The sequence below is a fragment of the Suricata suricatta genome, chromosome 8 (assembly GCF_006229205.1).
Source record: "Suricata suricatta isolate VVHF042 chromosome 8, meerkat_22Aug2017_6uvM2_HiC, whole genome shotgun sequence".
NCBI classification, from domain to species: domain Eukaryota; kingdom Metazoa; phylum Chordata; class Mammalia; order Carnivora; family Herpestidae; genus Suricata; species Suricata suricatta.
The window spans coordinates 2951634-3023552 of NC_043707.1; the positions used below are offsets into that span (position 1 = coordinate 2951634).

The 71919-nt window shown below is 47.4% G+C and overlaps 1 protein-coding gene, 1 non-coding gene and 1 pseudogene across 2 annotated transcripts in view; 2 read left to right on the forward strand and 1 right to left on the reverse strand.

Moving 5' to 3' along the window:
• The first annotated feature begins 19430 nt into the window (after nt 1-19430).
• LOC115300450 lies at nt 19431-19618 on the forward strand. The gene has a single exon (XR_003912654.1). It is a non-coding gene; the product is annotated as a U2 spliceosomal RNA (small nuclear RNA).
• Nucleotides 19619-21976: 2358 nt separating this feature from the next.
• LOC115300028 lies at nt 21977-30229 on the forward strand (annotated as a pseudogene).
• A 35039-nt stretch (nt 30230-65268) lies between these two features.
• Nucleotides 65269-71919, reverse strand: part of ADCY9 (adenylate cyclase 9) — a 116919-nt gene continuing 110268 nt past the window's right edge. The window contains exon 10 of the mRNA XM_029947248.1: nt 65269-67342. Coding sequence (XP_029803108.1) covers nt 66154-67342 — 1189 coding nt within the window. The 3' untranslated portion in view covers nt 65269-66153. The remainder of the gene's footprint in view (nt 67343-71919) is intronic.

Consider the following 71919-nt stretch of genomic DNA (forward strand, 5'->3'; position numbering starts at 1 on the left):
CTACCCTAGAATTAAAAGTTTAAACTTCATACAAGAATAAAAATAAAAATAAAACAGGACGTCTTTGCTGCAGTGAGAATAGATGGGGGTGGGTCCAAAGTTGGAAACGAGAATTCCAGGAACGAGACTAACATGTCGGGTTACGTGGTAGAGGCTTGGACTAGTCTTCTCGTGGAGATGGTGAAACGTGATCAGAATCCAGACGTATTTGGAGGGCGGGACCAACCAGACGTCCTGATGCAGTGGGGAGGCAGGAGGGGGAAAGAGGGGGTCAGGCATGACTCCAAGTGTCAGTCTGAGCGTCCGGACAACTCGAGCGGCTGCTGACTAGGCTCCAGCAGATACACGTCTCCAGATTAGGGAGGCCACCCATGTCACCTCTGTGTATTGAGCTTTCAAAAGGAATGTTGAATTTCATCAGTTTTTTTGAATTGGAGGTGAATCGCTATATGTTTTCCTTTGATCTGTGAATGCAGCGAAATAAACTTGTGGATTTTTCCATGTTAAACCTTCATTCTATTCTGCAGACAAACCTTATGTGATCATAATGTGATTGAATTTATTTGTTTTCCCAACTGTTACCATTTTAAGTATGCTGCTGGACTTCATTTGTGAGCATTTCTCTAGGACTTTTGCGTCGAGGGTTATAAATCACATTGGCTTGTCATTTTCTCTATTCAAATTGTCCTTGTCTTGCAGAATCAGGTATGTTGCTTTCCCTCTTTCTTCTGTTCTCTTCTTTTCTGGAATAATTTGTATGAGATACAATATAATCATTCTTTGAATGGTCAGTAGAACTCACCTGTGAGACAAAAAGTGTGTGTGTGTGTGTGTGTGTGTGTGTGTGTGTGTGTGGTGGTGTTGTTGTCATTGTATTTGTTGTGTTTCTCTTATGAATAAGATATTACCCACTGAATCCATAATTTTTATGGTTAGGGGTTGCCTGGGTCATTCAGTCAGTTGAGCGTCTGACTCTTGATTTTGGCTTAAGTTATGATCTCGTTGTTTGGGAGGTCGAGCCTCATGACAGGCTCTGTGCTATCAGCCTGGGAGCCTGCTCAGGATTCTCTCTCTCTCTCTCTCTCTCTCTCTCTCTCTCCCCCTCTCTCTCTCTCTCTCCCTCTCTCTCTGCTCCTCCCCCACTCACACAAGCATGAACATGCACTCTCTCTCTCTCTCAAAAAAAAAAAAAAAAAAACCAGGGGCACCTGGGTGGCTCAGTCAGTTGAGCATCCGACTTTGGCTCAGGTGATGATCTCATGGTTTGTGGGTTCAAGCCCCACATTGGGCTCTGTGCTGACCACTAGCTCAGAGCCTGGAGCCTGCTTTGGATTCTGTATCTCTTTCTCTTTCTGCCCCTCCCCTGTTCACTCTCTGCCTCTCAAAAATAAATTAAAATGTTAAGCATTTTTTTAATAACCAAATTTAAAAAATGAATTTTTAGGATAATAGGTTAATACATGTATTAAGTCATTTTTCAAAACTCCCTATTTTATCTTTTTTTATTTAAAGTCAATAAATTTTTATTTAATAATTTAAACATATGATGGATTCCTTCCACTCCCAATCACTGTGGTTCCTGAGTCAGAATCATCATCTTCAAAATAGCCCTTTAAATAAGCTTATTTTTTTTAAATCCAGTTGTCACCATCAGTCCAGAGTTCTTTCCATTGGGCTTCTTTAATCTCCACTTGAATATGGACATACCTCAAGAATTCCAACCTGTAATCTCTGGGACCCGGTTTTTTTTTACGTTAGGGCCATGTATAGGGTCAGAGTAGACGATCTACCTGATTCTCAATTTCAAAATATCCTCTAAACTTGAATGAGTTCAAATCATATTCGCCCCTAAACTAGTACATCCTAGAACTGTACAGAGTCTTGGGATACTCCAATACCTAAGATTTAAAAAATGTGACCATTAGGTCTTCCAGTGTTTTAGCAGATAGATGTCTTGTAGCTCTTTCCTCAGATCTAACACATAGTTCTGTGAATAAAGGAAACCACGGACATACTCTATGAGGCGTTTCCACCGATGTAGGTCTACAGAAATTTTCTTTTTTTTAAAGTGCAGTTAGGGGCGCCTGGGTGGCTCAGTCGGTTGAGCATCCGGCTTCGGCTCAGGTCATGATCTCACAGTTTGAGCCCTATGTCAGGCTCTGTGCTGACATCTAGCTCAGAACCTGGAGCCTGTTTTCAAATTCTGTGTCTCCCTCTTTTTCTGACCCTCCCCTGCTCACTCGGTCTTTCTCTTTCTCTCAAAAATAAATAAAACATTTTTTAAAAGTTTTTTAAAGAAAGTAATTTGTTAAAAAAAAAAAGTGCGGTACAAAGTTGTCCACAAAACTCTGATTTTTAAAGAAACTGCCGAACCTGGAACAATACGGTTTATTTGCACTTCTCTATTTTTTGACTGTCCATCAGTCTCACTAGAGTTTTGTCTATTTTCTTTTTTTTAAGTTCATTTATTTATTTTGAGAGTGGGGAGAGGCAGAGAGGGAAGAGCAAGAATCCCAAGTAGGCTTTGCACTGTCAGGGTAGAGACTGATGCTGAGCTTGAACTCATGAACTGTGAGATCATGACCTGAGCTGAAACCAAGAGTCAGATGCTTAACTGACTGAGCCACCCAGGCGCCCCTTTATTTTTCTTTTTATAAAACAAATTTTTGCTTTTTTTTTAATCCACTATTTTGTTTTTGTTTTCATTTTCATTAATCTCTGCTGCACATTAATATCAATGTAAATGTCCTGAACTCCCCAATTAAAAGGAGGAAATTGTCATATTGGGTGAAAAAGCAAAATACAACTTTACACTATCTATAAGAAAATTAAAGTTGCTAATTTGTAATTACACTTAAGTTATAACAACAAAGATAGCTACAAGCGAAAGGACGGGGAAAGATCATGCTAATCAAAAGGAGGCCAGCGTGCCTATCTTCAGATCTGACAAAGGAGCTCTCCGCACCAGGATTATTACCAGGGAAAAAGCGGAACGTTTTATACTGATGAAGACACCAGTTAATTAAAAGTACATAATAAAACTATAAACATATGCACCTGATCGCATAGCTTCCAACATATGGAGCAAAGACTAGTAGAACTGCAAGAATAAATAGAAAAATCGGGGCGCCTGGGTGGCTTAGTCAGGTAAGCTTTTGACTCTTGATTTTGGCTCAGGTCATGATCTCACGGTTCATAAGAAGGAGCCCTGAACTGAGTGCAGAGCCTGCTTAAGATTTTCTCTCTCTCTCTCTCTCTCTCTGCCCCACCCCCCCTTAAAAAAAAGGAAGGAAGGAAGGAAGGAAGGAAGGAAGGAAGGAAGGAAGGAAGGAAGGAAGGGAGAAAAAATCCACAGGTAGACTTGGAGATCTCAACATTCCTTGATCAGGGCGGTAATTGATAGAGCAAGCAGACAGAGACACAACATGGATACAGACCTTGAATAACACGGTCAGCCAACTTGGCTAAATTAGCACTTAGAGAACACAGCACTAACAATTGTAGAACACACACTGTTTTAAAACACCTATGATGGGAGGCGCCTGGGTGGCTCAGTTGGTTAAGTGTCCTACTTCAGCTCAGGTCATGATGTCACAGTTCATGAGACTGAGCCCTGAGTTGGGCTCTGTGCTGACAGCAGGGAGCCTGCTAGGGATTCTCTCTTTCTCCCTCTGCCTCTGCTTCTCTCCTGCTAGTGCTCTTTCTCTTTCTCTAAAAACTAAATAAATAAACATAAAAAAAGAAAAAAGTCTCAAATCCACGATGTAAATTTACATGCTTAGAAACTAGAAACAAGGGAGCAAGTTAATACCAAAATAAGCAGAAAGAAGGAAATAAAGAGTGGAAATCAATGAAAGAAAAGAAAAAGAGAGAGAGAGAGAGAGAGAGAGAGAGAGAGAAAATCAATGATGCCAAAAGCTGGATCTTTGAAAATATCAATAAAATTGATAGACTTCTAGAAAAAAAGATTATAGTTTTCCAATATTAGAGATTAGAGAGGAGAAACTATATGTATCCCGACAGGAGGGATAATAAAAGAATCGTATGAATGGGTGGCTGGAAGGTTCAGGTGGTTAAGCATCTGACTCTTGACTTTGGCTCAGGTCATGAGCTCATGGTTCGGGAGATGGAGCCCGCACCCAGCTCTGTGCTGGCAGCACCGAGCCTACTGGAGATTCTCTCTATTCCTCTCTCTGCCCCTCCCCTACTTGTACTCTCTCCCTCTCAAGATAAATACAGAAATATTTTCTTTAAAAAATCCTATGAACAACTTTATGCCAACAATTCCAACACCTTGGATGAAATGGACAGGCTCCCTGTCACAGTCTACCAAAGCTCACTCCAGAGGAGATAGATTTCATGTCTATGTCAGTTGAAGACATTATGTTTGTTGTTAACCTTCCAACAAAGACTACTCCAGGCTCAGGCGGCCTTAATCATGAATGTGAGCAGGGACTTAATGGAGAAAAATGAAACTACATCCGCACAGGGTCTTCCAGAAAACAGAAGAGGATGGACAACTCATCATTTCATTTCATGAGGCCTGTATTCCTCTCCACCAATATCAGACAAAGATTACCCCAAAAACCCTGCCGAGTAATATTCCTAGTGAACGTGGACACAGAAGGCAAATTTAATACATCATGACCAAGTGGGGTTTATTCCAGAAATGTCAGATTTGTGTAACACCAGAAAACCAGTGATTACAACGGACCTCCGGAGCTGGGCGTGGTAGGCCTCCACACAGCTCCCCAGGATATCATGTCCAATCCCTGGGACCTGTAAAGTGACCTGATTTGGAAAAGGGGTCTTTAAAGATGTGACTAAACTAAGGAACTTGAGGTGAGGAGATGGTCCTGGGTCACCCTGCATCCAGTGATGACAAGTGTCCCTCTACAAGAAAGGCACAGGGATATTTGAGACAGATACAAGGGAACACAGCAGCATAGCCTGTGGAGACAGAAGCAGAGATGTGATTGATGCGCTACAAACCAAGGAGCGCCGGGAGTCTCTAGGAGCTGGAAGAAGCAAGGAATGGATCTTCCCCGGGAGACTTGAGGGGGAGGACAGCCCCGCCCGCACCTTGATTTAGGATTCCATCCTCCAGAACTATAGGAGGTTAACTTTCTGTTGTTTGAAAATGACTAACTTTGGGGGCATTTGTTACGGCAGCCTCAGGAAACTAACACAACTGACTCACAGAGGAAAATCTTACGGTCATCTCTTTTGAATAAAAATAATGGACAGGGGCGCCCGGGTGGCTCAGTTGGTTAAGTGTCTGTCTTAGGCTCAGGTTATGTTCTCATGGTTCGTGAGTTCCAGTCCTGTGTTGGGCTCTGTGCTGACAGCTTGGAGCCTGGAGCCTGCTCTGGATTCTGTGTCCCCCTCTCTCTCCGCCCCACCCCTGTGTGAGCTCTGTCTCCCTTTGTCTTTCAAAAATGAATAAACATTAAAAATTTTTTTAATTAAAAAAAGTTGACAAAATTTGATTAAAAAAAATCATGATTATAAAAAGAAAACAGAGAATGATCAAGCTCTGCAGGAAAACTCTGGTGGCTATTGGTCAAAGCTCACTTAGGTAAAGAAGGAACATAAAACAACTACCACAGGAGTAAAAGCTGTGCATTTATGGCAGTTGTAGAGCAGGGTGGTGGCGGGGCGGGGGGCAGTGAGCACACCCAGTAGGCTTGGTCGGTGGGAAATAGCATTGATTCTGACCACTCTTGGTCAGCTTCTTTCTCTCTTCTTTCTTCCCTCCTTTTCCTTCTCCTTTCCATTTTCCTGTCCCTTTCCCTCTCTCTTTCTTTCTACAAAATTTCGGGATACCTGGGTGGCTCAGTTGGTGAAGTGTCTGACTTCGGCTCAGGTCATGATCTTGGAGTTTGCAGGTTCGAGCCCCACGTCAGGCTCTGTGCTGACAGCTCAGAGCCTGGAGCCTGCTTTCGATTCTGTGTCTCCCTCTCTCTCTGCCCCTCCCCCACCCATGCTCTGTCTGTCTCTCTCTCTCTCTCTCAAAAATGAGTAAATATTAAAAAAAACTTTTGTTTTAAAAATTAGGAACCAATTTGACAATAAACTATTTAAAAAAGTTAGGGACACCTTGGGTGGCTCAGTCGGTCATGCCTCTGACTCCTGATCTCAAAGTTGTATGTTCAAACCCCACATAGGGCTCCACATTGGGTGTGAAAGTTACTTAAAAAAAATTAAATTAAAAAATTAAATTTAACAGTTTTGCATTACAAGCTTGTGATTCATGCTTCCTGTAAGGTGGAGGTTAAGGCTGTTTTAGAACTTCAAGCTCAGTAATTTTGAACACTGAAATATTCATCTGGGATGTAAGTATTGACCATCGCTGTTAAAACAACTTTTAGTTTTCCTAGTAGGACTGTGCCTAAGCAGCACGTGTGTGGAAGTTAGGACACTTGCACTTAAGTTAGATGCTGCTCTTACAGCACAATGTTCTGACAGCTTGAATACATGTTGAGAAATACGCTTTTCTGTAAAACTCAAACGTAGGAGGTATGTCTGTGATTGAGATGGAAAACACTTGACATGTTTGTTCATTCTAGCTGTTTGGTTTAATATTCTATAAGGCATGTAAGTGTACACTTGCCTTTTTTTTTTTTAAGATCTGGGACAAGTGTGAGCTGTAATACCAATGTGTTAGGAGTTTGGTCATGTTGTTCATATGAGATTCTGAGGCTTTGATTTAAATCTTTCCTTGTATTGTGATTTCCATTAGATGTATTGCACCAAATGAAATTTATTAAATAAACCTTTTTAAATCTGGGAAAAAAATACAAAAGGCAAGAACTCTCAGCAAACCAGAACAGAGGTAGAGGAACTAATTCAACCTGCTAAGAGGTGTGTACAGAAAACCTACAACTAACATCCCATTTAGTAGAGCAAGATTGTTATTTCCCCCTATGATGAACACGAGGCATCTTACCTAATATCATAAAGGCCAAATTACCCAGTGCCGCAAAGCACAGACAGGAACTAAAAGGCATATAGAAATAGCAAAGGAAGAAGTAAAACTCTTTTTTCACAGATGACATCATTGCCTCGGTATAAAAATCCTAAGGAATCTAGAAAAAAGTAGAAATTAAATATATGTGAGTTTATCAAGGTTACAGGATATCAGGTCAGTGTATAAAAGTATATCAAAGCCAGGGGCATTTGAGGCCACTGGGCAGCTCAGTCAGTTAAACTTCAGCCTTGATTTTGGCTCAGGTCATGATCTCGTGGTTCGTGGCCTCGAGCCCCATGTCAGGTTCTGCTAACAGCACAGAGCTTGCTTGGGATTCTCACTCACTCTCTCTGCCCCTCCCCTGATTGCCTGCACACTCTCAAAACAACAAACAAACCAATGAATAAACTTTATAGCATTTCTATAACTACAGTACCATTTCTAGTAACAAAATGCTACAGTAGCATTTCTTTTTTTTTTAATTTTTTAATGCTTTATTTATTTTTGATACAGAGAGAGACAGAGCATGAGAGGGGGAGGGACAGAGAGAGAAGGAGACACAGAACTGGAAGCAGGCTCCAGGCTCTGAGCTAGCTGTCAGCACAGAGACTGATGCGGGGCTTGAACCCACGAACGTGAGATCTGACCTGAGCCGAAGCTGGATGCTTAACTGACTGAGCCACCCAGGCGCCCCTACAGTAGCATTTCTAATAAGAGAAGATTAGAAATTGATACTAATTAACAACAATGTTTAAAACCAGAATTAAAGTGTGAAATGATTAGGAATAGATCTAGCAAAAGGTGTGCAAGACCCATATCCTATAAACCACAAAACACTTCTGAAAAACTAAAGGCCCAAATAAATAAACCAGGAGAGATTCTGCTGTGGTCTGAACCCTCCCCAAATCCGCCCCGTGAGAGCCCAGGGCTCAGCGCTATGTGATACTCGAGGTGGGGCCTCTGGAGGTGATTAGGACCTGAGGGTGTGGTCCTCATAAATGGGATTAGTGCCCTGATAAAGAGACCCCCAGAGAGCTGCTTGGGCCTTTCTTTTGAGAACACAATGAGAAGTCTGTGGCTTGGAAGTGGGCCTTGCTCTACCGTGTTGGCATCCTGATCTCAGACTTCAGCCTCCAGAGCTGTGAGAAACAAATTTCTGCTCCTTATTAGCCACCCAGTCTGTGGTATTTTGTGATAGCAGCCCAAGCGGACTGAGGCATATTATGTTCAAGAACTAGAAGTCTCAGGGCGCCTGGGTGGCTCAGTCAGTTAAGCATCTGACTTCGGCTCAAGTTCTCGCGGTTTGTGATTTCGAGCCCCGTGTCAGGATCTGTGCTGACAGCTCAGAATCCCTGCGTGGGATTCTGTCTCCCTGTCTCTACCCCTACCCCACTTGTGCTCTCCTGCTCTCTGTCTCTCAAAAAATAAATAAACATTAAAAAAAATTTTTAAGGGACTAAAAGGCTCAATATTGCTGGCATATCCATTTTCCCCCAAATTAATTTATGGATTTCATGTCACCCCAATCAACATCCCAGAAGGACTTTGTTTTTTAAAGTTTTAAAAAACATTTTTATTTATTTTGAGAGAGAGAGAGAGAGAGAGTGAGCAAGCAAGCAGGGGAGGGACAGGAGAAGAGAGAGAGAAAATTCCAACCAGGCTCCACACTGTCAGCACAACACCCAACATGGGGCTTGAACTCACAAACTGAGATCATGACCTAAGCTGAAGTCAGACGCTTAACCGACGAAGCCAACCAAGTGACCCCCTCTTCCCCAGTAGGGCTTTTTTTTTTTTAGAACCCCACAAGCTGCATGGAGAATGTATATGATGAGTAAGGGACCTAGAAGCACCAGGAGGAACACAGAAAGGATTGGAGGGACAAACCCAGAAGTAGGAAGGCCAATTCGGAGACTATTGTTTGATGATCCAGGCTAGAGAGGGGGGTAATAGAGGCAGTGAGGATGGGAAAAAATAGGCTCTTTGAGAGAGATTAAGTAAATAAAGACAGAGACATTTTGGAGTTTAACCACTGAGGTCTGGGATCAGGAATGGCTCTCAAATGGCTTCTGATTTGAGAAACTGGATGTATGGTGGGGGTATTCACTGTGATAGGGGACACAATAAAACTGGTTTGGGAGTTCCGGCTGCAGTCTTGCTGCTGTCGTGGTGGTTTAGACTGAGGCAGAGGAAGTGGAGGTAGAAACAGTCAGACTGATGCCAATGATACGTAGGACGTCTGCTCCGGAATTGGCCAGGAGCTCTTATGAGATCAACACTCCTGCAGACTGCAATTACACAATTTGGACCTAACTCCCCCAAAACAAGCAAACAAAAAAACAACCTTAAAGACCCCAGAGAGAAACCAAAAGGAATCCTGGAGGGGGATCAACACTTGGAAGAATGGAACTTCATTAGCTCTTTTGCATTTTCAGGGGCCTCTCACCCAAGGGAAGGCTGCAGTAAGTGCCACTCCAGATGGCTGAAACGCCAAAGCAGAACTCATAGCTTTGTTGGTTTGAAGTTTCAGAGGACTATCTGACAAGCAGAGCTGGTGGGAAGGAAGGAGGAAAAACTTAGAAAGAACAGAAACAGAGGCAGAGTGACCCAAGTTCTGTGCATAAACTGCACAAATCTCTGGCTGACTCATGAGCAATGTATACATATGGTACCAAGCCGGGGATAAAAGAACTGAGCTGAGGTTTCAGCTGCTGCCCACTATGAGGAAGACAGTGCAGCCAAATTGAATGCCTCCTAAAAAAAAAAACAAAAACAAAAACAAAACACCCAACACTCTTTGGAGGAAGATAACAGAATTCAGAGTCTCTGCAATATATGATTCACCACTCAATCTTACTAGACATGCAAGGACACAGGGAAATGTGACCTGCTCTCAAGTGAAGAGACAGCCAGTGGAGACTGACCTCAAGATAAACAAGACATTGGAGTTAGCAGACAGGGATGTTAGAGCAATGATTACAACTCATATTTGTCGTATTTTTAGGGATATCTACACTGGATGGTTTCAACCACTGACACATTTCACACACTTCTGGAGGCTGGAAGTCCAAGATCCAGGGGACAGCAGCCCTGGGTTGTCCTGAAATCTGTCTTTGATGGTGGCCATCTTCATACTGGGTTCTCACATGGCCTTTCTTCTGTGCACACACATACCTGGTGTCTCTCTTTTTATAAGGACACCAGTCATATGGGATTAAGACTCTAGCCTTATGATGTCATTTAACCTTATTTGCTTCTTTAAAGGTGTCCTCTCTCAACACAGTCACATGGGAGTTAGGGCTTTGAGATGAATGGGGGGCATAGCTGAGTCCATAACATAATTATTTTCAAGGACATTACATACATAAACATGTAGACATCAATACCGATGTAGATAGATCAATATCTATGGATAGAAATATGATATAGATCTCGATACAGACACATGATACACAGATATAGAAAGATATAGCTATAGATAGATACACAAAAACACATGAGCACACATATATGTGTTTAGGATACAAGAGGTCTCAGGACAGAGGACAGAAACAAAAACCAATTAAAAGAACTTATAGAAATTAAAAGAAATCCTAGGGGCACCTGGGTGGCTCAGTCAGTTAAGCATCAGACTTTAGCTCAGGTCATGATCTCAGAGTCCATGGGTTCGAGTCCCAGGTCAGGCTCTGTGCTGACAGCTCAGAGGCTGGAGCCTGATTCTGATTCTGTGTCTCCCTCTCTCTCTCTGCCCCTCCCCTGCTTGTGCTCTGTCTCTGTCTCTCAGAATAAAATAAAGACATAAAAAAAAGAAATTAAAAGAAATTATATAAAAATAAAACACCTTTAATAAAAAATTGATTGAAGGGGCTTAATAGCAGATTGGACACTGCAGAAGAAAAGATCAGCTAACTAGAAGAAAGGACAATAAAACTATCCAAACTTAAGCCTAGAGAGAAGAAACGCATGAAGGAGAGAGAGAAAAAAATGAACTAACTCTGCTGGTTGCCTTTTCACCTGAGAACAGGTCACATTTCCCTGTGTCCTTGTGCCTCTGGTAATACTGGGTGGTGAATGACATGTTACAATGACTCTGAATTCTGTTATCTCCCCTCAAAGAGTGTTGGGTGTTATTATTATTATTTATTTTTTACTTTTTTTTTTTTTAGCAGGCATTCCACTTGGCTGGACTTTCTTCCAAATTCTGTCTTCTCAGTAGTGGGCAGTGGCTGAAATCTCAAGTCCGTTCTTTTAGCATTAGCTCAGCCCCAAATGCTTATACCTTGTTCATGAGTCAGCCAGAGATTTGGGCAGCTTATATGCAGAACTGGGAGCCCTCCATCTCTGCTTCTGTTCTTTCTAGACTTTCCCTCAGTGACATGTGGGACAAGATTATGTGATCTAGGGTGTAAGGAATTAGAGTCCCAGAAGGAGAGGAGAAAGAGAACAGACAGAAAAAAACATATTTGAAGAAATAATGGATAGAATTCCCCCATATTTGGTGACATAGACTTAATAGAGTCAAGAAACTTAGAAAAGCCCAAGCCAGATAAACACAAAGAAAACTAGGCATTTCATAGTCAAACTGCTGAAAACCAAAGATAATCTTGAAAGCAAAGGAAGTGACACCATAGATACGGACAACAAGGACCTGGATGACACAGACTTGCGGGAAACAATGGCGGGCTGGAGAACAATGGGACGACATCTCCAAAGTTCTGAGAAAAAAAAAAATCTGCCAACCCCCAATTTTGTATCCAGTGAAAGTCTCCTTCGATAATTAAGGTGAAAAAGGCATTTTCAAATAAAAATAAGAGAATCTATTGCCAGTAAACCTTTGCCATAGAAATGCTAAATTTAACTTTTTCTTAACATTTATTTATTATTGACAGACAGAGAGAGACAGAGCACAAGCACGGGAAGGGCAGAGAGGGAAGGAGCCACAGAATCCAAAGCAGGCTCCAGGCTCTAAACTGTCAGCACAGAGCCCGACGCAGGGCTGAACCCGTGAAGTGCGAGATCATGACCTGAGCTGAAGTTGGTCACTCAACCGACTGAGCCACCCAGGCACCCCTGCCATAGAAATGCTAAATGAAGTCCTGGAGACTGAAGAAAAATTAAACTACCTGAAAATGGAATTTTCAGAAAGAAATGAACCATATTGAATACGATAAATATGCAGTAAATATAAAGAATATTTTTCCTGTTAATTTTGTTGAAATACATATATTTAAAGCAAAAGCCAAAGGATTGGATGGTAAGGCTTACCAAGGACATGGTTATAATATACATGACATCTACAGCAGAAAGGATGGAGGGGAGGGCATGGACTTGTATGAATTTTCTACATTTCAAGCACAGCCGTGTGACATTATCTCTAAGTAGATTGGGAAAAAATTAAGGATGTACATTGCTATCCTAAGAGCAATTACTAAAGAAATGTTACACAGCGGTATTGCTAAAAATATTCAATTAATGCAAAAGGAGGCAGGAAAGGGGAAACACTAGAACAAAGTAGATCAACAAATTAAATGGTAAAATGGTAAACCTCAATTCAATCATGGAAATAATTATTTTCTATATTAGTGAACTAAACACTCCAATTAAAAGGCAAAATGATCAACATGGATTTTTTTAAAAAAAACAAAATCCAATGACATGCTGTGTATGAAAGACTGATTTTATATAAAAAGATGTAGGTTGAAAATGGATGGAAAGATCTATCATACAAGCAGTACACCTAAGGCTATGTTAATATAGATAAAATTAATTTTTGAGACATAAATTATTACCAGAAAAGGAGGGACATTCCATGATTAAAGAGTCAACGCATCAGAAAACGTAACAATCATAAGTATGTGTGTATTCATTCAAGACTTCCATATGAAGATGCATTTAACTCCACTTCCTCAAAACACACTACTAAAACAATACTAAAGACCTATACTTACAAAGTGCCCGGGTGGCTCAGTCAGGTAAGCATCCAACTCTTGATTTTGGATCAGGTCATGATCTCAGGGTCATGAGTTCAGACCCTGTGTCAGACTCTACCCTGGGCATGAAGCCTACCTAAAACCAAAACCAAAAAATAAACATTAAAAAAAATTTTTTTTAAACAGGGACCTGGGTATCTCAGTCAGTTAGGCATCTGCCTTCAGCTTAGGTCCGACTTCAAGATCTCATGGTTCTTGGGTTCAAGCCCCACATCAGGCTCTGTGCTGACAGCTCAGAGGTTAGAGCCTACTTTGGATTCTGTGTCTCCCTCTCTCTCTGTCCCTCCCCCACATACTCTCTGTCTCTGTCTCTGTTTCTGTCTCTCTCTCTCTCTCTCTCTCTCTCTCTCTCTTTCAAAACTAAACATTAAAAAAATTAAAGCAGTACCTGAGTGCCTCAGTCGGTTAAGCGTCTGACTTCAGCTCAGGTCATGACCTGCTGGATCATGGGTTTGAGCCCCGTGTCAGGCTCTGTGCAGACAAGCTCAGAGCCTGGAGCCTGCTTCCGATTCTGTGTCTCCCTCTTTCTCTGCCCTCCTCTGTTTGTGCTCTGTCTCTCTCGCTCTTGAAAATAAAATTAAAATTAAAAACAAATTAAAAACAAAAAACAAACAAAAACAACAACTAGGAAAAAGATAAAAAGAAAGAAAATGGAAGGGTAGATCCACACTGGGAGGAAGTATTTCCAAAATACACGCCTGTTCACGGACTTATATCCAAAATATACAAAGAATTCTTACAACTAAACAGGAAGAGAAACAATCTAATTAAAAAAATGGGAAAAAGATTTGATTAGACATCTCACTAAAGAAAATATGCAAGTAGCAAATGAGCACATGAAAAGATACTAAAAATCATGAATCATGGAAATGCAAATTAAAGCCACAAAAAGATAATAACTCATACACACTAGAATGGCTACAGTAAAAAACAAAGAACAACAACAAAAGCCAGATAATAACAATTGTTGGCAAGAAATGTGGAGAAACAGGATGCACGCTTTGCGGATGGGAATATACAATGAGGCAGCCACTTTGGAAAAGCAGTTTGGCCATTTCATACAAAGTTAAACATACTCTCAGACATGACATCAGAAGCACAATCAACAGGGGGCACCTGGCTGGCTCAGTCGTAGAACAGGGGACTCTTGTTCTCAAGGTCATGAGTTCGAGCCCCACACTGGGCATGGAGCCTACTTACAATAAATAAATAATTAATTGATTAAAAAAAAAGAACTGCAATCAACTAAAAGAAAATATAGATAACTGAAAAACGTTATGCATATTATCGTATGAAAGGCAGGTATATGTAGGTGAAAGGCAACCTACAGATTGAGAGAAAATATTTGAAAATCATTTATCTAGTAAGCGATTAACATCCAGAACATAGAATGAAATCCTGACACTCAACAAGAAAACAACCCAGTTAAGAAATGGGCAAAGGACCTGAATAGTCATTTCTCCAAAGAAGATGCAAAACGAGACAATAAACACATGAAAATATGCTCCGTATCACTAGGAATTATCAAATACAAATCAAAACCACAATGAGACACCATTTCACACCCCATAGGATGGCACGCGTGCGCCCACACACACACACACACACACAAATGTTGGTGAGAATGTGAAGAAATCAGAAATTTTGCTCAATCTTGCTGCTAAGAATGTAAAATTGAGCAGCCACTGTGAAAAACAGTATGGTGTTTCTTCCAAAAATGCTTCATACAACTACCATATGATTGAGCATTCCGCTTCTGTGTATATACACAAAAAGAAGCCAAAGCAAGACTCGAACAGATATCTGCACACCCATTTCAGACCAGCATTAGTTCCAATAGCTAAAATGTGGAAGCAACCCAACGGCCACTGACGGATGGACAAGCAAACAGTGGCACACACACAATGGGATATTATTAAGTCTTTAAAAAGAATTAAGTTCTGAGCCACATACAGCATGGATGGACCTTGAATATTATGCTAAGTGACATAAGGCAGACACAAAGGACAGAGATGGTACTCTACTTACATGAGGTATCTAAGAGATCAAATTCGTAGATACAGAAAGTAGAATAGCGGTTACCAGGCTATGGGGAGGGGGGGTAGGGATTATTGTTTAATGGATACAGAATTTCAGTTTGGGATGATGAAAAAGTTCTGCATATGAATAGTAGTGAAGTGAAAACATGTATCTACACAGACTTGCATGCAAACACTGAGCAACATTATCCATAAGAAGCTTCTTAAAGGACCATCATTTGGACAAAATGGGTTGTAGCCATACAATGGAATACTATTTGACAATAAAAGAGAACGAACCTATTGATACACACTATGACATGAATAAAACTCAAAGATCATCGTAAGTCAAAGAAGCCAGATGCTGGATAGGGTCAAAAAGAGGGTCTCTGGATGAGAGAACGCCAAACCCAGGAAGGTCAAAGCTCCGATACTGAAAACAGAGGGACTAAGTGAAAGGTGACAAACCCAGCCTTCTCCCCCAACTCAAATCCCATGATGGTGGCAGTGGGCGTGGGCGCTCCAGGCAGAAGATGGAGAGGTGTTCTCAGGGGATCTGACCAGCCCAAGATTACAGACCTCAAGATGTTCACAGCTGGGTTCTGCCTGCAATAGTTCCAGCCAGGTCACTAACAATGAACGTGACAAAGCCCTCCCACATGCACAGAGCTTCCAGTCTGCCTTCTAGCAGCTCATGCCCAAATCACAGTGGGTGATCAGGGTAATCAGACATTGGAGAAAATCATCTTTTAATCACACCACTGCCCCAAGAAAAGCAAGCAAGCAAAGCGACAAAGAGAATCACTTGGAGGGAATACGGGGGGCCATGCAGAGAGAAGGAAAACTATAGCATGCAAACTGAAAAGAGGAGGTTGCATTTTAAAAAGGAACATTCAAAGAACACAAATGAATAATTTTAAATGGAAAGGTTGAATAAGGAAAAAACGGAAGGGAGGAAGGAAGTAAGGAAGGGAAAAAGGAAGGGATGGAAAAAGAGAGAAAGATGAGGGAGAGAGAGGAAGGAAGGGGGAGAGAAAGAAAGAAAAAGAAAGGAAGGAAGAAAAGAGGAAAGAAGGAAAAAAGGAAGGAAAGAAAGAAGGAAAGAAGGAAGAAAGAAAGGAAAAGAAGAGAGAAAATCTAAGAAAATTAGAGAACTTGCAGAGGAGGTCCAATATATATCTAATCAGAGCTCCAGAAGGAAAGAACATAGAAACTGGCAGAGAGAAAATCATCCAAGAAAAAACTCAGGGAAGTTTCCCAGAATGGACAGACATGAATTATCAGATGAGGACACCCCACTGCCCAGGGCCAAGCCCACTCCTGACACCTGCGGGGTCCGGGGCAGGGGTATATACAGAGGCCAATATATGTCTACATTTTTAAAGTTGTAAATGGAGCTAACAAACCAATAAGTAAAATATGTTCTATTCTCCTACCTTGACGAATATACCTACAGAACTACCGGGAGGTTCAGATCTGATGGAGAATGCTCAGGTCCCTTGGCGTTCTGCTCCAGAAGGTGGAAGTGTGGAGAGAGCTGGTCCCTGCTGACATCCCTCGCCCACTGCCTTTCTCTTCTAACTCTGTGGGACCTGTCCCACAGCAGGGGGAGCCTCACGTGCGTGTGCAGGGACATTCCAAGCTCCATCCCTGTCTCCCACAAAGCGCTGGCCCTTGGCTTCTCCGTAAGAGTAGGGATACGAACAACAGCAGCGTGGTCTGTCCTCAGGGCCCATGTAGGAAAGACGCCTGCATGGGTCCTGGAAGTGGGCTTTAGGCTCTTTGGGTGAGGAATCCCAGATATGTACCTCGGCCATTCTCGGGACATGGGTACTTAGTTGCCTGATGGGTGAAAAGACACCCACACTGAGGTGCATCATTGTGAAAATTTCGGACCACTGGGAGAATGAGAAGATGCTAAAAACTTGGGAGAGAGAGAGAAGGAATAGGTTTCATACAAAGAGCCAGCATTACAAGAATGACCATGGACATCTCAACAGTAATACTAGAAACTCGAAGACAAGAAAACGATACTTTCACACTTCTGGGGGAAGTGTCTTCTCACCTATAAATCTATAGCCAGCCAAGTTTTCAGTTAGGTGTTGAGTATTGAATAAAGGCAATTCCAGGCACATAAAACTTGCTCCCCTTGCACCTCTCTTTGGAAGCTTCTGGTGCACGTGCCACACCTAAACGAGAGAGTAAACCAGGAGGGAGACAGAGGATCCGGTGAAATGAGAGGCCCATTTCAGAGTGAAGTGAAGGTCCCCCAGACGGGTGTCCTCACTCTCTGTTACTGTGTAACACTTATTACAAACGGAAACAATGCCCACAGATCCGAAGCTGGTGGGGGGCGTGGCTGGGTTCTCTGGCGGGGGTCTTCCGAGGTTGAAACCAAGGTGTTGACTGAGGCGCAGTCTCACCTGGAGTGGCTGGGGAAGGAGGCGCTTCCAAGATCACTGAGGTCATCTGTGGAATCTGGCTCCTTGGAGTCATACAGCTGAAGTCTCACCGTCTTGCTGGCTGTTGTCAGCTCCTAGAGATCACTTTTCGGTCCTGGCCCTGTGACCCTCTCCATCTCGGCAACAGATAACTCCCCCAAAGGGAGACTCTACTTGTGATACTTCGGACACCAAGGGTGTTTTCCAAACCAAGCAATTCTCCAGTTCTCTGTGGACACCAACTGGGTGTCCTCCAATTTAACTCAAGTCTGACCCTGCCCACCGGGCAAACGCTCAGTCCTACAAGGTTGCCCCCACTTCTGATACTGGGCCAATCACAGATACTGGGTCCCCAAGTTACACATACTTCCATTCGACTGAGGCTACAAATTGGGGTTCCCACAACCCTCCTCCTTGGGGCTCATAAGGGCTCACTGAACTCAGGGAAACACTGCTTATCATAAAAGATACAAATAGCCAGATGAAGAGGTACACAGAGTGAGGTCTGTCCCCATGGAGTTCGGGGTGCACCACCCTCCCAGCACAAGGATGCATTCACCAGCTTGGAAGTTTGTTGGGGTTCTTATGGAGGCCATTGGGGATTAACTCCATCCCCAGCCCCGAGCCCACCCCCTCCCTGGAGGTCAGGGGATGGGGGCCCGAGGTTCCAACTCTCAAACCACATGGATGATTTCCCTGGGCGACCCCACCCTGAAATTACCTTGGTGCCCACCTAGAGTCAGTGCGGTAGCATAAACTCGGGTGTAGCTGAAAGGCCTTGTGAAGAGTAACAACGGATTCTCCTCGCACCTGTCGCCCAGGGTTCTGGAGCTCCGGGCCAGGACCCATGGAGGAAGACCACATACATATTTCTTAGTATATTATGAGCTCACAGTCCAGTACACTGAGCCCTTTCGCTCGGAGTCAGTCCGATTTCCTCTCCACCACCAGCCAAAGAAAAACACTCTGCATGGACGAGGTCAGTGTGATTAGGTGCGGCCCATCTGCAAAATCTCCCTATTTTAAGGTCAACTCCCTATTTTAAGCCTTCGTCACATCTGCCAATGTCCCCTTGATGTGTGACATAACATAGTCACTGGAGCGACATCTCGTCACAGCCACGGCTTCTGCCCCCTCGGGAGGGGACTGCACAAGGGCCAGGCTCACCGTGGTCACCCTCAGCATCCTGCCGCCAGGAGGAGAGCGGCAGCAGATCCCTCAGGGGCAGCCCGGCCGCCGGCACAGACGGAGGACAGGGAGATGGCTTCAGGACGAAATTGACTTTAAGCACTTGTTGAGGGCGCCTTGGTGGCTCGGTCGGTGAGGCATTCGACTCTCGGTTTCTGATCGGGTTATGATCTCATGGTTTGTGGGATCAAGACCCATGTCAGGCCCTGCTGGCGGCACGGAGCCTGTTTGGGATTCTGGCTTCTCCTCACTCTCTGCCCCTCCCCCACTAATGCGTGTTCGCATGGGCTTTCTCTCTCTCAAAATAAATAAATAAACTTAAAAAAAAATGTTTGAACATATTGAGAGATGTCTTTCCTACCTGGGAGAGTTTGCACTGTATCATGGATGCCATCAAAGAAAACTGAGCCAAAACACTAGACAACTGACATCTTCCCAGAAGACAAAATGTCACTGGGGAAGGAAAAGGGAACCGAGGTGGACGTGTGGCTCAGAGGTCGGAACAGTGCAACCTGGTCATGATCACGTGAAACTGGAGCATCGATCCAATCAAAACCCATCTGTTCTTGGAGGTTAAGGCAGAGCAAGCCTGTTGGAGGGCGAGCAGGACGCTCGTCTTCTCTGAAAGCCGAGAGTGAGGAGTGTGCACACATTCCCTACTGGCCGGGCCACACGTAGCGGGGAACACTCGGCTAACACGGTGAGAAGGGACACGTTTGGGCAGGGGAGGATTGTTGTTTTTTTTTGTAATGCGTCTTGTTAAATTCCTTGACTCTATGTATATCTTTGATGAAGATAAAAGTTTAAAGGGGGAGCTTTTTAAACTGCTTTTCAGCCTTTGGCTAAGGTCAAGTGTAGTGTCTGCTCTTACCAGTTTCATACCTGATACACCCTCTGTCCCAGGACAAGAGGGTAAGTGGGTTTCTGGAGCAGAGAGATGGAATAGGAGCTCTGTCCGTCCGTCTGCTCCACGCATCGACCTGGGATTGCAGTAGTAATGGTGCATCCCCGCTTTATATAAAATAAAAATACAAATGAGTAATAAATAAATAAACAAATACATAGGGAGCACTTTAGACAATGAACACACCCAGGCCTCTGAACATGCTCGCCTCTCCTTTATCCTCGGACACTCTCTCCTCCTGTGGCTTCATGTTGGCTTCTGCCTGCACAGCCACTCACTCGCGCCTCTGCCCCACAGCACCTCAGCGGCCCCCGCCCAGCCTGGCCACGCTCCCGGCCCCCAGCCTGCCTCTGTATTGTTCAGCTCAGGGCGTCCACGCAAGTGTTCAAGCCAGGGGCGGGGCAGCGGCCTTAGTTTCTCCCTTCAGGCCCCACATTGGGCTCTATGCTGACAGCTCAGAGCCTGAAGCCTGTTTGAGATTCTGTCTCCCTTTCTCTCTGCCCCTCCCCGCACAGGCTCTGTCTCTCTGACTCTCTCTCTCTCTCTCTCTTTTTAATGCCTTTTTTTTAATGCTCACAGCATGAGCAGGGGAGGGGCAGAGAGAGAAAGAGACACAGAATTGGAAGCAGGCTACGGGCTCTGAGCTAGCTGTCAGCACAGAGCCCGACACGGGGCTCAAACCCACAAACCGCGAGATCATGACCTGAGCCGGAGTCACACGCTCAACCGACTGAGCCACCCAGGAGCCCCTCTCTCTCTCTTCAAAATAAGTAAACATTAAAAAAATTCAAAGACGTTATTAAGAATGGCAAGACAGTGAAAGCAGACCATTACCCCAAGCCCGGGGCGCTCCTGAGAGCAGGTCACAGGCATTGGAAGCCGGGTTTTCCAGCCTCTATGAATCCATGCCTTCCCTTTGGTTAAGACAGCTTGGATGAGCTTTCTTTCGTTTGCAACTAAAAGAATCCTAATGGAAAAGGTTTTCCCAAACCCAGCATCTCCTTATTTCATTTCTCCAGCCAGCATTTTCAGCCAGGCTACACAATGAGGCGCTTTCTCTGATGCTGAGACAGGGGAGCGTGGGTGAGGGGGCTTCAGAGCACCCGCACTGACCAGGCTCACCCCCAGCCCACGCGGTGGAGCCCTCAGCTCCAATGCACACACTCACAGCGGTCTCTGCACTTGTCTGCCGCCTCATCTGATCCATTCCAGCCCACCCCATGCACCACTTCCAGAAAGATCCTATAAACCACAAATAACTAAAGAGAAATTGGGGTTTACAAAGCTTTCTGGCAAAAAAAAAAAATCCCCCCGGGTCTTCTAATTGCTTCCAGGACAAGATCTAAAACCTTAAGCACAGAACACAAGGCCCTGTCCACTTGTCTCCTGACATTCTCGAGCATCATCCCCTGGGTGTCAGCTTGGCATCAGTCCTGACCCAACTGCCTGCAGCCCCCCATCCACCGTGTCCCCCAAACTGTGCATTCCCTCCTCCACCTTCCTCAGCTGCAGTACCCGCCCTCCTCCCCACGTGCCCAACAAATGCTTGCTCTTCCCTGAAGGTTCAGGGTAGTGTCTGCACCTCTGTGAGGCAAACCCCATGGGGAGCACCAGGGGGCCAGGCCCCTATGCCCTGCCTCCAGGCCGCAGCCCCTCCAGTGCTCTGCAGGCCCCTTTCTCTTTTGGGAAAATCTTTTGCCTTAGAATTCTTTTAGTTACAAAGAAAAAGAAAGCTCATCCAAGCTGCCTTAACCAAAGGGAAGGTATGAGCTCATACAGGCTAGAAAATCTGACTTGTGGCGCCTGTGACCTGCTCTCAAACGGCTCTGGGTTTAGAGTAATGGTCCGCTTTCACTGTCTTGTCATTCTTTTTTTAAATTTTTTTTTATTATTTTTGATACAGAGAGAGACAGAGCATGAGAAGGGGAGGGGCAGAGAGAGAAGGAGACACAGAACTGGAAGCAGGCTCCAGGCTCTGAGCTGGCTGTCAGCACAGAGCCTGACGTGGGGCTCGAACCCACGAATGTGAGATCTGACCTGAGCCGAAGCCGGAGGCTTAACCGACTGAGCCACCCAGGCGCCCCTGTCTTGTCATTCTTAATAACATCTTTAAATTTTTTTAAACATTTACTTGTTTTTGAGAGAGAGACAGAGTCAGAGAGACAGAAACAGAGGCTGTGCGGGAGAGGGGCAGAGAGAGAGGGAGACACAGGATCTGAAAGCAGACTCCAGGCTCTGTGTTGTCAGCATATAGCCCAACAAAGGGCTCGAACTTATGAACCACGAGATCATGACCTGAGCCGAAGTCGGATGCTTAACCAACAGAGCCACAAAGTCTCCCCAATGTCTTTGAACTTGTGTTTTGTAAATGAAGTCTGGTGGGCAACAAAGCATGCATGAGGGCAGAGGAGGCACATATAAATGCGCCTACTGATCCTCGACCCTCGTGCACGTGAAGAGTGGGGATGGCCCGTGAGCACAGAATTCTGCAGGCCCACGATGTCCAGGAGTTCAGCAAGACTCCAAGTCAGCAGAAGGTAAGCATTTCACACATATGACTAAGCACTGCTGGGGTCTGACACCCCCGAGAGAACCTGAACTTGCTCAGCTGCAGAGGAAGGCAGTGGTGCTCAAAGAAACCAAAGAGCCAAGGAACCCGTCCCTCCCTTTCTCACCTGCGTGCACATCGCTGCCACCGTGAGCCAGTGACACGGACAAAACTGATGTGGAAGGAAACAGACCGTGCCACAGGGTGCTCTTGCTTCCACTCCTTTCTCACGCGGCAGTAAGTTCAAGGTCAAGTGTCAGTAGCATGTGCTCTGATCAAGAAGGGAAATCGAGACAGTGGAATTAACTCCGTGCACATTTCTGCTGTTCTGGTAAAAACAAAACATACACGCACATGCCACGCTATCCAACAGAAATTGTGGAACTTGACAATTCCGTGTATATAAGTTAAATGCCCCCGTATTTGAATTTAAAACTGTCCCTGCACATGAAAAAGTGGGCAGTGAAATTCAGACAAATAATTTACAACTTTAATTTCTCTTGACTTAGAATGTCATTAAATAGCAAATTTAAAAATGCCATGAGAAGTGGACAGAGGCCACAGAAGAGAGGGGGAAAAAAGCTTTCTATTTTAGTACCTTTAACAGCACTTTGCTCCTGCGTTTGGAACTAGGAGCCCCACAGGTGATGCAGCCAGGTCTGAGTCCACGAGTAGCTTCAGCTTCAGACATCTCAGGCTTCAAGATTTCAAATCCCACAGTCAAAACTTGGCTTCTCTAAAAAGATGCATTTGCCTATATACATAAAATGTGTTCACTCTCTCCCCAAGGGGAAACAACTCGAAGGTGTACCCGGTAAGGGGCAGTCATCTCTAGGAGATGTGCTGTCCCTCGGTTAGATGTGGGGTGCGGGTCCTCATGCTGACTGGTGAACTTGACTGGCTCCAGCGCACAAAAGAATAGGGTATTCTAGCAAGAGATCTGTAAATAACTCTATAAATAACCCCAGATGATTCTCACCTGGAGAGGGAAGATTGGGGAAGAGTGGCCGCCAGTCTAGGACATGTACATGCTGACATGCAGAAGAGCAAGAAGCCCTTGCCTGGCAGCAGCGCAAGGCGCCGGCCGCTCTGTGGGGCCCCACGACCCCCACTCTGCTCCATGTGAGGGGCCACCACGGCCTCTCTTCTCTCAGACTCCCCGTTGGGAGGCCTGTCGTGGTAACATCTGAGTTGAGTATTGGGGAGACTATCCCTTCTGGAGGCTGCATGCCTTCAACAGCCCACTTTTTTTTTTTAATTTTTTATGTTTATTGATTACTGAGACAGAAACAGAGCATGAGGGGAGGAGAGGCAGAGAGAGAGGGAGACACAGAATCTGAAGCAGGCTCCAGGCTCTGAGCTGTCAGCACAAAGCCTGTTATGGGGCTTGAACCCACGAACTCCAAGATCATGACCTGAGCTGAAGTCGGATGCTTAACCAACTGAGCCACCCAGGTGCCCCTCAACAGCCCACTTCTTACTGGCATAAGAGAGAGCATATAATATGCGTAATCACCTACTTTCCTTTGCCAAATCTGGGTTTTTCTGGCAACAGAGACCCTGAAGGCTCGGCTAGGCATTCTGTCTCCTTGCTCCTGCCTTTTCCACAGGCTAGATCCATAGAAGCCACAGAATCGATCACGTCAGAGTCTCTGGATAGGGCAGGTGGCCTGGGAATTTCTGCTTCCTGGCACCAGGCCCCCAGGTTTGGCCTCTGCCCCAGGAGCTCACGGTCACGGCGGCACGCTGGGCCAGTGTTGCCATCTTGGCTGCTGCCCACATGTGGGTTTCTGCTGTGGGGAAGGTGGAAACCATATCTTCCGAGGTGGACAGCACTGCTCTCTGCCCACAGGCTGCATGCCAGCCACGTCTTTACACAATTAAAGAGAGACCTTGCAGAGACCAATGCTGAGAAGAAACCCTGAGCCAAGGAGCGTGAGTCACTTAATCTTCTGTGCCTGGGTCAAAAAATGGAGCGGGGGAAAGATTAGCAACAAACATATTCATGTTGCATAATTTTAGAAAATGAAGGTCTTTAAAAATCATAAGAAAAACTCAATGACCAAAGAAACCATTGTCGTCAAGGATTACAACATACTGAAGAATGTCAGCCACATTAAGGAGGGGCCACGGGAGTCTCCAGACGCCTACTGAGACTCAGTGTTGGGGAGGCCTGCGGTGGGCTGATTAAAGATGCCAGGATGGGGCTGAGCTCTGTTCAGCCACCCTGGAACTCCAGAGGGCCCATGGAGCCATCGGCAGAAGTCCAGGGAACAGCGCTTTGCCTCACCTGACATTGAGAGCCGATGATGGTACCACACACGAGAGAGACAGCCACAGGGAAGTAGAGCTCTGTCTTCTGCAACAAGATTCTCCTGATGCCTCCTTCGTGCCACGCATAATCCTTGCTGTGATACGCTGCAAACGTGTGCAGTCAGCAATACTGTTGCCATGTCGACCAAGCATTACCATGGTCAACCATGGGGAGCGACTGGCTGTAGAGACCAGGAATTTGTGTGGGGGTGGTCCTCGTAAGTCCCTGTGACTATAACCAAGCGAGACCCAGGGAGGTGACCCCCTGAGCCTCATGCTGTCAGGCCCATCCTCACACACTGAGACAGGGTCAAGGTGAATGAATGCTGGGGTCTAGGTCATACTTGGATAAGGGCGAGGCAACCCTCTTCCCCTGCCCATTGTTGGCCTAAGGTGATCAGGGCTGCAAGAATGCTTCCATGAGTCTCCCCACTCTCATCTCCTTCAAGACTGAAGGACATGGTCCCAGCTGCCGGGAATGCTCTGGGGATTGCCCCTCGCTGAGAAGACTAGCCTCATCCAAGGTCATGGCCTCTTCCTGGAGGCCTGGCTCCAAGATGATAGCTTCAGGGGTAGGAGGCTCAGCCACCCACCCAACCCCACTCTGAGAGGCCACCCTGACACTGTAGCCTGAGTCCTCCCTGTCCTGTCCCCACAAGGACCCCCCCCCAGCCAGCCTCCCACATGCACACCTCCATCTCAGAGGCTGCTTTCCGGCAGCACAGGCTTCGACATAGCACTTGTGTGAATTTCCTGGAGCTGCCCCGCCGAATGACCACAGACCAGGCAGCTTAAAACAACAAATAAACTCTCACAGTCTGGAGGCCAGAGCCTGAAATAGGGGATGTGGGGCCCTGCAGCCTCCAGAGACTCGAGGGGAGGATCCCTCCCCACCTCCTCCATCTCCTGGTGGATCCAGACGTGCCTTGGCCTGCGTCCAGGTCACCCTAATCCTGGCCTCAGTCATGTCTTCACCTGGCCTCTCCCTGGGTGCCTCAGCTGTCCTTCTCCTCTCTTACAAGGACACTCGTCATTGGACTTAGGACACACTCAGATAATCCAAAAGGACCTCATCTTGAGACCCTTATTTTAATGCCGTCTACAGAAAGCCTCACTAGAGGTATGGTCACATTCTTAGATTCCAAGTGGACGTATATTTTGGGGGCCACAACCGAATGTACTGCATCAGCACAGGCTTCCATTTCTATGGCAACAGTAAGGGCAATGTGTGAGCTCCTGGGAGGACAGGGGTCTCCGCTGCATTTGTTTCGGCCTCCAGGGGCCCCTCAGAGGGGGAGACATCATGAACACAGCATCGGCCCTTGCCCCATAGAAGGGGTTCTGTGAACAACAGAGTGCGGGGGAGACGCAGCCCATCCCCCTGCCAGCACCCCCAGAGCTGCAGCTGGTGGGAAAACATTTGCCACCTGTCATACCACTCTAGCACAGGTGAGCAGGGGATGCCACCAGTGGTCAGAGGAGAGGGAGCAGGTGTGACAGCATGAACATCTTCTGAAACTTCCACTGAGAATGAGGGAAGAATAACCATTTTTCCATGGGAGCTGTTAGGATCAAAGCTGAGAAGGCTGTGGCGGGATCCAGGCCGGCCTCAGGGAATGCCCCCCCCCCAACCCCCCTGGTAACACGGCCCGGAGCGTTCCAGCTGGGAGACACACATTCTACTCTCCACAGAGCGGGGCATGTGCTACTTAAAGAAATTACCAGATACATCCAGTGATGCTCTTTTTTGTCCATCTCTACCTTGATTTTCCAACTGGGACCTACTTTGGGCAAGTCCTCATTTGGATTCTGGCCCTTCTGCTCTGGTCCAGGGAGCCCTGAGATGCTCAGAGGGCAACAAGAAGCAGAGATAGGAGATGATACCAGAGGCCTCTTGACCCGGTTCCTTCCAGGAAGCCAAAGGATGTGGCCCAGGGTCAACAGCCACAGGAGGTGAAATATGGGATCTCAAGAGGCAGCATCTGAGGGGGACAAGCCCCTTCAGAGAGAACACAAGATGACCTCAGAGAATAAGGTGCGATCTGGCGTGCGGACCAGGGGGCTCCCCAGAAAAGCCTTGTTTCTGGAGGTGTGAAGGTGTGAGGAGCTCCTGGAGAAATCGTGGGTTTCAGGGGTCTGGAGGGACCGTGGTGGGGAGTCTGAATTCAGCTCGGGACGCACAGCTCCTGGTCTGTTGGCTGAAGCCATTCCCACCATCCCTCCTTGGGTGGTCATGGTGTCATGGGGACCAGAGGAGGGGACAGAGTTGGGGCTTGGGGGCGCAGCAGCAGGAAGCTGAGCTCGGGCTCAGGCAGGGCTGGGCAGCCCCTCCGAAGCCAGGTGGTGCTGGGCGTGGGGAGTCTCAGAGGAGTGTCACGGAATGGGGGTCTTAGGAGCAATTTGCTTGGCGCCCGGCCACGGTGATGGCTCCACCTGTGAACTCCTCCCTCACGGAGGGACGCTGGCCACTCAGGGGCACATGGGATGGGTGGCCCTAGGATGCAGCGTGACCAGGTGCGGCCAGGAACCCACGAGGGAGGCGGTGACCATCGCCTCACTGTGTGTTTATGGTTTAGCTCACTCTGAGTTACACACAGAAGTGTCATGACACACCTCAGGCTCGCCCCAGCTCGAGCCGCGGAGTCCTGTCTACCGCAGGGCTCTAAATAAGGGGTGCCGTCACGCTTGGTACACATGACTCAGGACACACAGAAGCCTTTAAAATGCGGCACACGCGGTTTTGTGCGTTCGTACGTCCATTCACGGAGGCCTGGCCCGCCTGACTGCCCCACCTTTGCGTAAGGAGCAGCCAGTGCCGAGGGGCCGGGGTGTGGGGCTTGCTGGTGCTGCAGGGATCGGGAGCAGAGCTGAGCGGCTCCTTCTGGCGCAGGGAAGTAGAGGCTCTAGGGGCTTGGTTCTCTGCAGGGGGCGGGGGCAGGACGAGGACCCAGGGGCTCTGCGCCCTCAGGCACACGCTCTTCTACCTGGCAACCTCTTTTCCCCTTGCATCCTTCTGGTCCTCCGGCCACTTCTCTCTCCCCCCGCCACCTGTTCCAGCACATGTGTGCCCACCAGCCTGGGATGCATTTGTCCTGCCCCTCCTACTCTTAGCACTTGACACCAGCCCCCGGTAAACCATGACCTGCACTCACTTCCACGGGCAACAGGGGACTTGACCTGCTGCGACAGTGGGATGCCCCTTGGCACGCACGCGCTGTCCCAGGGCAGACACCGGTGGCCAGCCACCGAGACGTAGGTGGGCCAGGCCTCATCTGCTCTCTCAGGGCACAGGTGGGCCCCACTGTCTCATGACCCACGGAGGCTCCTGTCCTGCCCCCCTCCTCCTGCCCCATGCTCCCCTCCTCCCCCCACCCCTTGCTCAGGGGTGTGACTCACAGCATGCAAACTGGGAGCCAGTACTGATGAGGTCACGGTGTCCTTTGATTGGCCGCAGCACAGAGGGAGAGAAGGCCAGCATGTAAAAACCTACCTACGGCCGACATGGCGACACCAAGTGCTCGAGATGGGGCCGCCCTCTCAATGGTCACAATGAGCGCAGCTGAGGCCCACGAGCACTGACCTCGCACCGGGCACCCACTATGAGGCAGGCGCCTTCCGCACACTGGACTTCTTGTCCAGTCCTCTCAACACTCGCAGGAAGTGAATGCTATTATTATTACCTCCATTCTACAAACAGATCGCCTGGAGTCCAGAAGCTTATTCGAGGCCAAGCCAGGCCCGGCTGACCTGGAAATCGGAGTGTTTGGTCCTGTACTTCAGGGAGAGCGTGAATCTGCCCTTAATTGCATAGCTGGAGTGATCAAACAAGTTCTATCACATACCGTCACCGCAGTCCCCTCCGGCTCTTGGAAGACTCCATAAACACCTCTCGGTGATGGACGCAGGGCAGGGAGAGGAGAGGCGAGGAGGCCAGGGGGCACTGGGCCCGGCTTTGCTCTGCTGAGCACTCCGAGACACGTCCGTTGGGCCGAGCCCTCCAGGTCTGCAGCGGCCCTGAGCCAGCCACGCACGACCAGGGGGCGTCTGCCCGGCAAAGCCCGGCACACAGTCCCCCTGGCCCTGCCTCGGTTCCCCGGCAGGGAAACCCTAGATTCAGGCTTAGGCTGGGCCTATGGCTAGACTCACATATTTCTGGAAATGTAAGTTTGAGCTCAGGGGTCCTGCCTCTCCAGAAGCTAGCTGCAGAGGCCAAGGAGCTTCTGGGAGATAACTCACCTGAGGAAGGGACGAGCCAGGCCCAGCGTGTGGACCACAGCGATGACAGGCAGCTGTGTGGACGGCCTGGCAGCTGGAGAATCACATGCGGTTTGCAGAGAGCTGGGGGAGACGGAGGGACGTGTGGGTTGTAAATGCAAACAAATGGAGTTGGTCGACGCTATAAAACAGGACATGGGCATGACCCTGACAGTCAGGGCAGGCGCCATGCCCAGAGACAGCAACGAGGCCTGGAGACACCACTGTGGCCCATCTGTCTGAGCGTCCTCACTGACACTGAGGTCTCCTCAGGAACTATGATTAGGCCTGTGGTCTCCACTAGCGTGGCCGGTGGCTGGGCTCTGAGTACCTCCCTCAGCAGCCTGGCACCTCAGGCTCCAGAGACCCTGGTTCTAGTCTCCCTCCTGCCACTTCCTTGTAGTATGCCTCAGGGTGATTAATTAAAGACTCTCAACCTGGGATGGATGATTCCAAAATGTCCACAAATTCTCTTACACTCACTCCTCCCTTCAGGAGGTGGAGCCCAGTCCCCTACCTTTGAACCCAGGCCAGATTAGTGACTTGCTTCCGAGTAACAGAATTAAACAGAAGTGACAGTGTGCAGTCTCAGAGACCTGGTCCTAAGGGGCACTGTGGCTCCCTGCCTGTCCCCTCTCTTGCCCTTGGACCACTTGCTCTAAAGAAGCCAGCTGCCATGTCATGAAGGGACATGTCTGTGAAGAACCGAGGCCTCCCGACAACAGCGTGCTAGGGTGCCACCTGGGAACGGGGCCTCCAGCCTCACACAACCCCCACCTCCTGAGAAACTCTGGAGGGTAACCTCCGGCTTATGCTGCTCCTGAGTTCCTGACCCAAGGAGACTGTGAGGATAAGAAACGTTTGCTGTTTTAGGCCAGCGTATTTGGGGGGATCGTGTGTTACACGGCACTAGGTAACAGATACATACTCCCATCCGGAGGTCCTTGTCAGGATCTACTGACACGGGAGGGCTGGACGCCCCACCCCCTCTCTGGGGTTTCTGTGCTCCCACCCCAGGGGCTAAGGCTTGGATAGTGGCTTCTGCCCACTCAGAAGGCAGTCCTCCCCATTTCCCCCAGTCAGGCTCCTGGCTTCCTTCCCACATCCCCCAGTGTGCCTCCTGGCCTTGCCCAGAGACACTGTCACACAGGGGTGAGGGTGGGGCACCCTACTCTCTTCTTTCATACAAAGGATCAAAGAAATTCATTGGCAACCAGTTTATTCCAAATCCTGAGGCAACCCTGTGTATCAAGCTCTCTTTCCCGGCTCACCTTCTACACAGCACAGTCGAGATGTCCAAACTGTAAATCAGTTCACATCACTTCTTGCTTAAAAACCCTCCAGGGGGCACCTTTGAGTGTGCAGCACAGACACCGTGAGGAAACCTCACCCTCTGGAAGTGAAAAAAATGGTGGATAAGAAATTATCATTGAAATTAAATGGTGAAGACATGTCCAAGGACTGTTGTGAGGGTTCAATCCCTTCATGAGTCTTGTGATAGATAAGTGTGTGGAGACGGCCCCTAGTGGGCAACAGGAAGGACAGTATTAGAGTGGTGGTAATCTGAGGCGATAGTAGCCCCATGTTAGAAGCCTTGGAATGAGTATCAGCAATGGGTGTGTTCACCGGAAGAAACCAACTGCTCCCATATGTCCCCTCTCCAAGGCACCTGTTTTACTACAATATAAAAATCAGGTTGTGCATTTTCATCCTGAACTTTTTTTTAAATAAACTTTTATAATAGTAGAAACAACAACAACAACAACAACAAAACCACACACACAAAAATCTCAACTCATACCGTGGCCATAAGACCCATGACATGCTCCACCCTACTCTATGCTCTTTATTACACTGTCAGCTCCCTCTTCCTTATGACCCTCAACTATGCAAAGCCTCTGCACTGCGCGTCTTCCCTGTGGAGCATTCTCCCCCAAGACCTTCCCAAGGCTGCCTCCTCCTTGTCCATGTCACTTCCTTGGAGCCCCAGCCCTACCCAGCTCTTCACCACCACATTATCTTAGTTAACTCTTTTTATCACCAGCTAAAATGACCCATTGGCTTATTATTTGCCTGAAGCTCACTCTGGAGCACAGAGCTTTGCTGTGTTCTCCTCAGGGGCTAGAATGGTACTCAGCACCCAAGAGACACTTGAATGTCTGTGGGTCAGGTGGCTTTTTGAACACCAAATTCCCTTTTGAAAGCTTTGGAGCCAGCTTTTTTGATGGAGAACACTCTGGAAAATCCTTCCATAAAAGGAACAAAGTATTGTCAGACTTTCTTATAGCAGGTCGTACCTGTGTCATGACCATTTTAGTCCAGGAAGGGTCTTGTTGGGGATTTTGAAGCAAACACTACTGTTCTGAGGGTCGACAAATCATGGGGTCTATCGGTGCAGCTGTCCCTCCTTGGAGAGCAGGCTTCTGAAGTCCACATGGCCCTATGGTGCAAACCTATTCCCACCCACCAGGAAGGCTGGATGAGCAAGGGGAACATCAAGAAGTCAAAACTTTCTGAGGTCTTGGAGGTTAGAAGAGGGAAGGGAGAAAGGAGGAAGCAGGACATGGGAGGGGGCTCAGTGGGGGGCGCCAGGACTCAGCCAGAAGGAATGACTTCTTTGGCTATTGTTCAGCACCCAGGGCCAGTGGGGGAGGTGGCCGTGGCTTCCAGGGCCAACCACCCAGGACTCTGCTTTGCTCCTTCCTGCTGCCAGGACCTGGGGAGCTGTGCAGGCTCATGGAACACCTCAATGCTAACTGGCCTCCTTGCTTCTCATGGCACTTGAACACCAACGGAGTCATCTTCTATAGGTAAGGTAACATCAGTGCTCTGCTTGAGGTACTTTCCCTATTCTCAAGATAGACCCATCTCCACACAGAACCTGCACTCAGATCTGCCCACTCACCTCCCCCAAAACCCCTGTTCACCACACTCACTCTGTTCCCAACCTTGTTCTTCTATGTTCCCTGAGCTGAAAGACTGTTCCAACATGCCATCTGCTGAGACAGACAACCGGACCAGTCCAGTCCCATCCCGTTCATTGTCCCAAGGGGCAGAGCACTGCCACGCTTTCAGCTCTGATGAGTGTGCTTGCTTAATGCCCGTCTTCCTCGCTGCAACAGTCCCCCGAGAGCAGGGACTTGCCTGTCCTACTCACTACTGTGGCCTGAGGGGACAGCCTGGGGATTTCTTGGCACTCAGCAAATGTTCAGAACATACCTACTGAGTACAAGAAAGACTAGGAAACTCTACAGTCAAGGAGGCATTGCTGGAAATGCAATGAAAATGATGGTTGGGTCTGGAGAGCTGGGTGACAATGCAGGCACAGCCTGGCGGTGTCTCCTGGTGGGCAGGTGTGTGCAGAGATGCTGATGGGGCAGGTTGTGTCCAGTGTGTCCTTCTGGCTGGCAGGAAGGGGTGGGCCAGCTGGGGAAGCCCAGGACATGGTGCCAGGCTGATACCTAGCTCTGTCTCCAGTCCTTTGCCTAGAAAGTATGAGGGGAAGTATCCTGGGAAGGATGTGACTGATGGGGAAGGAGATCTTAGCCCAGGAGAAGTAGAGGAGCTGGGAACACCTAACATGGAGAGACTGAAGGTCAGGAAAAAGTGCTGTGACTTGACAGGTGCCCAGGGAAAGCAGCCAGTGAAGCTGCTTGCATCTGTGCAGCTGAGCACAGAGCATCCTGTGTGTCCCATTTTTGGGTGAGAGCAGCAGCTTCAGCTAAGAGACATGAGGTCACTGGCACTGGAGGGGAGACTTGGGACCAGCCCCAGGAGTGTGGGGCACTTGGGATCAGCCACACTTGTACCCAAGGGAGCAGAGGGACCAGAGAAGGTAAGATGTGGGCAGGACCAGCCAGAAGGGACCTTAGTATTCCAGAGGCTCCCCTCGGCCAGGTACACCCCTCTACTTGCTGGATTCAAGGAGGCCCAGGGGTCTCCCGGGAGAGGGCCAGAATTGGGTGGCAGGGAGGCCATGGAAGTATTCAGGCCTTAATGCCTGGAGCAGCTGTGCCAGAGAGTGCCAGCTGAAGTCAGCCTCAGCAAGTCTGGCCTTGTCTCCTGACTGGCCACATGCCTTTTCCATGTGGAGCCACCCAGATTTCCACTGACCCCTGGAGACACTGTGCTCCCTGGTGCTTTGGTGTCCAGTCTTTGTTCTCCCTAGAATTTCCATGGCCCCCCAAACCCAGCCTCATCCTTCTAAGTTCGGTTCAGCTCTCTCATCCTCATGGAGGTCTTCCTGAGCCCAAGGCTGGTCTAGGTCCCATGGTCCCCACCAAACACTCAGCCTTCCCAGGGCCTGACTTCTGGCATGTATTTCAGGCCATAATTCCATCCAGAGGGATGAGAGTTTCCCACTAAACTCAGCCCAGAGGCTCAGGGCTAGAAGAGATGTCTATCAACATCTCATTAAATATTTGCTGAATGGACGAGTAATTGAATGAATGGGTTGAAACTGCCCCCTCTCTTGTGGATCCCATCACCCCTTCCTTGGCTGTGGCAACAGCCACGATCGCTGGGGACAGGAAGATGTGGGTTCTGCAAGGATATTGGGACTGTTGTAGCAAAGAGAGCCCATATGGGCTGGCTGCACGGGACACGAGATCCCGGCAAAGAATACGAGGGCAAAGCTGCAACTTCCAGGGACCAGACCTTTCAAGTCTGAACCGAGTGCAGTGGAAGATTGTCCAGGATGTGCACCGCTGTGCTGGGGGATGTTTTCAGCACAGGCATGTCCTTGCCTGGCATCCATCTCAAACACACAGGCAAGATGCATGTGTTTGAAACATTGCTGGCATTGCCGTGGACCAAACAAACCACCCCGGACTCGACTTCTCTCCCCATTATGTTGATTATTCTGTCGGGATTCCCCCTCCCCCCCGACTTCTCAAAATACGTAATCTTTCTTGACTGGCTGGAAAGGTGGTAAAACCAACAAAAAGTGTAAAAAAGGAGTTTAATTAAAGGGCATGGGCTAAATAAAAACGCCATCACAGGGGCACCCGAGTGGCTCAGTGGGTTGAGCGTCTGACTGATATCGGCTCAGGTCATGATCTCGTGGTTCATGCGTTGGAGCCCTACTTCAGGCTCTGCGCTGATGCCACCGAGCCTGGTTGGGACTCCCTCCCTCCCCCCACCCCCCATCTCTCCCACAAAAAGAAAAACAGCTGTCATATTTCATACTTTCCTTGGCACCATTCTAAGAGTAATGGGTGAGCATGAGATGTCTGATCTTCTGCCATTCGCTTCTTCCAATTCTTCTTCGGTTTTCTAAACTGAAGAGGGACCTGCCAGATGTCTCCCAGGACGGATCTTGCAGGAGCCAGGAGGGCAATGCAATTCTGTTGGGGGAGGGATGCTCACGCTCGTTCCTTCCCATGAACAGACAGCAGTGCGGGGTGACCCTTACCTGTCCAGGTGTGTGGCAGGGGGGAGGGTCCCCCGGCCACACAGCCCTGGGCAGAGCCACTGAGTCTGCAGGCTGCCCATCAGCTCATGGGAAGTCTGCTGGCTGGCCAGACCCCCTGCATTGAGGCCTGGGTCTGGCAGGAAGGTTTTCTAAACTGCATAGACACTGGGTAAGGTGCACTTGTTTGAGAGATGAGAAATGAGAGTCTGTTAAAGAACAACAACACCCGCCAAGGAGGGAGAATTCTAACAAAGATGGAGTTAGGCATGTGCGGGTCCGCCTCCTGGGCGGATCCAGGTGACGCGGAGGAGCTCACAGCGGAAACAAGGGTGTTACCCTCTTCCAGGCGGGTGAAACTGACGGCACGTGACTGAACGGCAAGTCACAGCTGCAGTGAGTGACCTCCTCCTACCCACGGGGATGGCTGGAGTCAGACACACAGGGAACAGCAAGGCTTGACAAGGATGTGGAGACACTGGCGCCCTCACTGCTGGTGGAAATATAAAATCCAGCCACGTTAGAAAACAGTCTGGCAGCTCCTCAGAGGGGGAAACCTAGAGTCTCCCTATGGCCCTCCTAGGTATCTCCCCGAGAGAAATGAAGACTGTGAATGCATGCAAAATCCTGTACACAAATGTAGACCCACTATTCATAAGAGCCCAAAGTGGGAAAAAATGGAAACGTCCACAGGCTGCTGTGTGGATAAACAATGTGGTCCATCCATAAGGGAACAGTATTCAAGTTCAAGCTCCGTGTTAGGCTCCGTGCTGACAGCTCATAAAGGGAACAGTATTCAGCCAGAAGGCAAGAGGGAGGCACGGACACCTGCCACAACCTGGATGGATCTTGAAGACGTGCTGCTCAGTGAGAGAAGCCAGACACACAGGACCACATACTCTGTGATTCCATTTCTCCGAAATGTCCAGAACAGGCAGAGCGATGAAGGCAGAAAGCAGACGAGAGGTTGCTGGAGAGCGGCCGGGGATGGTGTGCTAACACTGATGATGGCGCTGACCACACCCCAGGAGCACGCGAACTGGATGCGCTCAGTGTGAGTGAGCTGTACGTATGAATGGTATCTCCGCGAAGCCACCCTGATGGGCCAGGAAGTCTCTTCCCAGTCAGTCAGGGGAATCTCCCATAATCCCTCAAGCCACCACTGGCTTTGTGAAATGACAGACCGGAGCCAGGCAGGGCCAGCAATAAAGAAAGTTCTTATTTTAATAGGTGCGTAAGGTAAGGGGTTTGGATTCCACCCCGAGGCAACCGTAGATGTGAGGATTAGAAAAGAAAATGGCACCATGAAGATTAAGAACTAACACGGGCCAACACGTAACTGTGGCCATCTTCAGCACTATAAGAGAGCGGGGCTTGTTTTGCAAGGCTCTGATAAGTGCACCGCGTGTTTGAGGAGCCTTTATAGGCTCTTGTGCTCCCTGAGTGTCATCACACTGTCGCCACATGCCCCAGTCTCTGGCTTGTGGATAAAGTGAACACAAGGTATCTTCCCTTGGAGGTTCTGGGCTCCTTTGGGATAGAAATCTCTTGTTTATTCTTCTTCAAATACTTGATGTCTCCAAAACAGTAACAGTAAATATTTGCTTTAAAAAAATGTTCGGTGGGTACCTCTACTTGGAATAATGGAAATCAAGGTGACTGGGCCCAACCTGCCCAGTGGCAACAACTAAAACTGCTGGGAAAACAGAGAAAGCAATGAAGAGTGAGCACAGCCATGAGCATCACTAGGCCAGCATCCGGGCGGGCAGACCTCAAGCGGAGAGCCTAGCCCTGGGCCCGCTCATATGCAGGGGCGACTTGCGGGTCTGGAGACCGCTGAGAAGCTGAGCTGGGTGTGCTCCAGCTTTGTGGGGCTGTGGGGAAAAGTTCGTACTGGTGGAGGCCCTGGGGAACCACCCCTGGTTTGCGCTCTGATTTCAAAGAGTGGCACATTAGGAGAAAGGGTGACCCAGGAGTAAGGAGCTGCTGTATGACCACAGCCCAGCTGCACGTCACCAGGTGCGCCAGACAACACGCAGCCCGGAAATAGGATTAAGGATGTCCCACATTGCTAATGTCTCCAAGTACCTGGCAGAAGAAAATTGAGTCCTTTCTGGAGCAAGATACCGTATTCCAGGCCTCAGATTATCCTGTAAATATAAATCCAGCACAGAGATAATCAGGCTTATGAGGAAGGTTGATAGTAAATAATAGGAACCACAGAAATAGCTCCGGGGGGGTTCCCAGACATTAGGCTAAAACATAGACTATAAAAATAATTCTGCTTGCTATATTCAAGAAGATAAAAACTAACCTTGAAAATTTTGGCAGGGAAGTGGAAATTACATTTTGAAGAGCTGTGAAAGTTTTGGGAAAAAAATCCAATAGGCATTTTAGAACTAAAATAATATATGATGATCAGAATTAAAAATTCAATGGAAAATTAGACACAGCTAAAGAGAGAATTAATAAAATAAAAGTTCTGAGGGCTGTGTATGATTAGTATAAGAATTTTGTGAAGTTTGTTTCATTTTCCTTCAAAAGTAAATTTCTTTTGGGGTGCCTGGGTGGCTCTCTCTCCAGGCACCCACCCAAAAAATAAAATTAAAAAAATTTTACAAAGTGAACTTCTTTTGATAGTGTTTTCATCTCACTTTGTTATACTATAAACACCTTGTTCTTTTAAAAAATGTCATAAATATGTTTATGTGAAACTTGTTTTGAACATGGTCCTCTTGGGAAAACTTTTTAATAAAGGAAAATATGTTTATACATGAAAAATTAATGTAAAAAAGCAGTTTGCCTCTGAAAGAAAGCCTGAAGTGGCGACAAAAACAAAAAAATAAAACAACAAACCTATGCCAATACTCCTGGTTAATATAACCTCCAACCTCCTAATAGAAATGTTAGCATAAAATCGTGGCCCACTCTAATGCCACTGGGCACTAAGCAGCAATCTCCCTGCACCTCTCTGGAGAACTCTGAACTCTGAACTGGTTTTCGGTTTTTGTTTTGTTTTGTTTTGTTTTTTTGCAGGTTACAGAACACAGACAAGGAGGAGACTTGAACTTATGGTTTGAAGAAGGAAGTGTTACTAGCAGAGGTCACAGATGCCCTCCTTGAGAGTCAGCAGTGGCTGAAGGGGAAGACTGAACAATGCCGATAAGGTCATGTGCACCTGCCTGTTACCTTGTCTGCCTCCCACTGACTTGCTCCCTGCTTGGGTAAAAGGTGTGTGTGTGTGTGTGTGTGTGTGTGTGTGTGTGTGTGGGTGGGTGAGTGTGTCTCTGGGTGTGTGTGTGTGTGTGTGTGTGTGTCTGTGATCAGTAACTTCTCTCTGTACACACTAAATTTATGTTTTTATGACTAAGCCTGAGTTAGCACTCAGAAGAAAACAATCTAGAGTAAACTATGAAGAGACAAAAGAACAGAACAGAAAGTATAGTAAAATAAGATATATGTTATATGGAAAGAATATCAAACTGTTTATTTGGAGTTTTAGGAAGGAAGGAGAAAAAGAATGAGGGAGAAGCAATATTTGAATGCATAAGCTAAGGATTTTCCATAATTGATGAAACACAGCAATCTACAAATTAAAGAAGTTAAATAAATCTCAAGCAGGATAAATAAAGAGAAATCCACCCCTAGTACAGAAACTCCAAGAACAAAGAATTTTAAAAGTAGCCAAAGAAAAACATGATTTTCAAAAGTGCAAGTTTTGTTGACTTTTCAATAGCAAAACTAGAAGCCAGAATAGTAGAATTATACCTTCAATATGTTGGAAGGAAAACAAAACAAAACCAAACTTGCCAACCTAGACTTCTATCCAATAAAAAAAGAAGAAAAAATCCTTCACCAAAGGGAATTCTAGGCTGTACTTCAAACAGGAAGAAAAAAAAAAAAGTAGGGGCACCTGGGTGGCTCAGTCGGTTAAGTATCCGACTTTGGCTCAGGTCATGATCTCACAGTTGAGTTCGAGCCCCGCACCGGGCTCTGTGCTGACAGCTAGCTCAGAGCCTGGAGCCTGTCTTCGGATTCTGTGTCTCCCTCTCTCTCAAACCCTCCCCTCCTCATGCTGTCTCTCTCTGTCTCTCAAAAGTAAATAAAACATTAAAAAAATTTTTTTAATTTTTTTCTATTTATTTATTTTGTTAACATATGCAATTATTTTCCATCATTTACACTACAGTAGTTACAATTACACTCCAAACAGAAAAGCAAAGTAAAAAATCAGAACCCCAACTTCTATTTCATGTAATTAGACTTATACAGAAATTAGAAGGTTATGTAACAACTAGTTAATCACCTAATTTCACAGCTATCTGAAGTGGCGATCGTTATAAAAAATTTTTTTTAAAAGAAAATAAATTCTCCCAGAAGGGAGGGGTTAGGATAGACATAAAAAATGAAATGTCAAATGTGAGGGTAAATCCAAATGAACACCGACCGTATAATATCTTATTGGGCTTAGGATACAGAGAGAATGAAAGTTCAAGACAAGAAAAGCATCTAATGTGAGAGAAATGTAAATATTCTAAATTCCTTGATTTCACTAGGAGAGCTTCCTATTTGATGGTGATAAGTCAAGGTTGCATACTGTAATTTCTAGAACATCTGTAAAAACAATGGTAAAAGCCTGAATAATTAACAAACTAACGAGGAATGAAAGGAGATATGAAAAACGTAACCAAACGAAACCAAGATAAGGGAATAAAGAGCAGGTGAGAGGAACAGAAAGTCTATCTGAAGTGAGATGATGATGATAAGGTCAATAATTACATTAATGATTTGAGGGTCAACTGCTCCAGCTAGAAGATGGTCATGGTATAAAGAAACAAAATCCTCTACATGCTAAGTTCAAGAGACACATCTGAAACATCAGCATAAAGAAAAGCTGAAAGGAAATTGATGAAAAGTTACATACCATTGAAATACTAGTAGAACAGTTGATGTAGAGATTTTAAACCAAACAAACATCCTTTAAAAAGTATAATTAGAATTAAGGGTTACTCCATAATAATAAAAGATCATTATAAACTTGTATGAACTTAATAACATGATACATAGAGCAAATGTGGACAGAACTATATGGAGAGTTAGACAAGTCCATATTCACAGTAGGATATTAGGCTGTACTTTTTCCATTAGTTAATGGAACAAGCAGAAAAGAAATAACTCTAAAACAAGGTGAATAAACTTAGCTTCATAGACATAAAGAACAGTGCACCCAATAACTGTGGAATACATTATTTTCACAAGATATAATCAGTAAAAAATTTTTACTCTGTGCTGGGCCAAAATTCAAGTTCTAATAACTTTCAAAGAATGGATATGAAACAAATAATGTTCTCTAACCACACTATAAATGGGTTAAGCATCATTAACAAGAATATAATTGGGAAAAACTCTATATCATTGAAAACTATACTTTTCAATATTTTCCAAAATACCCTTCAAAACAAAGAAATAAAAATGGAAATTAGAAATTATTTTGAAATACATTACATGTAATGGGAACAAACGACACAACAAACTTTGTAGACTAAAGCCAATGCAGGGTTTGGAGGGAAATTCATAGCCTTGATTGCATATTTTATGGAAGAAAAAGTCTGAGATATGAGCTGAGTATCTCGAATATTTCAAGAAGTTAGAAAAAGAAAAGAAAAGAAACCCAACAAAAGTAGATGGAAGGAAATCATTTAGAAGTATAAACAAATATAAAAAGAAAACATAACAGAGAGAATGAGCAAAGCCAAAATTGAAAAGACTAATGAACCACTAACCCCCCGGTGAGAATGATCAGTCCGAAGAAAGAAGGCACAAACAGCAAGTATAAGAAATGAAAGAGAGACTTCACCACACAAGTAAAAGGATATTATGATTAACTTTATGCCAATAAATTAGGAAATTTAGATGAGATGGACAAATGCACATAAAAACGCAATCTAACTGACACACACAAAAATTGAAAATCTTAGTCCTATATAACTATTAAATAAATTAAATCTATAATCGAAAAATATCTGATGATGAAATTTCAAGACCCAAATGGCTTCACTGGGAATCCTACCGAACATTGCAGAAAGAAAAAATGCTTACTCATTTGCCTCTACTGGAAAGTAGAAAAAGAAACACTAGCTAATTTTGGGAGGCTAGTAACTTTCTACTAAAACTCAGCAAGAACAATACTAGAAAGAAGACACAAGCCAATTCCATTCATGAATTTACCCTAGATTTAATGCTGGGAAATCAATTAATGGAGTTTACCACATTCATAGATTAAAAGGGAACATTCATGTTCATCTCAGGTCTTGCAGGAGAAATGTTTGCTGAAACTTGGAATTCATATCCAATAAAAACTCATGGGAAAGAGTGAAACCTCCTGAATCTGATAAAGGACATCAATAAAAAATCTACAGCAAACATCATGCTTGGGATAAACCTGATTACTTTCTTTTTGAGATAAGAAAGTTCACTACCATCATTTCTATTCAGCATTGTACTGGAGGCATTAGCCAGTGGTGTAAGCAAGAAAGAATAAAAGTTTTAAGGTCAGGAAAGGGAAAAAAAATCTAAGACAGCCATTAATCTCCGATAAAGATTCTATATGAAGCGAATGCAAAAGATTCTACATATTAGAAATAATAAAGGATTTTAACACAGTTACTGGGTGTAGAGTCAATATGGAGAAATCAAGCAATGTTCCAGCAGTAAACAGAAAAATAAATTTAAGGGGCGCCTGGGTGGCTCAGTCGGTTAAGCGTCCAGATTCAGCTCAGGTCATGATCTCACGGTTTGTGGGTTCGAGCCCCGCGTCAGGCTCTGTGCTGACAGCTCAGAGCCTGGAGCCTGCCTCAGATTCTGTGTCTCCCCCTCTCTCTGACCCTCCTCTGCTCACACTGTCTCTGTCTCTCAAAAATAAATTAAAAAACATAAAAAAATGTTTAAAACAATTTTAAAGGTAGTATCTACTTGGGCTTAAAATAACAACCAATGTCTAAAGAAAAAAAAAACTAGGGAAAGATATGCAAAGATCTCTGAATGGAAAACTACTTAAAACACTGAGAAGACAAAAAATTACTGCCAGGAACTTAAAAAGACCTCCTCAGTAAATGGAGAGACATAATACATTCATGGATAAGAAGATCCAATAATGTAACTACGTCAGTTCTGAAACTGATCTGAAACTCCATCCTATTCAAAATCTCAAAGGTTTTAAAAAAATAGAACTTTTCAAACTGACTCCAAACACAGACAATTCTGAAGTCTACCAACAGTACAAAGGATAAATAAACTGTGGTGTAGTCAGAGGGCAGAATGACAATGAATCAACGATGTACGATGACATGCATGACTGTCACACACTCACAGCGCCATAGGATTTAGGAATGCGTGTTTTGATGGGAAATTATAGGCAAGCACAAGGAAGCGATCAAATAAAAATGAGAAAGGAGTGGAGAAGGTTTGTGGCAGGAGGGGGCAGGTGGTGGGTTAGGACTTGGGTAGTGGTCATACAGCTGTTTGCTTTATGCTTCACCACCAAGCAGTCCATCTCTCGGTCTGTTTAGCGCCCTCTTCTGTATGGGTGTCCTATTTCACGCTCATGTTTGAAAGCCGTAGGATGTCTGCTGCCCGCACTTCAGAATCAGGGCGTCTAGGTCCCCACCAGGGAGACCAAATGAAAGCAAACTGCAACCCGCAGTTGTTGAATGGACGACAACATGACAAAGGCCACAAGAGAAGACAGTGATCTGGACTCAGTCTAGGAAAAAATACTGCCCGAGGCAAAGCATTTGCTGTACCAACAACAGGAGAGGGACACTCTGACTGGTACCGGGTCACCGGCCAGGGACAGGGATGACCCTGTGCCCCACCTCAGCCTGCGCAGCATAAACACCACTACCCGGCCCCCAGGGCTCTGTGCTAAGAAGTCTCCACTTGGCTAATCTGTTTTCTTCAGTATCTAGAGACCAAGACAAGGAGGTGTTCTTGAATAAAAGTACGAATTTTCAGATATTAGGAAAAGCCTACTTCCATTATCCATTAATAAGATGACATTCTGACCCAGCTGCTTCACCTCTCTGGGCTCCTAGAGGAGGAAGCAGTCCCCTCGGAGACTGTCACCCTTGGGTGACCTGAGAAAACTGACTTCTTGAACCTGGAGACGAGACGCTCAGACCTCGGTCCCGGCTTCTGTCAAACGTACGTCCTGGGAGACCCAGCTGGGACTGCCGGCCTGCTCGCGTCATGTCATCTCACCCACACCGGCCGCTTGTCACTCAGGCCACGCCTGGGGACAGGGCCTCCTTGCGGGGGACCTGGGCTTGGAAATAATCTCTATGGGAAGACTTCCCCAGCCCTTATAGCTTCTTTAAGGAGAAAGTAGGGCTCTGTAATAAAGATGTGTGTGAGTGTGTGTGTGTGTGTGTGTGTGTCTGTGTCTGTGTGTGTCTGTGTGTGTGTGTCTGTGTGTGTGTGTGTGTACAGGCCAACATGCCTCATGAACACAGGCATGAAATTCTTCAACAGAACGACAGCACATAAAATCCAGCAATATATTTAAAGGATCATGACCTCGTGGGGTTTATCCCAAGAAATGTAAAGTTAGTTTAACATTTGAAAACCAGCCCATTCAGAATACAACAGAATAAAGGGGGAAGTCACATGATCCTCTCAATAAATGCAGAGGAAAGCACTTGAAAAAATTCATCATGCATTCATGAGAAAAAGTCTCTGCCAACTAAGAACGGAATAGAACTTTCTCAAAATGATAAGGAGCATCTATGAAAACCTACAATGGATATCAAACTTAGCAGTGGAACACTGAATCCTTTCCTCCTAAAATGGGGAGCAGGATGAGGATGTTCAGTTTCACCATTTCTAGTCAACACTGTACTGAGGGGCCTCGCCACCATAATAAGGCACAGAAAAGAAACAGAATGAATACAGACTAGAAAGGAAGAAAATCGCAAAGCTAATTAACAGAGGGGTTCCATATGTCCTTTACCCAGTTTTCCCCAATGGTGACCTCTTATATAATATCAAAACCAATGGGGCTCCTGGGGGGCTCAGTCAGTTAAGAATTAAGTGTCTGACTCTTGATTTTGGCTCAGGTCATGATCTCAGGCTTCATGGGTTTGAGCCCCATATCGGGCTGTTTGGGATTCTCTGTCTCCCTCTTCCCTGCTCCCACATGCGCTTGCGCTTGCTCGCTCTCTCTCTCTCTCTCTCTCTCTCTCTCTCTCTCTCTCAGAATAAATAAGCATAAAAAGCTGTTGTTGTTTTTTTTTTAAATAACATCAAAACCAAGAAATTGGCATTTGTGCAATGTCAGTAAATTGATTTTTTTAAAAGAGTGTGCCAAAGCAATTCAGTGGGGAGTCTTTTCAATAAATGGTGCTGAACCTAGTGGATATCCGAAAGATATTCAGAATGGGGGTGCCTGGGTGCTTCCATTGGTTAAGCATCTGACTCTTGATTTTAGCTCAAGTCATGATCTCAAGATTTGTGAGACGGAGCCCCACATCAGTCTCTGTGTTGACAGCGTGGAGCCTGCATGGGAGTCTCTCTCTGCTCCTCCCCTGCCCATGTGTGTACACACTCTCTCTCCAAATACATAAATAAACGTAAGAAAAAAGTTAATTCAAATGGGTCATTTTAGCTAAACTATAAAACTGCCAGGAGAAAAATCTTGGGGTTAACAAAAATTTCTTAGGACACATAGATTTCTTAGGAGTCTCTGTAAAAGAAAAAAAAAAAGGTAAAATGGACTTAATAAAAAATTTCATCTTCTGCTCTTCAAAAATACCATAAAGAAGATGAAAATGATTGGAATGCCTGGGGGGCTCAATCAGTTAAGCATCCGACTTCGGCTCAGGTCATGATCTTATGGTTCAGGAGTTTGAGCCCCGCGTCGGGCTCTGTGCTGACAGACATTTAAAAACATAAATAAACATTAAAAATTTAAAAAATCGGTACACGGTTTCTTTTTGGAGTGACAGACATGTTTTGGAATTAGTGGTAAAGGTTGCACAACACAGTGAGAATAGTAAAAGCCACTGAAGGTTACGCTTTAAAATGGTGAATTTTGTTAGGTGACGTATATCTCAACTTTTTAAAAAATGCTCTAAAAATGGGGAAAAGATCTGAACAGACCCTTCAGAAAAGAAGATCTGTGGGTAGAGACCATGCAGTTCATATATCAGCTTTTCATAAGGTGCTGAAGAGCACCGGTCCTGAATGCCAGGGACATGCCGGTTAAAGCCATGGTGAGCACCGCACCACTCCCACGGGTGACACGGATGGTGTTCTGAATCCCAGTGCCACACGTGCTGAGGTCCCCAGAGCCTCCAGCACCGTCGCTAAGAGTGTGAAGGGGTGCAAGCGCTTGGGAAAAGGTCTGACCGTTTCTTGTATTTTTTAATGTTTGTTTATTTTTGAGAGAGACCGAGTGCCAGCAGGGCAGAGACGGAGAGAGAGAGAGGGAGATGCAGAATCCGAAGCAGGCTCCAGGCTCTGAGCTGTCAGTACAGAGCCCGATGTGGGGCTCGAACCCACGGACTGTGAGACCAGGCCCTGAGCCGAAGTTGGACGCTCACCTGACTGAGTCACCCAGGCACCCCATCATCATCTTAGAAATAAGTGGATCTCAGATATTAGGTTGATCAAAAGAAAACAGTGCACTTGGCATGGTTGTAGTTACACAGAGTTCTGGAATAAACAACAGAAATCGGATCAGTAATTGCCTGAAGTGGGGGTGGGGGTTAGGGAACTGACTATAAAGAAGAATATGGGAACTTTCTGGAAGTAAACTGTATATTTCAATTGTGAGGGTAGATGTACACATCTGTCAAAATTCAAAATTCATCTGAATATACACTTAAAACCTATGCACTTTAATTGTAGGTTTATTATACATATTACTAGTTAAAATGTAATTAAATATACATATATGTATGTATATTCCACCTCAGTAAACTTGACTAAATAAACTAAGAAGAGCATGGGGGTGCGCCCGGGTGGCTTAGTTGGATTCCACTCAGGTCATGATCCCACAGTTTGTGAGTTTAAGCCCCGAGGTGGGCTCTGGGCTGAATGTGCAGAGCCTGCTTGGCATTCTCTCTCTCCTCTCTCTCTGACCCTCCCCTCACTTGTGCTCTCTTTCTCTTCCTCTCAAAATAAATAAATAAGCTTTAAAAAGAACTTCAAAGAAGAAAGAAAGAAAGAGCGTGGGACCCAGAAACAAACCACGTGGGCCTGACTGTTTCGTCCTGGCTCTCTGGTTCGAAAGCTGTGTGCCCCAGGAAAAGCTGCATATCCTTTCTGAGACTCAGTTTCCTCATCTGCCATCCAGAAGCAGGGAGGGGAACACTTCCGGCTGTGGCTGGTGTCACGTGTGCAAGAACGGCCCTGTGCCTACCACGCGCCAGGTGCTCTGCAGAACAAGGGCAAGGGACCGGACGGGAAGAAAGAGCGTGCCCCGTCCTGGCTCCTGTTCACCCTTGAACTCTGGGGGTGGGTGGGGGGGGAGAGGTTAGTTGGCTAGAGCCGTCATGACCAATTCCCACAGATTGGGTTCCTTAAACAACAGAAGTCTATTTCCCACAGTTCTGGAAGCTGGAAGTCCAAGGTCACTGTGCTGGTAGGTTTGATTTCTCCCGGGAGCCTGTCCCCTTGGCTTCAGAGGCCCCTTCTCACTGTTCTGTCCTCTTTCCTCACTGCGTGTGCATCCCTGTGTCTCATGTTCTTTTTGTAAGGACTCTAGTCATATTGGATAAGGACATACCTAAAGTTTCATTTTGAATTAACATCTCTTTCTCTCTTTTTTTTTTTTTTTTAAGTAGGCTCTGTGCCCAACAGGGACTTGAACTCATGACTCTGAGATCAAGAGTCATGTGCTCTACGACTGAGCCAGCCAGGGGCCCCTGAATTAACTGTAAGATCCTCTCTCTAAATGCAGTCACACTGTGAGGTGTTGGGGGTTAGGGCTTCAGCATTTGAACGAGGGAGGGAGGAGAACACAGTTAAGCCCATAACAGGGGATGAATCCAGATTTGAACCCATCCTGGGCAGGAAGGTCTAAGAACAGGGCCTTTATCCTTGACTAGTTGAGACGGAGCTCAGAACAATCAACCATAAAGATCAGTTAGCTATGTTGCCATTTCCTAGCTGCATAACTGATGCACTTGAAAGTCTCTGAACTTGGCAGCCTTACCCCCACGCCTGAGAGGGAGACGGTCTTATTTCACAGGGCTGTTGGGAACAGTGTGGACTGACACCATTAATGAGGAATGAACTAGACCAGCTGTGCCTGGGCGGTGGCCCGACACACAGCCGTTAAAATGATAGGGTGATTATCTCAAAGTAGAAAGTTAAGAAAATGATGGCAGGGCGCCTGGGGGGCTCAGTCGTTTGAGCGTCCGGCTTCGGCTCAGGTCATGATCTCAGCCCTGTGTCGGGCTCTGCGCTGACAGCTAGCTCAGAGCCTGGAGCCTGTCTTCGGATTCTGTATCTCCCTCTCTCTGACCCTCCCCTGCTCGCGCTGTCTCTGTCTCTCTCTCTCTCTCAAAAATAAATAAAACATTTTTTAAAACCGATAGAGAGGACCTGCAGATATCTGCGTGTATCTGCCCGTAAAGAAGAAACTCCATGAAATATGACGGAATGGCCGAAGCAAAGCCCGGCGCGGCCTCCGCGGCCTCAGCTCTCCTGGATCAAGGCCGCTGCGGATTCTCCCTGAACTGTTCTGGAGTGGACCCAGGCACCAGTATTTAAAAACAAATTAACTAAAAGCAAACAAAGGTTTTTCTCACACGCAGCCCAGGGCTGAGAGCCACTGATAATAAGAAGAGCTATTATTTTGTCCAGACTCTGCAGCAGATGCTATTTGAAGCACTTTGAGTAAATGAACTCACTGAATCAGCACAGCTGCTCCATTTCACAGATGAGAAAAGTGAACTTTCTTCCTGATCACGCGGCTGGTCGATGGTGGAGGGATCATTGGAACCCAGGCAGAGTGGTCCCAACGATGAAACAGAATTCCATGAGGTGAAGGGAGGCAGGGCAACAGAATTTAGGAATTTTCAGTTTCAGGCTGTAGGGGAAGAGGCCCAAGAGTACCATTATCAGCCAGGTTTGGAAACCCAGAGCAGAGGTTCCCAGGTCCCTGATAAAAACTGCCCTGGGGGAACTCTTTAAATACAGAGATTCCCGGGGCACCTGGGTGACTCAGTCGGTTAAGCGTCCGGCTTCGGCTCAGGTCATGATCTCACAGTTTGTGGGTTCAAGCCCCGCGTTGAACTCCGTGCTGACAGCTCAGAGCCTGGAGCCTGCTTCAGATTCTGTGTCTCCCTCTCTCTCTGACCTTGCCCTGCTCACATTGCTCTCAAAACTAAATTAAAAAAAACATAAAAATAAATAAACATTAAATATAGAGATTCTGAATGTCTTTCCTGGAGGTTCTGATTCCCCGGGTCGGGAGCAGGACCCACGTTTGGCCAGGCGGGAGCAACTTCAGGGGCCTGTGGTCTGTGCCAGTACACAGGGCTGTGTGCTCAAGAGAGCGCATGCTTGGTTCAAAGTTCTGCTGTCAACAGCTTCAAGTTCCTAATAGCTTTATCTCTGACCTCATGTTGTGCAGGCGAGAGCACACCACCTCGAGTCCTGGGGGCTCAGAGCCTCTGCTTCCTTGTCACCTCGCCTGCCACCACTTCTCTGCCTCCCTGGGATGGGACCTCTGCTGCCAGAGCCCTCATACCCTGTTGCTCCCGGCTCAGCTCGGTTGCCCCTCCCTGCTCCTGCCCAGTGACCACTGTCTCCTCTGCCCTTCACCCTCCAGTCCTGATTCTGCTCTGGTTCTGTCTGCACAAAGGCAGGTTACTGCTTCTATGCCCTCACTCCTGCCACATGTCCAGCATCCGGGGGACAGGAGAGCACAGGATGGGACAGCAGCATGGTTGCATGCCAGTGTCTGCTGTTCAGGGTCGGTGAACTCAAGGAGGTGATATTTGGGTAAAAGGCAGTAAAGGAGCTCAAGAAGCAAAGGAGGGCGATGCAGGGGTGCACGCCAGCTCACTGCAGATGTGAGGTTGTGTTCTCAACCCTTAGTCGAGAACCGTCTTGCAAAAGTGGAAAACGCTGATGCCCAGACCCTCTCCCCACTAGTTCAATTGGTCTGGGGTGGGGTCCACATACTTGTCCTTTAAGATGGTCTCCTGTGATTCCAGTGACCCACGAAGGGTCAGGGACCGAAGGAGCCTCCGTCGGTTTCCACGGATGTACTAGGGAGTACGGGAGCCTGGGCTCTTGGATCGTTTTTCCAGAGGTGGGGGCACCCCCATGTGCTCGGAGCCACTCCCGCCTGCTGCTACACTGAAGGAACGAATGCCCGGACAATCGAGACGGGACAGGGCCCTGTCCTCGCTCCCAGTCCGGGGACCTGGCCGTTCCCAGGGACCCCGACGCCAGAAGCCCCGAATGGAGCTCGCCTCAACCCCTTGCAGGATGCCACAAAATCCAGGGGTCCCTCCTGCTTTGCTTTGTGTGGGGACCGGGACTCTGGTGCCTATCGTGGACGGAGGGGCGGCTCTGCGCGCGGCCAACGCTAGGTGGAGCCCGAGAACCAGGCCTGCCCCGCTCCCGGGGTCCGGGGTCGGGGTCCCCAGGTCCGCTGTGGGGCAGCAGAGCCCCGAGCCCCGCGTGGCCCCGTTTCCTCGCCTCTTTCGCGGGACTGTGGGGGCGGATTACGGGCAATAACCTCTCCAGACTTAGCCCTTGCCTGGCCCCTGGAGACGGAGTCCACGTTCCCTCCCTCCCTCTTGCCTTGTCTCCCTAGGGAGGTCTGTGTTCTCAGGTGAGTTGCTCATCTCTGGTAGCACATCTGGAAGATTCTTCACAGGTTTCCAGCTCCGTGCATGCCTTAGAGGACTGTCCATTGGCAAGAAAATCACCTTTTTTAAAAACAGGAAATTTATCAGAACAAAGAACGCATTTCCTACACTAATGGGATGGGAGAGGAGAGTCAGTCACATCGAGCACCCTGACTCTCTAAAAGTCCCCACTCTGAAAGCATCTAGTGTTGCTCCGCGTTATTTTCATGTAAAGTGTTAAGTATTTTATAACAATTTTAGAACCAAAGACCCATCACTAAGGTTGCTACTAATGGTAACCCTCCCTAACACAGAATGTCTCAAAGAACCCAACAGACGAAAAGCATTTTGAAGTCAGGTGTCATCTTGCAGCTCTGAGTACTTAAAATATTTCCTTTTGAGAAGCTTGAGTTAGCGTTTGCAAAATGGTGTTTCCTGTGTTACTGGTTTTCTTTTTCTTGCTCCCCATTTTATTTAAAACAAGTTCTTCAACTAACATTTATTTGCCAGTCTCTGGATTAAACAAAGTTCCAGGGCCACCTGGATGGCTCATTTGGTTTAACGTCTGACTTCGGCTCAGGTCATGATCTTACTGTTCCTGAGTTTGAGCACCGCATGGGGCTCTGTGCTGACAGCTCAGAGCCTGGGGCCTGCTTCTGATTCTGTGTCTCCCTCTCTCTCTACCCCTCCCCCTCTCTCAAAAATAAACATTAAAAAAAAATTTAAGCCCCCAAAAAGTCTCCCCTCAAAAAGAAAAAAGCCCTCCAATAAATAATAGGAAACCACCCCCTACTCCATCTAACAGGAAGAAAGGAAGGTAGTTTAATAATGCCGACCCAGGGGATTTTGTGGAAATGTGTGTTTAGAGGAAGCACAAAGGAGCAATTCGTTACTTTTTAAACTTTGTGTTACAAAAATTTCCCAATATAAATGAAACTCAAAGGAATAGTCAAGTGAATCCTGTCTACCTGTCAGCCAGCTTACAAAACTATCAACCTATCACTAATCTTGCTTCATCCATACCTCACATACCATAAACCTCACCCACTGTAAATGTACAACTAAATGATTTTTAGTAAGTTTATACAAATAAACATATATGGTTGTGTGACCGTCATCCCAAAGCAATTTTAGAATGTTTCTACTATCACCAAAAATTTTAAAACAGCTTTTTAATGTTTATTTTTGAGAGAGAAAGAGTGTGAGTGGGGGAGGGGCAGAGAGAGAGAGGGAGACACAGAATCCAAAGCAGCTCCAGGCTCTGAGCTGTCAGCACAGAGCCCGACACGAGGCTCAAACCCATGAACCGTGAGATCACGACCTGAGCCGAAGTCAGAAGCTTAACTGGCTGAGCCCCCCAGGTGCCCCTATGACCGAAATCTTGTGACAATTTGCAGTCCGTCCTTGCTCTCATCCCTAGATGTAGGCAACCATTAATCTGTCTCTATTGGTTTGCCTTTTCTGGATAGAGTGGAAATATAAATATGTAGTCTTTTGCATCTGGCTTCGTTTGCTGAGCATCATGTTTTCAAGATTCATCCGTCTTGAGACATTAATCAGACCTTCGTTCCTTTTTACTGCTGAGCGATATTCCGTTGGGTGAAGAGACCAAGTGTATTTATGCATTATTACTTGGTGGCCCATTTGGGTTATTTCCACTTTTTGGCTGTTATCAATGCCATGCCATTGAATGTTCACAGTCCAGTCATGGTGTTTCCCTGTCTCTTTGGTCGGGGTCTAATATGGGAATTACTGGATATTATGGTAAGTGGAACATTTGAAGATTCTTGTGCCAAACCTTTGTTTTCTGATGTGGCCGTGCCACTTTAAATTCCTGTTGGCAATGGAGAAGGACTCCAGTTTCTCCGCATCCGTGCCAACACTTGTTATTTCTTTTTGATTTTAGCCCTTCCAGTGGGTGTAAAGTGGAATCTAATTATAGTGCTAACTTACATCTTTTCATGTGGTTACAGGCCACTTGTATATCTTTGTGGAAATGTCCATTCAAACCTTTTGTCCAATTTTTCTTTTTTGTTTTTTAAGTGTATTGTTTATTTATTTTGAGAGAGACAGAATGAGCAGGGGGAGGGGGAGAGAGAGAGAGAGAGAGAGAGAGAGAGAGAGAGAGAGAGAGAGAGAGAGAGAATCCCAAGCAGGCTCCGCACTGTCAGTGATGTGGGGCTCGAACTCACAAACTGTGAGATCATGACCTGAGCTGAAGCCAAGAGTCAGACACTTAACCAACTGAGCTACCCAGGGGCCCTTGTCTCATTGTTAAAACAAACTGTTTAACTTTAGTATAGATTCACGGGAAGACTGTGGAGGAGAGAGAGACCTTCACATCCCTCACACTGGCCCTCCTGTTGTTACCATCTGACGTGAGTGGAATACGTTTGTCACAATTAACTTTAGCCCACCCCTGGTCCAGATTGCCTTTTCGGTTTTTACCTAATCCTTTTTCCCGTCCAGGGTCTCACCCAGGACTACCATCACATTTAGTTGTCGTGTCTCCTCGGGCCCCCCTTGACCAGGACAGTTCCTCGGACTTTTTATTTTTTTTTATTTTTACCTTAACCTTTGATAATCTTCGTAGTTTTGAGGAAGACTGGTCAGGTATTTTGTAGAATGTCCCTTAATTGGGCCTTGGCCGATGCTTCTGTCAGCATCACTAAGGAGCTGTGGGTTTTTGAGAGGAAGCTGCAGAGGTAAAGGGCCATGTTAGGTGATTGGCTCGGGCTGCCATACCAGTACCACAGAGCAGGCAGCTTCACCAACAGAAATTTCTTCTCCCTCAGCTCTGGAGGCTGGGAGTCCGGGACCACGGTGCCAGGGGAGCTGGTTTCTTCTGAGGCTTACAGATGGCCATCGTCTCCCTGTGTCCTTGCTCCAAGTCCTCATCTCCTGTTCTTATGGGGACACGGGTTCCATGGAATCAGGGCTCACCCCTGTGATCTCATTTAACATTAATTACCTCTTTTAAGATCCTGTCCCCAAATATAGTCACATTCTGAGGTGCTGGGAGTTAGGACCTCCACATATAAACTTGTGGGGGGGGGGGAATGTCATAATTTGGCCCATAAAAGTGTCATCTGATCCAGGGTCCATGCTATTGACATGACTTATCACTATTGATGTTGACCTTGGTCACCTGGCTGAGGCATGTTTGTGGCGTTTCTCAACTGTAAAGTTACTCCTTTCTTTCCTGCTCCCATACTGTGCTCTTTGGGGAGAAGTCACGATGTGCAGCCCACATCATAGGTTTTATCTCACTGAAGGGATTATGTTCCATGTATTTTGTAAAACTCTTAGGAGAAATATAGGGGTAAATCTTTGTGACCTTGGTTTTGGCAATGGAATCTCATTTAAAAAATTTTTTTAATGTTTTATTTATTTTTGATACAGAGAGAGACAGAGCATGAGAGGGGGGAGGGGCAGAGAGAGAAGGAGACACAGACCCAAAAGCAGGCTCCAGACTCTGAGCTGTCAGCACAGAGCGTGATGCAGGGCTTGAACCCACAAACATGAGATCTGACCTGAGCCAAAGCCGGAGGCTTAACCGACTGAGCCACCCAGGCGCCCCGGCAATGGAATCTTAGATACGACACTAAAGGCATAGGCAACAAAAGAAAAAATAGATAAACTGGATCTCATCAAAATTTTAAAAACTCTGTATCAAGGGACATCATCAAGAAAGTGAAAAGACAACCTACAGGAGAAAATATTTGTAAATTATACATCTAATGAGGGTCTAGTATCCAGAATATATAAAGAACACTTACAACTTAACAACGAAAAGACAAAACTCTACCATTTATAAATAAATGCTATACTGAAGACCCTTGTACATAAGATACTTGGAATGTTTGAACCCATCTATAGAATAAATTCCCAGAAGAGTGTGTGCTTTTCTAATTTTGACAGATATTTCCAAATTGCCCTCCATTGAGGGTATATAAGTTTAGATCCCTCTAGAACTTATTTCCAAACCTACCCTGAAATATGCCAACACTGGCGAGAATGTTCATGACGGCATTAGTCATAATACCTCCCAACTGGGAAGAACCCAGTGCCCTTCAGCACGCGAGTGGACGGACACAGCACGGCCTCACCACACCACAGAACGCTACAGAGCAATGAGAAAGGACAAAATTCTGCTACACACCACGCAGAGGAGTCTCACAGGCATGTCAAGTAGTAAAGGAAGCCACAAAACAGTACTTACTGCAGGACTCCTGTCAGGTGGCTCAATCAGGAAGCTAAGGGAAGAAGAAATCTATGAGATCCAAACCTCGGTTAGCCTTGGATGGAGGGGTACTGACCACTCAGGCTTGAGAGAGTCCTCCCCTCCCCCACCAGGTGCTCAGAGTGTCCTACAATTTGATCTGGGTGATTGTTACGTAGGTGAGTAATACATAAAAACTCACTGAGCTACATGTGCTCCATCGATGTAAGTTATTATCTCAATAAAAAGTAAAAAGGTTAAAAAAAACCATGTGCTGACCATGTGGCCATGGTAGCAGGCGATCTCCTTGGTTAGGAAGAGTCAGATGGCAGACGCTGTGTTCCTTCTGATCAGTCTTGAGCCAGCTATGGGATCCAGGTGGAAGGAGGGGGTGTGTAGCAGGGGAGGGGTCTGTTAGGATTCCTCTCACGCACCCAAAGGTGCTCCGGGGAAGGCAGCTCTCTGGCGGCACCCTTGCCCAAGCCATCCTCTGCTAGACCATTCTTTGCACTAGCAGCTGCCTGCTTATTTATAGCCCTGGGGCTCTGCATGAAAAGTGCCTCATGTAAGGGCTCCTTTCTCCGGCCATTGACCTTGCTCCTGAGCCCCCTCTCCCCACCCACCCTAGGCTTTAAGGTTTCTGGAACATTCCAGGTCCTACTGCTCGGCTACATGTTGCTATGGCGAGGGGTCTCTTCTGCAGAGCCAATTCCTTAAGTTTAGAAAGGGCGTTTGGACAATGTGGGGAGAGCATATTTCTCATCAGACTCTGAGGCCAGGCCCCAGGATCCTGGGCACCCAGCTCCCCTGCCACCTCTCTCTAGGGGAAGTAACACCCACTTGCAGCTTCAGGAGGAGGACTGAGTCCCCTCCTGGGAAGCTTGATGGTGGCCTTGATCTCTCTTCTTCAGGATCTCATGGGCCTCTGGCTAAAGAGGCTGGTCAGCCTCCATCCGTGTGCCCGCCCTGTGGCTGGTGCAGGCCTTCTGGAGAGCCGGCTGTCTCCTGCCCGTCCCATCCGCGGGGGTTCCCAGTTCTGAGGCCAACCCCCTCCAGGACAGCTTGGCAAGGGGCTGAACTCTAGCCCCTCACCCCCACCCCTCTTCTGGTGAGGCCCAATGGCAGCGTCCTCAAGAGCCTTGAATCTTCTAAGCCCTGTTTGGCCCCTCATTCATCTTGTTCCTCATTTTGGAAAACCAGGATGCTTCCACGCCCACCCCACATCAGAAGGGTGGTTGGCTGCCCACTTTGCCAGCGGTGGAGGAAACGCACCGAACCCCAGTGTTTTCCATTGTTCAGCTTAAAACTCCAGAGGAGCCTCCTCCCCTCGACCTTTCTGCAGGAGCGGCGTTCTGAAAACGTGATCTAGAGGTGGATTCGAAAAATCAAATCCATTTTAAAAGTAGTAAAGGCATTTGCCTGCCTCTCTCTCTCCCACCCCCTCCTTCCCTCTCTTCTTCTTTTCCCTTCCCTTTCTCTCTCTCCTCCCTCCCTTGGTCAAGTGGAAGGTCTCTCTGGGGAGGAAGACCAGACTTAAATGGACTTCACTGGGTTGGCGTGAGGTAATAGGCCCATGTTCTCTGCGCAGCGACTGGCCTGAGTGAGCTGACCGCCCCCTGGGTGGTGGGATCGCCCCACTTCTGTGCGCTAGGAGGGGGGACGAGGGGGCAAGCAGTTCATCCAGGAGCAGGGGGAGTTCACTTTGCTATCACACATCAGCTTCTCCGCTGAGGGCTCTCGGTGGTCCGCGTGTGGCTGACTTGCAGAATCCCTGCCTCGGGCCCTGGGTGCACGGAGCCTGTGGGGACCGAGGAGTTACTGACAGAAAAGCAAAAGCAGAATGCGTTTTCGCCCTTTGAGTCTGTGGCTGCCTGCCAAAGTCTCCTTCAAATACGAACATTCCTGATTTCATTCTGGCACTTTTTGTCAGGTTATTGCAAATGGAAGGGTGAGCAGACAGAAACGAAATGACATTTGCTGAGTTGGTGGGATTGTTTCTAAATCTATTCTCAAGAGCACACCAATGAATGTATGCTGGGGGCGGGGGGCCCTCTCCTCCGTGGGGGCTTGAATTCAAGTCAGAGCCGGCCTCATTTTACAGCCGGTCTCCTCCAGTCTCAAAGCATCGCCGTTTCCATGCGTGCAGAAGAAGGAGGCCAGTACGTAGTGAGGACCATGGTCAGCCACCCTGGAAACATATGCAAGACAGATGGGCACTAGATCCACAAGATAATGGAGGATCCTAATAAATTTCATCAGCATCGAATTTTTATGTTCCTGTAAACCTACGAAAACCTTGAAATTAAAGTTATTGCCTCCCAACACTAGCAGGGTGACTAATTTTAACTGAAAAATGAAACAAAACCATTCCAGAAAAACTGATAATTAAAACCAAAACTCACACCTCTTCAAAACTTGAGTGATATCCTCAAATGCTGACCTTTGCTTCCAGGTCCCTCTGGCTGGAAGGATTTGTCATACAAGGTACTTGCTTGCTTTTCCAACAATGGTACAGCCTTGGCACGCTAGCGGCAGCAAGCGAGGGGTCTCCTGGACAAGGAGCGGCTGGTCTCTAACCTCACCGGGAAGCTCTGAGCAGCCACCGGGGAGGGCTGTTTGAGTCTCCGGGGAGCCCCTGGGCTGAAAAGGGGTCCCTTCCGGGGCATGATTCTATTCCAACAGATGCTTTCTTATTTTTGCATGATCTTGGTAACTGGAAGAAAAGAACGTGGGCAACATTACCTTCACAGACCCCCCCCCCCGCCAAATACAAAAGCCACGGGGCATCTGTTAATCCGCACATCTAAAGACTTTTCCCTCACCTCCTTTGCGTGACACCAAGCGTCCAGGAGAGCAAGCCTTTTCTCTTTCTGGATAGTTGGGCTGGATTTCAAAACAAAAATGAAAGCAAGCCCAGTCTCCTCCAGGAAGGTTACCAAGCTCCTCTTGGTATTGCGTTTGCAAACCAGCTTCATACACGTGTTTGCCCAACGGCAGCCAACAAAGTCCTGGGGAGCACTGACCTAGCAGTCCGCCCGGGAAGCCGCCCCAACCACAGGCGGGAAGAGCTTTCTATGACACCCGGGCACCAAAGCCTGACGGCTCGTTTTCAGCATATTCTTACAACTCAGGGAATCAGCGGTCACACTTCTAAGTGAAAATATTGGGAGGCTGGATCAGTGAATAAATGCTTGCTTTGGATCTGTACTATTGACTTAAAAAAATCACTGGAAAAAATGAGCCCCTTTCTTCTATTTCTGCTCAGAGCAGTCCAAAGAAAACAAGTTTTGGTTCACTCCTGTCTGCAAGCTCAGCTCGGTGTCGAAACAAGCTCCAGAGAATTCACAGAGAAAATCTCCAGCCAGACGTGCAGGAGGGCATCCTACCCACAATTCAGAGAGGTGTCGCCTGCCTGCCTTCAGAGGTGGGGAGAGAGACTCCCAGGGAGGGGGCACTTCTTTGCTCTCTGCCTGTCTGCACACGTTCCTGCTTGAGTGGAGGGACTAATGAACTTTCCAATCCCGAGAGTGGGCACCCGAGGCCCAGAAACTTGCAGCCACACTGTGTGTTCAGGACACCTCTACGCAAGCTAGGGAGGGCTGCTGGCAGCACCCCTCCCCCTTCTCCGGAAAGTGCCTGCGTCTGGTACTAAGATGCTCCCACCTGCTTTCGACCTCCCCCCCCCCCCCAATGCACGGTGCATACCCGCAGGGGTAAGCCATACGCATTGGTGTTGTGTTAGAGACAGGTTTCAGGATCCCTGATCCATAATTTACATTCAGCACATTTTCTATTTGAAATTGTGCCAAGCCCAGAATAAATAAACAACAACATGTGAGTTCACGATGCTGTATTTTGAGTTCTTCCCCCAGCTTTCCTCGATAGTGTGACGTTCCTCTAATACAGTGGAATATTTGAGCACACGACAGAGTACAAGGTCTGCAGTGATGACTTACAGATAATGTGCCTTGATCTACATACAGATCTCGCTTAGTATTTCATAGATGCAATTCTTCCTGGTTTTGGTTGTTGACAGAACGTAACCATTTTATCTTTTTATTTTTATTTACAGTTAGGCTCCTTCCTTAAACCGAAAGCAAACTTTGAGTCCCCTTTGAGCTTCTGTCAGAAGCGAGAAGAGGGAACGTGTTCGGAGGGAATGAAAGAAAGAACCACGAGCAGTTTCTAGAAAATAGGATTTAAAAAGAAAGCTATCCATGCTTTTGAAAGGGGAAGGTTATTTATAATCTGTGATTTGTTTCTCAGCTTCATGACAAGCAAGAGGCAAAGCCCGTGTGTGGGCGGCCTTCGTCAGCGCGTGTGAAGGAATGCTGGCTTCCGGGTAGGACACACGCCCGTGCACAAGTCCACGGCTGCTTGCACGAGCCCCTGCGGCCCCTCCACAGTGGTTCACCACCACAAACAAGGACACACGCCTTGGCAACTGTCAGGACAAAGCTGGACGGGGCCATGTTGGCGTGTCGTGTTACATTGGGACCCGTGTGCCTCACAGAATTGGTTTTGGTAGGATTAAGTGCGTGGATTCAGACAGTGGAAGTGGATTGTACTTTCTGGATCGTCTCGGGGACAGCTAATCTGAAAATGCCGTCTGTGACAGATTGGGACATCGACACAGGATTTCTAAGAGGATGTTAAGGCTTTGGGTTTTTCACATGATGCTCATCAGTGTGTGGTTCCTGGTACTCCGGTTTAATGTTGTAGCGTGAAGAGGGTGACCTGGGGGCCCCGCCTGGCACACCCTGATGGCTTGTGGCACACCCGCACTGTGGCACCTGAGGGTCACAGGGGTGGCAAAGGGCTGCTAGGGACCCAGGACGTGCTGCACTAGGTCACTGGACACTGGTGAACTGCTCTCTGTAGACATCCACTTCTCTGGGCTTTCCCAGATGGTCCTCTGCTCTGCCTCTGACCTCCCCCAAGTCCAAGGACAGCTTTGGGGAATCCCAGGATACTGGGATTGGTGGGAGTCTCAGAGTCCGGCTCACTGCTGCCCAGGATGGCCCAGGAGTAGAGATGAAGATCCTCTTTGTGAGCCCAGCTCAGTCTCCACCTCCCAGCTTGCCACTCTGGCAGCTTCCTAGGGCTAAAACCAGAAGGGTCTTGCAGATTATGTCCTGGAGGGCGGTGGGTGCCACAGGCTGGCCTGCGACCTGGTGGCAGTTTGTGGCGAGGGGTTTGGAGCATCTGAAGCTGGGCCAGTGTGTGATATGTGGATGCGGGAAAGTGTGGCAAGTGGAACGTGGGAACGTGGGACACCAGAGTTCTCCAAGCAGAGAGGCCGCAGCAGGGTTGGTGCCATTGTAGTGCGTGGAGACCACCTTCTTGCATTCGGGGGGACTAGAGGAAGGGGAGCCTGCCTGTCACAGGGCACATGGGATGTTCATGCTGTGGCACTGGCCGAGCTCCTGCCAGAAGTCATCAAAGCGGTGGATGTTACGGGCACTGATGACAGAGGTCTTGTGTTTCAGGAGTTCTGGGACCTCTCGGACAGCTAGTTCACGAGAACATGCCGGGTGTTCTCTCGAAGCACAGGGGTCTGAGCCGACTGTAATTCTTCCAACAAAACTGGCAGTTGAAGGAGATGAGGAAATTTGGAAATGAAATACTGAGATCAAAATGGCCCATTGTATTGGCTACATAAGAAGCGTGAAGACTTTGGATCATGATGTGATTTGTGCAATATATTCCCTGTCTCGTTAGAAATATTTTAGGAAAAAAGATGCTTTTATCCTCAATTATCTGGATAACTGCTTCAAAATTATTTTCCTCCAAATAGTTTTACCTTCTTAGATTTTAATTGAACTAATTTCCTGAAAGTTCATGTAAATTGCATGTTTTCAATATTAAAAACAAAGAAACAAATCTAAATGCTCTCTGGGTACAATGGTAGGTTAGATCTTTAGAAGTCCACGGAAACCCCTGACTGAAATTTTTGTAAAGTGCAACTTGTCACACAATTAATATTCGTAACAGGAGATGGGGGACGCTGTTCCTCGTGCTCTTGCTACATGAACCTTCCAAGCAGATCTGTGATGTCACCAAAACCTTTACTCTTGAGGAAGAAGCACCATCATTCTGGCAAAATCACCAAAGTTCCACCAAGCCACCCAGTTACACGACTGGCCACTAAAAAGTAAACTACTGGCTTCCTCAATCCTTTGTGGATAGTCAACAAAGTCCATTTTTTACCCAAAAGCCCCACATTGGTGGATACTGCAAATGACATTCTACGAGATTTCAAGTTACACGGCCACGGTGTACTTATCTCTCTTGCCCTCTGGTACTTCCCTGAAATACTAGAGGTATACAAATATCCGATAAAGGTGTTTCAAAAGTGACCTGACACTATATATAATAATTTATCATGTAATCACAGTTAGGAGGAAAAACCCCTGATTTTGTGTTAAAGGTACACAACCTATTTCTACTCTACTAGCAGGAAGTTAAGGACAGCAACAGACCCTGAGCGTTACACGGATCTTTCTGACGGCACTGACACTTTGCAAACTTTGCCTCATTTCTCTGACGAGAGTCCTGGTGAGTCTACAGACACAAGTCTATACGGACACTGGAATGATTTAAAAACTTCTCCATTTTAAGCATATGCTAGGTAATAACTTAAATATCCCACATTTAATTCACGTGGCCAGTCTGGCAAAAAGAAGGGGAGAAGGAGAGGAGGGAAGATGTATTTTACCTTGTCGGTCACCTGGTGACCTGCTGTCTAATTTAAATGCACGATGCCCCTCTCCTCCACCACCTGGATTCTTTGTTCTTTCCCAGCAAACGGAGCGGGAGGCCCAGACATCTAGCTCTTGGACCTGGCAGCATGCTCCGTGTTCTGTGTCGCTGGGAACAAGGGGCAGCAAGCAGCTGAGCCAGGGCACAAGCCACTCGGCTATGCCCAGCTCTCCATCTGTTGTAGAGAAAGAAAACGCCTCTGCCCACCCCCTTCGGCGAGGTGTCGTGGAGACAAGGGGGGCTCCCTGTGTCTTGGGTTCCTCGGTGGAATGCCGTGGTGGGAAAGTGCTTTATGGGAGCAGCATGTTTGCATGTGTGAGAACTGACGTTAGCAGCAAAAGGGCTATTTTCTTTAAGTCAATAAACTGGCTGCTCACTGTGTCGTTGTAGATTTGGCCATATTCCCGAGGTCAGACCGTGAGGATGGCATGAACTGAAACCTTACTTGGGAGGTTAACGCTAGCGGTGGAAGGAGGTGGGGGCAGAGGCCCATGTGTCCTTGGAGAGAAATGGCTGTCCCTGAGCTGGGGGTGGCTGGTCCTCAGTGAGAGGACTCCTCAGCAGCCAGTTCCGGAGACCCGAGAGGCTGGAAGCCAGGAGAAGGTGAGTGGAGGTCTTTCCGAGGAAGGGCGCAGTGAGCTGTGAGGTCGGCCCTGGGCACAGGGACGTCACGAGGGACTCCTGCAAGTGTGCAGGTGAACAGCACTTCCCTTTCCTGGGATCACAGGGACAAGTCCAAACACTTCCTCCTTTCTGACACCTTTCACTGCCCTCTCAGTCTACGTGGCAAGAATTTTGTTTGCTGAGATCAAGAAAGTCAGAGGAAGACATTTAGAGGAGGAAGAGGTTTAGAAGATTGCCAGCTGCCTCGCCCCACCTCGCGACAGGGCACAGGGCAGAGCGGGATGGGCAGCGACCGCCGCTCCCCTCCTCCCGGGGAAGGGTGGCGGGATTCCTGAGAGGCTCCCACCAGCCCGGTGAGTCCAAGCCAGGGTCTTCTCCTGACACCCTGGTGCTGCAGCCCCAATGGCCATCTGAAGAGGATGGTTTTGAAAATGAAACGTATGATTTGATGAGTTGCGTGTGGCGCGGCCTCCCCCTGTGAGGGACCAACACCATACAGGTGCGACGGGTGTTCTGAGCGCTTTGCATCTGGTGCTCCTTCTTGGGATGCTGAGTACTTCTGAAGACCAGGAACACCAAGATCATCTCACGGGCTAGAGAGGACACTGAGAAGCCACTGTTTAAACATGTCAATAAGGAGATGTTGCTACGCAAACCCAGATCCCTCCAACTGCCCTTGAGTTCACTGAAGAATGTGCTGTGGGAGAGCAACGGGAAAAGCAGAGTCTTGAACCACAGCGGCTGCTCAAATATGCTCAAGCCTCCTGGCAACTTCAACAACCCAGATAAAGGGAGGTTTGCGATTCCTCGGCACGTAGTGGGCACTCAGGAGTTATTGGCTGAACGTTCCTTATCTGCTGGGAAGAATGTGACTTTGTAAAACTGTAAAGTTCTTGGAGCGGCTCTTTGAATATAATCAAATAAACATCAAACACTAAAACATCATTTGCTTGGGAATGCACATACAAACAAGCAGCATTAACATGGCAAACCGAATTTCCAACAGAGTCCGGAAATGCTTGGAAACCTCACCTGCAGAGAGTTCTAATAAAAAATCATTCCTCTAGTTACTGCAGATCGCAGGTACTTTATGTGGATCTAGGGACTCCTAAAACTGTATGCAATATGAAGAGGGTTTATTTGTGTGTGTCTTTTGTTGTTTTGTTGCTGGAGAAAAGAGCCACAACTGTCATCAAATCTTGGCTTTGTGAGCCAAGAAAGGTCAAGATCACTGTTTTTGAAGACTGAAACTCCAGGAGGCGCTCGGCTTGCTAGATACACAACTGCCTAATTCTTCTCCTCCCGGTGTCCGGGCCCAGAGGGAACAGAATTCCCCACGCTTACGTTACTCTCATATACAGTGACAACTTTTTGGAGTCATGTAATTAAAAAAAGAACCAATTTTTATAAAGGAACAGTATAAAAATAGACGCTTGGGGGGGGAATTTTAATCTACATGTAGATGGTGTGCAAGTGTGTACTTTTCTTAATCACTTCCTCTTACTTATCTCTTCCCCAGTTAGCTTCCTTTCCCTGGCACTCGGGATCTATGCCAGGTGCCCACAAGGAGATTCCCCACAGTGGAGAAGAGCAGCCACATGCAAGAGAGAAACCACAAAGGCTAAGTTCTACTGCGAAAATGAGGGGCCATCTTTGTTGACTGAGAAGTCGTCCAAAGCCCCCCAGGAGTCCTTTCTGGTAGAGAAACCCATGTTCCCATGTTCCCACAAGACCTTCAGTGCAGCCTGGACTGCTACTCCCTAACCTCCAGAAAGGTCCCTATGGCTCAGGAGGAAAAGAGGCCCACATCGATGAATAGCGCCCACACAGCACCAGGTTCTAGCAGAGAACGACCTAGAAGCTTGATCCCTGTGAGGCGATCAGCAGGGACTGAGAGCTGCATCTTCAGCCCCCTCTGTGGAGTCTACAAGAGGATCCTGTGTTCTGAAGAGGTTCATAAACACTGCACTCGCCAGGAAAACCTTTTTAGGAGAAGGGGCTCTACACCCCGACAGATCCATAGTTTGGCTCCAGATCTGGAGATGTTGTGAACCCCCGAGGTATATACAAACGGCACGTATGCGTTTCTGAGGAGAGGCTCTGACTTTAAACTGATTGTGAAATGGGCTTGTGACTGGCCTGGATACGGACCCCCTCCCACCCCGGAACTCTGCAAGGAGAGGCTATGTGGGCACAGCTTTTCAGAAAACCTACTTCATTTTCTCAGTGAATTCCTTCTCTTCAGATTTTGCAGGAGAAACAGTTAATTAGGCTTAATAAAGTAGGGATAGCTGCTAGCAAAACTTCACCGCAACCCGCTTTTTATGCTTTTTGAAGTTCCATGTAAGTATACATATTTTTCAACCTAACTGTAGCAAATATGTCCAGTTAAAAAAAAAAAAAAAAGAAACCACATACATAGAGTTTTAGTTGCTTTGTTTTCAGAGTCATGATGTGAAAGAAAAGCAAATCTTATTTCAGCCACAAATTGCGGAAACAGGGAGCACCCTAATTTCTGAAGTGCTACACGTCTTTTCAATGATAAAATACCAGGCATCGAATATTTAGATTTTAGAATATTTTAATATCCATTTCTTGAGTGGATGCATTTTCAAATAATTAGAATTAACAATTTAAAAAGAGCAGAGTGAAGGAAAGATGGAAAAATGCAAACAGTTGGTTCTTGCTAATTTAACTTTACGTTCTAGGCATGATGTGATTTTCTGAAACAATCAACCAAAAAATGCTTATCTCAAAAATCTAGGAACGCAAACGCAGACAGATCTTTGGAAACTACAAATTATTACAGTCCACGTAGCGGGAAGCACGCGGCCCTCTGGCTCTCAGTGTCAAGTGCAAATGTGCAGGTGTTGCATAATCTGTGTGACTCTTCAAGCTACTTAAGGGCTTCATAAATGATGCTCTACGTTTGTTTGCACTGGATAAACTTGTGTGTGTGCTTGTTTATATATATATGTATGTATGTATAATTCGATCTGACTTGGGGCCAAGAAGAAAACAGCAGTTGCAACTCAAAGCAACTATTTACACACATTCAGTTCTGAAGTATTGCTTCCTGACCTAAGTTCGTAAGAGGTATTGCCACTGTGAAGAATACATCCATCGTGTTGGTAGCGCTTGGACCGCTGCTTAGGGACCTGTCTTCAGCGACTATTTGTTCAACGCCCAGAGAGCGGGCGCGTGGCATTTCTGCTGCAGAGATTCTGGGGTCCTGCGATGAGGTATGACTGGGAAGGACCCACGTCGCCTAGTGGCCCAGAGAGAACATCTGTACTGGTTATTTAGGAAGGCTCAGGGTGTTTTTTTGAAAGACAGTTTTAAAACTCTGGGTGAGCCGTCCATCAAAGGCTCCAATCTGCACACTGCTGGAGCAGATCACCAGATGTTAAGACCCTCTCCCTGCGGTCTGCAGCTCCCCAGGGTCAGGAATCACAAACATTCTTGCAGCAGGGGAAGGAAAAGGAGGATGTGCTGGGGAGGAGGCATGTGCAGAGATGAACTTTGTAGTGTGTTCTGAGTGCAACAGCAGAGACACGGCTGACTTGACAGCAACCGCCCAGCCCCTTAGCTGCTGCCAGAGCTACGGAGCCTGGGGACAGAGGGCAAAGGGAGAGGACCACACTCAAACACAAGCCTTCACACTGACGGAAGGAGCCCCTAATGCCCACCACCCCTGTGGGCAAGGACAGCGTCGGGTGGTGTTTGAAAACAAAAATAAAAACTCTGCAGTATCTTATAAGAATACATTCTTTAGAAGCAAGAGGTATTGTCACACCATCCTTTCTCTAGCATCAGAAGACCAACAGACAGACTGAAAAACCTGGAGGAAGATCTTGGTTACGGAGACGTCGAGACCCTGGGTGTGGCCGTACTGCTGGGACCCATGCGTGTCCCCCTGGAGAGCGGGCCAGGCGTAATCAGTATTTCCTGATACTGGAAATGGCAGGTTGTATATGCGTTTGGAGGGCGGGGGTGATGATGGGACTTGATGCAGATGTGACGGCTACAAAGAGATTTAGCAGCGAAAAGAAAACGCACAGGGCATGCCAGTAGAGCTTCCACAGAGAAGGAGCCGGTCCTCAAGTTATCCTGTGAGCTGTATACCAGTGTCACCTGGAAAATAACTATGACCATGACGGGGCAACTCCAGCCTGAGTTCAATACTACGTACACTCCAGACTCAACGTGGAAAAACATCATCACAGGAGGGATTAGCAACAGCAGACCCAGAAGTGATTTTCCTTAGGTTTTCTACACTTGCCCTGGTCCAGCACCTCACCTGCATGCCGGTGATTCTGTCTCTATGCACAGATTCACTCACCAGGTTCAATCCTGCCACAAGCCAAGAACGGGAAAGGATGAGAAGCCTCTGCGGTGTGTGCGAGCCAAGCCCCGCCCGGCACTGCCTGCTCACTCTGACTCAACCCCTGCAGCGGGCAGGCCCCTGGGCACGCTCTGCGGCACACGGGCCAGAAGCAGCCACGCTCGTCGGGTCTGAAAACCGTGGCTGGGCGTCCCTCCGTCCCAGAGCGCGCTGGCCATGCCCGTCCCGGTCTTGCTCCGCCCCTTTATGGGGACGGGGGCCCAAAGTGGCCGAAGCACTAATGGGCATCTCCTCACCCTGCTGCGTGCTCTGCAGACCTCTTTTCCCCCCCGCCCGGCCTATCTCCCTTCACCAGATTGCCCTGGCAGGCCCTCCCCCAAAACACACACTTCCTGATAAATAAATAAATAAATAAATGCAACCCTCAGACGTTTATTTCGAGTTTCCCTCTCAGAGGATCCAGCTTCAAAGACAAACCCCTCCGCTCCCAGCTGGAAACCCCTTGGTTTCGGGGGCAGAACGAAACAGGAAACATGGCTCTTAAATACCTGAGGCCTGGCCCGGGAGCCCATCGCAGGGTCTCGGGGTCGCAGCCGCCTTTTGGCCTGCGTGTGGAGGGAGCCCTAAGGCCCAGACTGGGGAGGGAGCGGGGCAGCCCCTGGAAGGTGCGGGTGGGAAGGGCGCAGGCGGGCCTGGCCAGGGCTGCCCCGCTCGCAGCCCACACCCCCTCACCTCTCCTCACAGTGAGTTACTGGCACTTGATCTCAGATTCATCAATGAAAGTGTGGGTGCGTGTACATGTTTACATAGAAAGGTCAGGGTGCTGGAAAACACTTTTATGTGTACAGAAAAAAAAACCGCACTGTATTAGCAAAAAACAAAACAAAAACGAACAAACAATAACAAAACAAAAACCCAAAGTGTCTCGTGAGAAAAAGCAATAAAAATGATATCTTAACCACAGCTTCTGTTTAAAAAGTCCAGCAATACCCAATGCCATGATCTCCACCGACGGCCTCTGTCCCCAGACCGGACGCCACGGCCAGCCCCCGAAGGCACTTGTTCTCCGTGCTGCTGGACGGCCGCACCCAGGGGACAGGGCGCCGGGGGAGGAGAGGAACGAGACGGACGGAGACGAACCCTGAATAGCTGTGGTCCGCACACACGTCAGGGCTGCGAAGACCACACGACACCACGTCCGGGGACGGAGGCTGTGGTGCTCGGGACGCACGGCAGGCAAGTACAAACGTGACTGGGTTTCGAGGAGCAGAGCACCGTGGCAGCAAGGGGCGCTGCGTCACACGCTCTCAGACACGTTGAGCCTGGTGAGCTCGCTGGCTTCTTTGGCGCCCGCTTCTTCACAGTCGCTTTTCTCTATGGCTTTGCCAAACCGACACCTTTCTTCGGCTTTGATGGCCTCTTTCCAGGGCCTCTTGGAGGACAGGTGAGCATCCCTGGCCTGCACGTTGTTTTCGGCACCCGGAGGCGTCTTGTCCGTGCTCTGGACAGAAGGCACCAGGCTGGCGATCTCGTCCGTGGGAGACCGCCCGATGCTGCCGTCCACCTGGACTCGGATGTCCGGGGAGATGGACAGCTGGTGCTGCGGCACGGCCCCGCTGTCCGCGCACTTTGGGTACAGGTAGGTCTTCATCTGGCCCTTGCCCTTTACGTTCACCGTCCCCCGGTAGTCGAAGTCGTAGCCCATCTTGCTCAGGACGCGGTAGCTCTCCTCGCTCACCTGGATCCGGCACTCCACCCCGGTGCTGTCCATCCTGCTGGCGATGTTGACTGTGTCGCCCCAGATGTCATAGAGCAGCTTGGTGGTGCCGATGACCCCCGCCGTGAGTGGCCCGTGGTTGAAGCCCACCCTGAGCTTGAAGTTGAACCACAGCATGTTGCTGTTGAAGTCATCCACCACGCGCATCATCTCCTTGGCGAACTCGAAGAGGACCTGCAGGTGCTCCTGGGGGTGGCCGCCGTCCCGGCACTGCGCGCCGTTCAGCCCCGACGCAGCCATGTACGTGGCCCCGATGGTCTTGATCTTCTCGATGCTGCCGTAGCCTGGCCGGCCCAGTAGCTCATCGAAGTCCCCGATGAGCTCGTTGAGGACGCGGTAGCACTCCTTGCCCCCCTCGTAGTTCTCCTCGTAGAACTCGCTGAAGTTGACGATGCTGGCGAAGATGACGCCCCCGCTGTCGTGGTTCTTGGAGTAGGTCTGGGAGACCTTCAGCTGCTCGGCCACGTGGTAGGGGATGATGTTTCTCAGCAGCCAGTCGGCTTGGTCCCTCATGCTCTGGATCTTGGTGCGGTGAAGGTCCGCCTCCACGTCCCCGTGGTAGTGCAGGCGGTAGCTGACCTCGAATTCTCGATTCAGGAACCAGACCAACAAGAGCAGGAGAAAGAAGACAAGAATCACCTCCTGGCCAATCAGGCTGGCTGCTCTGCCGTCACGCGGCAAGGAGCTATTGCACGGATTCCCCTCGGAACTGGAGAGTAAAGAGAAGAGAATCCATGTACCTTCTTAAATGCATCTTTTAAAAAATTTTTTTAATTTTGTAAATTTATTTTTGAGAGATAGAGAGAGACTGCACGAGCAGGGGAGGGTCAGAGAGAGAGGAGATACAGAATCTGAAGCAGGCTCCAGGCTCTGAGCTAGCCGTCAGCACAGAGCCTGATACGGGGCTCGAACCCACTAATCGTGAGATCATGGCCTGAGCTGAAACCGGACGCCTAACCGACTGAGCCACCCAAGCGCCCCAAATGCATCTTTTAAGAGATAGGTTGCTGCTCAGGACCTGTGGGTTCTGCAAGAGCCCAGGTGACTAGCACTCTGCACCATATCCTGCGGCATTGACTGTGTGCAGCGGCCAGGGACCCGCTCCTGTTCGGCTGGCCGGCTGAAGTGGTACAGAGATAAAGGCTGACTTTTGAACCTGAATTCTGAGTAAGCACTTGCAACTGCTGTTTTTCAGGAGGCTTCAGCTCCTGGATTTTTTAACATATTTTCTTTACCCCCAACTTTCTATTGTGAAAATTCTCAACCTCCTAGAAAAGAGACCAGTAAAGCATTCACACTCCCTTCTCTTGGACTGCCAACATCTCACTGCTTTGCTCTCTCCCTCTGTCCACACACACGGACACACACACACCTCCCCTGCGGAACGTTCCGAACCTCAGGGGGGACATCAGGACACTCCGATCCTGAACACTTCGGTCCCGATAATGAAGAATCAACACATCTCCCAACGTAACCACGCCTACCATCATCATACCCAAGACATTAAACATTCTCTGATGTACTTGCTTTTTAGATTTCTAATCCAATGTTAGTTCTGAAAGACGTGTATTTTACAAAGAATTTTTGTAAGTTCTCATCTACCTGTATAAAAGTCTGCCAACCGACCATTACCCCCTTCTGGGTTGGTTCTGTTCTGCCTAAGTCATTTAAGACAATGTTAACATTTTTAAAAATAGTATGTATACTTTTGAGAGTAGCACATGGTGAGAAACTCAAACAACATAAAAAGTGGTAAAAAAAAAAATGTCTTTCCTTCAACAAAGTATTGATTTTCTTGTGGTTGCAAGAAATTCTAACACCTGGATATCCTGTAACAACTAGACCCCAACCCTGGGCACGTGGGGCCGCGCCCCCCTTCCTAGCAGGGAACCCTGTGGGGACACCCCTGTGCACAGGAGGGGTCTGTCTGTGGGACAAACTACCGGAGCTGCAGCCACAGTCACTCCACCTACTGCACATTTACAAATCTATTGGAAAATTTCCAACTGCCCTTTGGGGCAGGGGGTGGGGGGCTGGGGCTGTTCCGCAGTTGGACGATGCTGACCAGCAACAGCTGTGGCTGACGATTAGTGCCAGGAGCATGGTGTCTTTGAAAGTTTCTTTTTTAGATAGAGTTTTTCCATTTAAAGGTACTACATACTCATCAGAAGCAATTTAGGGGAAAATGTAGAAAGAAAAGCTTTGGCCGTCATCGACCCCACAGAGGCAATGCCTGTTAATGAGCACTGCATTTCCGGTCTGTCTTCTGTTTACAGAGTGGCGAGTGCTCCGTTCGGGTGTGGGCTCTGATGTGCTTCTCTAGCACACGGGGTGGGTCTAGGTCTTACGTTAGCAATGGGCTGAGTCACTATAAATATAATTCTATATAAAAGGGATGGGTCCTCAGTTTAGATAGCTCCATGGCACAGAAAACTCAATGCTGTAATCAGAATGTTGAATAAGTTTTACTGTTAGCTATGACTTAATGATATTATAAAAAATAATGAAATTAATCAATCTGGCCATAATGGTCTTCTATGAAACACAGTCACAAGACCTCTGATCTTGGAATAAGAATCCCTGGACTCTGTCCCAGCTGGACCACTGCTGAGTTCTGGAGCCCTGGGCAAGATCTCTAGGTCTCAATTTCCTCACAAGTAAACTGAAGGTGGGCTAGAGGACTGTTAACTGCCTACTGGCCTCAGGTTCTGTGCAAAAAGGACTTAACAGGGCAGGCCTGAGGCTGCCAGCCATAGAAAGGCCTACTGGCAGCGGTGCCCTAGGCTGGCATCAGGACCTCGGATTTGGGGAGGTTCCTGCCCTCTTTGGTAAAAGGGGCTCACCATGTCTACACTGCTTGTGCAAACAATGTGCTTTATGCTGAGCACCTGCCTTCTCCAGAGTCCGGAGTTTTGACTGATGCCAGACAGATGCCTACGTGAGCAGCCTCGCACAGAAACCCTGGGCACAGAGTCTCTGACGGGCTCCCCTGGTGGACACCAGCTCACCTGCTCTGTCACAGCTCACTGCTGGAGGAACGAAGCGCCTCCCAGACTACACGGTGGGGACAGCGCTCTTGAAAGTGGTGCCGGGTGTCCTCTGGACTCCATCTCACGCACCTTTCCCCTTCACTGATTTTGCTGTGTCCTTTCACTGTAATAACTCACAGTATGACTATGTGCTGAGTCCTAAATCCTAGCGAGTTACTGGTTCTGGGGTGGTCTTGGGGAACCCCTGCCATAAGTTCCCTGTGAGCCGGGAAACAAACAAGACCTCTATGGTAAGACACACCACGCTTACTTATTCTTCCAATCGTCATGTAATCAAATGGCAAGACAGATTATGAGTCTCAAGCACTGAACAAGGAAGGGAGAGGACTGAGAGATTTGTGTCTCTAACGGGCTCGAGGACAGGGACGGCACCTGCCGCAGGAGGCAGCAGATCGTCTCTTGGGTGGGCCCATCTCGTCAGGTGAGGAGGGGACCTTTCTTTCGGTACCTCCAGAGTGGTGACACTGAGCAGCAGTCCACTCTATTGTAGACGTTACCAAGGCGCCCCACCGTCTTCACAGTCAGTCGGGCTTTGCAGCCTGGGGGCAGACGTGGGGGTGTGCCTGCGTCTCCTCAAGCAGGCTACTGCTCTTGCTGCTTTTCTCGCTGTGCTGTGGCCAAAGCCCGCAGCGTGGCCTGACTCCGGAGAGGGGCACAGGCTGGCCCCTCTAGAGAGAGGAGGGGAAGAGTAGAATGGAGGCCAGCGTCAGAGAGAAGGGGACCAGACTGTGATGTATGCTTTCATCTTTGTTTGAAAGGAGAATCCTAATCCACAGATTTACATTTAGTGCCCAAGGGGCTGCTGTGCAGCAGAAGAGACGTGTAACACGTAGGTGAGAGAGTGACTTCCGCTCATTACCAGTGTTTCTCATTCTGCCACAGAAGGAACAAAGGTGGTGGTCTTATTCCTATATTCGAACAGCAAAGGCCAGTTCCAAAGAGGAATTCTATGTGACTCAACGCAAGAGTCAATTTATGACTTAATGATTGGACTTAATGATTGGACACTAAGTCATAATTGGAAGTGAGAATAAAATACAGTATAATTCATTATTACAGAGAAGAGGGATTAAAACGTCGAGAAAAACAGAAACAAAGATCATTTGTGGTCCTACCCAGCTTAGCCTGGGATCTGTTAACATTCTGGTGTATTTCGGTGCCATTTAAAATACATGCCTAGAGACGGGACGTTGGGGGTCACCAAGCAGTGGCACGGGGGTACTTCTGGGTACTGGGAATGTTTCATTTCTTGGACTGAGTGGCATTTAGTGGGTGTGCTCACTTGTGAAGATTCAATGAACTGTATTCTTATGATCTGGGTACTGTTCAGTGCACATGTTATATATTTGTCAATAAAAAGTTTACTTACAGGAAGCTGCTAAGTGTTCTGTTTCTAAATAAATACTATCATTGTGATGGTAAGAGAAACACATGTGCACTCTGCCTCTGTTCCAGACTTTAAATCTCCTCCCCAGGGTCCACAGGTCCACAGAGATTTAATTTTTTAATAGTAGAATCAGAAAAGAATCATTGGTCGCTCATTACCAGACCATAACTATTGTATATCTTACAGTTTTTCATATGTATAACGAAATACCAACAGGATGTTTGCAATTTCACCTAAGTGTTTTTCTTATTGCTGCATTTTAACAGCGGCAATGTTTGAGCGCATGTGTCATAATTGATTTCATTTCTTTTTAGTGGCAACTGAAGTTCTGATGAATTTTCAGTGTGACCAACCACTGTGATCAACATTTTAGGGCAGAGGGTCTTTATCATATGTGGGACTGTCTTCGCAGTAGATAAGCAAAACAGAATTATTAGGTCAAAGGCTATGAACACTTTTGTAGACAGATCGTCAAATTACTTTCAAAAACCATGTGCCATACTGAGGCGTGACGATGCACGGCAGAAAGAGCGTGGCCCGCAAGCGTGAGACACCAGGGTGCACACGCTGCCAGTGACTTGGTGTGTGAACACAGGTTCCTTAACTTCTCTGAACTTCAGCGTCCTTCCCTGGACAATGGGGACAAAGCCGCCTAATGTGTCAGGCTACCGTGAGAATTAAATAATTTTTAAGTGCCCGGCAGCTTAACCAAATGAGCTGTGGCCGAGCAGGACCGGGCCACACCGCCCCCGCACTGGGAGTGCACACCACCACAACTCTGTGAGCTTCCGTTTTAAAAGACCAAAAACAGTCCTGTAGTTATTTAAATGTCCGATGACTTTGAGAGTA